We start from the raw sequence: 72,089 nt of genomic DNA, 5'->3' as shown, positions 1-72,089 counted from the left end.
GCTTCAGGTTGCTGGCGGGTTTATTAATGACGGCAGGAAAGTAGCGAAACCAAAAGCAGGCAGGGTCGAAAACCGGAAGGCAGTCCGTGGACAAAAACAGGGTCAATAACAGAGGCAGGCAGGATCAGGAACCGGGCAGGCAAACGATCAGGCAAAGGGACAAAACGGCAGGCAGAAAACGAAGACGAAGGGCAGGCAGAGTCAGGCACGGAGAATACAGAAATCCAAAAAAACTGCAGGAATGAAACAGGTACGAAAAACGCTGAGACGAACTGGCAAACAAGACAGGAACAAGCAGGGTAGAAATAGGGCTGGGCTGATGAGGAGATGGGATGCAGGTGGGTAGGCAGGCAGGTGAAGGTAATGGGGCAATCAGGAGGGCGGGGACCAGGCGGGGAGCGGGGCGGGGCTGGAACACAAGGAAAAACAAAAAGCACATGGACAGGGAAAAAACAAAAACACCACAGCTAGGGGGGCGGAGCCCTGACAGTTTCACTAGGTTCAGGCTCTTAGCGAAGAGCTGGGGTACCCTTATAATACACCATTACAGGGATCCAGCCTCAATCAAACAAATGCACAGATCAGACTCTCAGCGTCTTTGATTAAATAAACTTCCTGATGTTAGCAATATTTCTCACCTTAAAGAATGATAAAGATAAGTTAAAAGAAGTTAAAATAAAATAATAAAGATGATGAATGAACAATGTAGGGGGTGTGTATGATTTAAATGTAAAATGAGATCCTGGATCAGCTGTGGCACCAAGATTTTTAACAACCAGGTTATGACTGATACAGTGACAGTCTGATTGTTGGGGCCACATCAGACAGCTCACCCATTTGGTTCTTTGGACCACGGGCTCACAGTGTCATGACTCACTTCAGGACTCCCTCAGCATCCACACTACCACTTCTTCACATTTCTCACGCACCTGACGCCTTGCACTGAAGCACACAGGTCAGCGAGGTGGATCTGGACATCACAGAAGGATCAGTCAACAAAACTTCACAAAAAAACAAGCTTCAGATTTTGTTATTTTTCGTTGGTTTTTAGTTTTGTTTAGGCAGGTGTTGGGGGAATTTCATCGCAGGGAAGTCAGGGTTCCTCCCTTTTTGTTTCCTTGCAGTTCAGCCTCGGTATGTTCACTGTAAGTAACACGCAGTGTTGTAAATAAAACTCTATCAGTGGCGTTAGCCTCGGTGGTTAATTCTGCTTTATATTAGGTTTTTTTCCGGGTGCCTGGTCTCTGAGTATGCCCTATGTTGCAGCTAAGGTTTAATTCTTCAGTTATTGTAATGCAGAGGGTCTTAGACCATCATAGTAGTGTACACAAATGTAAAGAGCACATTTTATCATTATAGTGAGACAATGATCAACATCCACAGAACACAGACGTAAATGCCTCAGATCAATTGATTTTTACATTTCCAGGAAAAAAAACACTAGACACTCATATAATGCTGGCAGTATTTAATGAAGGTAGCAATAAAAGCACATGATTCACTGGAAACTGAATGAACTCTATGATTAACAGGAAGGTGAAGCTGATGTCTTGATGCTTTAGCCGCTGAAAGGCATCAGTATGATTCCTCCTACTGCCTTTTCAGAACACAGACAAATGGAAGAGTGTGTGAACAAGGGATGTCATTCCATTCTTTGGTATCTAAAATATAAGTACAAACAAAATTATCTGAGTTATTGCATGTATGTGTACATAAATGAAAGGAAAATAAACAACAGGGAGGAGTTTTCATGCAGTAGATATTAATATTATGTCATGATGGTAACTGGATGACAAATGCTTCAACAGACCACTATTTGTCCATTACATGCAAATATCTTATCAAAACTCAGAACATTAAAATGACTATAATGTGACTATAAAGTGACTTAATATGAAAATGAAATGAATTTGGTGAATTTATCGCTAGTTTTGTAAATATCATACTGATTTTCAGATTATGGTGCATAAATATTAATTTCTCTACTTATTGTCATGTTCATGTTTTTTTTTCTTGTGATCCCTGAAATATTTCCCAAATAATTAAAGGTAACCTATTCATGACCTAGAACTGTGTCTTGTTCAAAGAGTTTTTTATTATGAAAGGTTTATTTTATTTTTTAGATTCCCTTCTGTGTTGTTCATACTCTGACCTTGTGATGCCACCGTGCCTTTGCAATCACATGAGTTTGACTCTACATATTCAATTACAGCATGAAATTCTTGAAGGCCAATTAATGTAAAATTCAGCCTTAAAGACAACAGTGTGATTCTAGGGTTTAGAAATTCCATTCAGTACGAAGAAGTCACTCCAGGCACTGCAACACTGGTTGATGTTTGTAACAAACGCACGAGGTAAATGTCAAATACCAAGTGGTATCTCCAAAGCAGCTATAAAAGAAGACTTACCTCCAAAATTTATAATGAGACAGTGTTCCCTGCCATATTGGTTATTGGGCTCTCCACTGGCCCAGTGACTGTAGGAAAATGCAGATCCATCACTCCACTGCCACCGCCCATCCTGCTCAAAAAGGTCAGAGGTCACCAACATACAGCTCTGATTGGCAGATGATGCTGTACACTTTTGGGTCTGAAAGAGCAAGACTGAAATTTGATTCATAAATTGCCACACTGTTAATCTATATTACTTTTATTTTCACCTTAACAGCATCAAAACCCCCGATCCATGTTTTTGGAAACTCCAAGAAATGTCCAGCACTGAGCTTCTGTACAAAGCGGTACTCCTGGAGACTGTGTAAGGAGGCCAGGTTTCCACCCCATGCGATGCAGTATTGCTGGGGAAATGGGGTGAAGGGAATAATTTATATTAATGCTCATGTATACTTACAATAAATGACTCTTTCTGATTCTAGTGGCACAATGATTTTGTGCTATTGGGTGTTTAAAATAATCACCCAATTGAACATGACATACCTCACCATCAATCCATTCTTTCTTCTGATTCACAAACAGGAAGCACCTTGACTGAAACCCAGTCCAACCTGCTGGGCAGTTCCCTTTAAAAGAAGAATTATTCACAAAATTACCAGTATTAACAAACAAAGTTATCAACCCGGAGTTCAAACCTTTCAGATTTCTTATGTAAAATAACAGTTGAAATAACATTATTTTATCATCTCTCAAATGTCCGGTTCATGCCACATTGGGGTATGATAAAACAGCCTTCAGGAACCCACTGATTTTCCCTGTACAAACAGGAAGCAATGAAAAAATAATTCACTCCATCTTGCTGAACATCACCCCCCTCAGAAAAGAAAACAGATCTCAAAAACAACACCAACCAGCGCTCCTTTGGCTTCGTCTGAGCACTGCCTCATTTCCAGAGTCTGAAAAGAAAAGAAAAAACACATAAACCACTTAACATGGGACCGTATCATATAAACCCAGGAGCAGGAGCTCTAAGTCAGAAATGGGGCCAGATCATTAACACCTTGTTTTCTCAGTCTTCCTTATTGCTGCAAGAGCAGTGAGGCAAAATGGAGAAGTATAATCAACTATTCTGTTCAACAGCAGGAAGAGTTTGGCTCAGTGTCAGGTCAGGTGATGGGATGAGTCTCTGTAGGACATTTTCAGCTGTTACCTGTTGCACCAGAGAGAGTGAGGCTGACAACATGTGAGCATTTAGGCCTCACAGACTAAGGTTGCCTATTTGCCTGCAGTCAGTTCTTTAGAACTGATTTGCCTGCTATTCACTGTTGAAAAACAACATTTTTAACAGCTGTTTTAACAACTAATCACTGACAGTGGCTAAGTTCCAGATCTTTCTCTTATCCAGTACTATTGACAATCACTGTATTTCAAAAAGAAGAAAGTATAAAAATATAAAACTTTTGACAGCATAGTTGTGGGTCTTCATAAGAGATACCCAGCAGCTGGAGCTCTTACCTGGAGAAGAGGCCACATCGTCAACACCTTCAGTTTCCTCAGTCTCTCCTGACACAGGAACAGAGAGACAAAATTAAGAAGTGAACCTGCCATTATGAACAGCTGCAAGAGGTTGGCTCAGTGTCTGATTGGTAAGAGCAGAAGATAGTGTTATGACCCCGTCTAGGGTGAGGTGCAACATAAAATAAAACGTGTGGACATCCGCCTTCTTGTCTCCAGGCCAGAACACAGACACCCCAAATAAAGCCAGGGTTCTTTTATTAATGCAAAACTTCGGGGTGGGCAAGGCCAAAGTAACAAACAAAACACCACTTGCTGAGGAGAAAGGGAATAAATGACCTAACCAAAGAAAATAAGAACACAGAACTCTTCCCTGACTCCCTAACTATCCGAAAACAGGAGAAAAGGAAAAAAAAATCAACAGAAAACGGCACCCACCCCCTACTACCTGCTGGCTAAACCACAAAACAGTAACACAAAGTATTTACAAGTTTACACAAAAACAGAGTGCAAGCCACACAAACGCGCATCATCTATCCGAGGGGAAGCCATCTCTCCATCCCGAGGTTTCCTCCTTTTAAATCTTCCCGCTCGTTCCTTACCCAATCGCAGCGGAGCGCCAATCTGCAGAAGAAAAAAAAACGGAGGGCGGAACAGCGCGAGAGCAAGAGCAGACACACGAACGGTAGTCTACGTCTACATCCCAGGACGTAACAATAGCATGAGTCTCTATAGGATGTTTGCAGCTTTTACCTGTTGCTGCAGGCAGAGCGAGGGCGGTGCAGAGCAGCACAGCGATGGTCAGAACTCTCATGGTCTCCTGGAGGAAGACGAGAAGGAGGAGAAGAGTCAGGACCAGTCAGCAAGTCGCAGTCAATCAGGACCGATTACTGCTCAGCAACCGCTAACAGCTTTCTACATCTAGCACACATCCTTACATCACTGCACAATGTAAAACAGTCAGTGAGGGTGCCTCTGGATGGTAAATACCAGTTCTGTGAAAATAAAAAAGTAATTTAGAAAGGGAGAAATATAGAGCCAATGACACTGAGCAAAGATGGACAGAACTAATGTAGAGATGTAGATAGAATCTTTGTAAAGGAAAAAGAAAAAAGTTCATCTAAAGTAGCGATATGTCTCACCAGTGAATGAGGAGGTCTTCCTCTGTGATATGGTAGTGGTGATGGTTGTCCTTTCAGGTGAGGTGAGCAGAGTTGAGACCTGGTTTTTTATATATACATTACAGATGGTTAAGCCTGTCCCTCTATGACTCAACAAACGGCTTGTTTCATCACCGCACTACTGTAGCAATAGTTGAAGATCTTATCAACATGTTCTTCTTTTATTCTATACATTCTAATCCAAGCCGTTTTGGATTCTGTCAGGACTGCAGGTCCTTAGCCGGGTTTGTTTTTGTTTTTGTTTTCCCTGTCCATGTGCTTTTGTTTTTCCCTGTGTTCCAGCCCTGCTCCACCCGCCTACCTGCACACCTGAACCCCATCTTGTCATCTGCCTTGCCCTATATATTCCCCATTTGTTTCATGTCTTGTTGCTAGTTCGTCTCAGTTCTTCTGTTGCGCTACAAGCCGTCTGTCCTGTCCTGTCCTGTCCTGTCCTGTCCTGTCCTGTCCTGTCCTGTCCTGTCCTGTCCGCCTTGCTGAATTTCTGCCTGTTTTCTTGACTTGACTTTGGATCTGTTTTTTGGTTTTGTTTGCTGTGCTCTTCTGGATTGTGACTTCGCCTGTTTTTTTGACCCTGATTCCTGGACTGCGTTTTTGGCTTGATTAAACTACCTTGTGCATCCTGCCTCCCTGTCTGCGCCTGAGTCCCTGCCTGAGCCCTGACAGATTCATAAGGCTTGTCCCTCTGACAGCTTCTGCAATTGAGCACTGAGGCAAGACAAATTCAATCCTGTGATGCACTCGCATACATCCAACGCCTCTTTTTCATGCTACAAGTCACACAGCGCACTTCAACGGAGCAGGCACTGGGGAGATATCATCCGAGCAGCATGCAGGTGCCTGATGAGTTTCTTTTGCAGCTGTGAGCTCAGCCTGCGGTCGAGGTGACCGCATTAACCACTGAGCCACTCGGGAGCTTCCGATCAACATGAGATGGAAATGTTTGAGTGCGTGTTTACGGGCTGATTTCTGGCTTGAGATACACATGCACACACACACACACATCTGTATCACTACCAAGAACATTCAAACATGGGCCCCTTAAGTTCTCTTGTGGGAGATGTACATTTTGGGTAGGGTTTGCCAAAATGAGGGCCGCCTTCTTGAAATTGATTGATTGTTCATAACAGGCGTGGGTCTCAGTTATTTCCAAGATACACACATCCTTTCTTGACAGGTCAGTCTGAAACACTTTTGCACACAAAATGATGGCTGAAATGGTAATAAACAGGCACCTTAAACAACAATATTGTAACTAGACTGTGCAGTGAAAATGAACACAGAAAAAAGAGATTTTATTTGACAAATGCTGAACTTTATTTTTGGATTCAACCCACCTCATAACCCTGCACAACTGTCAATGCAATGTTGACAGTTCAGTTTCTTCAAACATTTTCTCTGAAATCTGAAATGTGGAAAGCGGAGACACTTGATAAAATGCATCAAGAGAAACTCCATTGAATAATGAACATTTTACTTGTATTTATTAATTTGTTTGCCTTTTTATTAGATGCATTGTGTCTAAGTACAGCAGAGCAGAGACTCTTTTATTGTTGCCAATGTCAATGGCCCAGTGCAGGTCAAAGCCCCGCACCCACATTTTGTGTTGCACCCCCGTGTATCTGGAGGGTTCCTCACCTTACACTACTCCCGGGAAAATGGAGAGAAAAAGAGGGGGATTCTGCTGCTGGGGTGAGGGCCTCAAGGGGGAGCTGAGCTGGAAACGGCTAAAGGTTTAACGGGGTGCAGTGTAGCTTGGAGGAGGAGGCCTGGGGTGGACTGTGTGTACCTGCTGGCTGCTGTTAACCACAGGAGACCTGACTGCCCTTCCTCCTCTAAACTACCATCACCTGAGTTTATCATCTGCCAGGAATAGCAGGCAAAGATTCACTGTGTTACACTGTACCTTTTATTCAGCAGTTTTAAGCTCCTCTGTGGCAGAATGCATCCTGTAATAGACAGCAGTATTGAGTTTATAAAATTCTCAATTCAGAAAAAAATATTTTATAATTTCACTACCATAAACATTAATGATTTGGTTCATAATGACCCAAAAGCAATTGAGGGAAAGAACATCTTTCTGTTATCTGACTTCAACCAGCCCCAGGAAGACTCCGGTAGAGTAAGGCTACCCATGTACAGCACAAATGACTGCTTTACACTGTTGCTTTTCAAACTGACAGCATTGTCAGTTGTGAGGTGTACAGTTGTTACGTTATATTATGTTGTAATACTTAAAAGCTAACGCCGCTGTTAGTGTTTAAAACACTGTGTGTTACTTACAGTAAACATACCGAGGCTGAGGAGCAAGGCTTCCCTACAATGGCACAGCGGATCTGAAATTCCCCCGACACCTGCCTAAACAAAACTAAAAACCAAAGGTAGAATAACAAAATCTGAAGGTCATTTTTGGGGCTACAATCTACAAATGTGTCCAACAGAAAACTGCTGCCAGCCCGGTCTGTGCCAGGCTGACCCGTCTGTGACATCCACAATGATAATAATGTAATGTAAAAACAGCAGGTGAGCAGAGCTCTGACACACATAGCACCCGTATGGGGAAACTAGCTACCACAACATGTAAGGGTCGCAATTTTTAAACCCAGGTTAAAAAGCACCTTTTATAATTAGCCCTGTGCTTAGAGTTAGAGAGGCTGGATCCCTCTAGTGGTGTATAATAACGTTGCCCTGCATTGGAGTGTCTCCTAAACAATAATAATGTCACAAAATGTAATGTAACAACAGCTGGTGTGTAAAGCTTTCACATAATACCACCCCTATTGTGAAACAGCCTACCACAACATTTAAGGGATGCAATTTTTAAACTCGGGTTTAAAAAAGCACCTTGTATAATTAGTCCTGGGCTTATTTTATTTAAATTCCTTTTTATGCATGCCCTGACAAGTCAGACTTGGCCGCTGTGGGGCTGGACTCTGGATTATCCTTAAAAATGAGCCAAAGATTGCAGGAACATAAAAAAGAATAGCTTATATGACTTACAGGTGTCTGTCATGGGGCCCAAACTACTGCCCACAAGTAAATTGGACTGTGAATTATGCTCCAGTCTTTTCTATGTGTCTCTCCAATCTGTATGCCTGGCAGCCCATGGGCACCCAGAGACCATACAAAGCACTGGGAATCACACTTGGCCAATCACCAGGAAAAGTGAATGGGACCTGAACTCTGATTTGCTGTCCAGACCTTCCACCATCCCCTATTAGACCTGAGAACACATATGGGTACAAAGTACACTCTCTCCATAATTGGGGTAAGAAAACAAATAATTGGTAATGAACCAAATCTGGCAGAAGCGATCTCAAAGGGTATGATTAGAGGATCTCTGAATATCATACCTCATAGTATTATACCTCATAGTCATACATGCGCTTGAAATAAGTTTACATTTGACTTAGACTTGAGGAGATGAAACTTGAAATTTGTGGCACGGATGCTTACATGAGGTTAGATGGAATGGAAGTAAACGTTTATACTGAGTCAGAGCTTGATGTCGTTGTGTGATAAATGGTCACGGTTGGTGTGTGTGTTCATCAGAGGATTGCATTCACTATGCCCTGAGTTCCGTGTGGGCATAGAGGTTGTTAAGTGTAGGTGAGACTAGTGTACATTTGACAGTTTAAAAAAAAGGATGACAAAGGTGGAAAAATGCACGGATTGAAGCATTTGCTTCAATGATCACTTCCACAAGAGAATCAAAAATTAATCAACAGGTGCTGATAATGATATGAAATAATGATGATTGTAGGCAACAACAAAAGAAAACAACAGTGTGACCTGTCATTCACAGAACAGCATACTCCCCACAACTTTGCAATTTCCAACAGATCAGTTGTGAAATTTACCAATTTAGGTATCAAGCAATAAACATTATTTTATTTCTCAATTTCCCCTTTCTAAACTGTCTTAGCACAATTTAAACTGTCAGATAGATGAACGATTAAGATAAAGAAAAAAAAATAGCCTGCAGAATGCTTCTGCAACTGACGTCTGTAGTTGTCTGTAAAAATAATGTATAACAAATGAGCTATTGATAGTGAAATCAGCAAGTGATTTTTAACAAACCGTTGGAAAAAAATCTTTGGTACAGTAGTCTCAGAGAGTTACCCTACAAAAAGAGCACAAGTCTCTTTTGTTTTCATGGAAACAACCATCGGTCTGCTCCATAAGCAATGCCATGCTATGTCTTACTTTAAATGTGATCAATAAAATACTATCATCAATTCTATCAGGGAGGCTAGGACAGGGGTCATGTGACCTCTCTTTTTAGTTGTTACGACTGACAAGTACACAGTGAATTAAAGTCAAGCCAGGATGAAATGAACTGGCTCTTGAGTGGTGACTTTTTTCTGTATTTACCTCATATCTGCTCATCTGTGACAGTTTAAACTTTGCAACAGCTCTGTGAAAAAGGGAAATTAAGAAGCAAAGAAAGTCATTAATTTTATACCTAAACCGGTGAATTTCACAACTGAGCTCTTGGAAATTGGCGAGTACGCTCTACCATCAGTGGCAGGTCACATTGCTGGTCCCTTTTGTTTTTGCTCACTGTTACACAGGAAATCGCCATGCAGTTCAGAGCTGAATCAAGCAAAGAAGAGATGCAAAGCAGTGTTAACATTAAAATGAGTAAAGTACGAGCTTCTGTGTAGTGTATAACTCAAACTGCTCACACACATACATGAAACACTCACACATATGAAATGCTTGCATGTATACCCATACTATTGACTGCTTCAACACATACTGTACATATGAAACACTTTCATATGTAAAAACGCTCCTTTGAGAAATAACACGCACTAATTATTTAAATCAATCATTTAAAAGCATTTAATGAGTAAAAGAGGAATAAGGTTATTGCGGGTCAAAACAACACGAAAAGATAACGCTGAGTGCGAGTGTCAGATTGGGCTTTCAGCAGTTGTGGGTCAAATGACAGGGGATCACGATGTGACAACCTGAGTTTGACGTTCGCTGACAAGATGTTAATTAGATGCAGTGTTGGGGAGTAACTAGTGACATGTAACGGCGTTACGTAATTAAATTACAATATAAATGTAATTATAATCCATTACAGTAACTGAGAAAAAAATTGTAGTTAAATCAGTTACTAATCAAAATGTTGGTGATTACAAAGGGACTACACCCGAATATATTCTTTATTAAAATAATAATAATAATAATAATAATAATAATAAAGCTTATATGTAGAATATAACATTCGTTCTGTTGCTTTGCATCCTTCCGCCGTGCAGGAATGCCTTCTTTTGGCATATTTCTGGACAACGTGAGTCAGCAAAGCCATTGGGACAAATTTGAGTGCAACACCATTAAGGGTAGGATGGCTTACAAGGAGCTGTCTCGTCTAGACAGGCTCCATTCATTTGGCGGTATGCTCAAAAGAATGCTCAAATTGCTCAAATTTTGAGCATTGTTTCTGATTGGTTGTCTTATTTGAATTTGCACCGCCTCTCGTCTGGCAATCAAACCAATGCAAATTGCTGTAAAGCTGTTTTCACACATGGGGTGTGATTTAACATTTAACAGCTAGCCTGGATATGTATTGCTAATATCCGTAATTCAATTCTTCCTAGTCAAAATTAACATTTCAGACAGGCATAACGTCATTCTTCCTAGGACAAATGACGCCACTTTCGCCATTCATTTGTATTGGGCTTGTAATTTCAGATGTCCACAATGTCATTCTTCCTATCCAGAATGAACATTTTGGATGTCTGCAATAGAATTCTTACTAGGAAAAACTCCCATTTCAGATATCTACAATCCAATTGTTACTAGTCATAATTTTAATTTCAGACGTCCAAAATGGAAAAACCATTTGAATATCCAAAAATACATTTTGACTCGTAAAAATGTCATTACGGATTTGTACAACTGCAATTTTACTAGGACAAATACAATTCTGGACCTCTGTATTAATATTGTGGATATCCATAATTGAAATTCCTCCTATCCAGAATGCAGTTTTAGATGTCTGAAATTGTAATTGACGTAGAATGAACGTAACTGTGACTTTTGATTGATTTGAAGTGTTGGCCTATATAGTACATAGGCCTATATACAGCCTACATTTTACACTTGATCGTTGGACTTAACTACCAGCTAGCTAGCATTAGTTTCATCTAATTTGAACAGATGAAGCTGGGTGCTAGTTCTTTCATTAAGTTAGCTAGTGATAGCTAGATAAGTAGCATCTAGCTAGCAGGTTAATGTTGCAGTTGCAACTACCTAGTCACTTAGCTAGCTAGCTGGCACAGTTAGACACAGACGGACGCAGCCTTTGTCTTCGCAACGCTTCTGTTAAGTAAGGTTGCTGGTTTTTAAAATGGCGCTTGTATCTTTTCGCTGCAACTCTGTAAAACTGTATTTCACATGGTTAAACTTATATTATGGTTAAACTTTGCAATTCATCCGCGGTTCACATGCGTGCCGAACCGTGTGGGGGTCCGTACGGATGACGGATCAACTACGGTCCGTTACACCAGTTATGACTAGCAACAATTGGATTGTAGATATCTGAAATGGGAGTTTTTCCTAGTAAGAACTCTATTGCAGACATCCAAAATGTTCATTCTGGATAGGAAGAATGACGTTGTGGACATCTGAAATTGAAAGCCCAATACAAATGAATGGCAAAAGTGGCGTCATTTGTCCTAGGAAGAATGACGTTCTGCCTGCCTGAAATGACCATTGTGCATAGGAAGAATGTCATTGTGCCTATCTGAAATGTTAATTTTGACTAGGAAGAATTGAATTACGGATATTAGCAATACATATCCAGTCTAACTATTAAAAACGACCACTCATACTTTTTAAGGATTTTTAAATTTATTTTGACTAGTACAATCAAAGTTGTAGATCTTGAAAAACAATTTCTACTAGTAAGAATGTTATTGTGGATCTCTTTAATTCCCATTCTGACTAGTGAGAATACAAATTTGACTATGAGAAATGCTATTGTGGATGTCTAAAATGTAATTACAGATAGGAAAAATGCTATTGTGGATATCTAAAATGTAATTACAGACAGGAGCGCGGCTCGATTAAATGTTAAAACGGCTTGCCATAGGCGCCTGGGTAGAGCATGCAGTAGGCAGGACATGACGCAAAAAGTACGTTGCAGAAAGCGCGATGGGTGGATGGGTGTATTCGAAACCGACTACTGCATACTGTGTACTGCGTACTACACAAGTATATACTGCATGCTATTTTTAAGTGTAGTACCCAGTATGGGACCATTAATGCTTGCATTTGTAGTAGGTTATGTTACATTGTCACGTGAAATCATTGCGAGTTTAGAAACGTCCAGATTTCCTCGTGGTATTTTCCAGTTAGACGCCACTTGCATTCTCACGAGTGAAAAGTATTGACGAGATCACCTAAAGTATTCACGAGATGACGTATTTTCAGGTTTTTTTCTTTCCAATCTTTTCAATGTCTACAATGAATAAATGTAAATGTTTGTATTCTTCCGGTTTCGCGCCAGTCGCATGACAGAAACGTCATGAACACGCCCACTCTCGCTGCTCCGGAAAATGAGTTGCCCTGTTTACACCTGGACTCACTCCGACATGAGACGGACTTTGTACCAGGGAGCTGGCAGAGCGAAGTCCGTCTCATGTCCGGTCTTGATTCGGACATTTGCGTTCTCACATGCAGCTCCTCTGGGTAATGGCTGGATACGATCCGGCTTCCAGTGCATGTCTGAAAGGGGTTTAAGCCTTGAGTTCGCCATGCCTGCGACCAGCCAACCACGCCGAGGCGGGTGGCCATGTCGTCAGACAAGAACGCCTTTCAGTGCTGGAAATTCAACAATATTTTCCTTCTGAAATCAGAAAAGGGGTCTAACATTATTGTACAGTAGTGATGGTAAGATTCACCGATTCGCATCGGTGCACCGCCGTAAAAGTTTTGCCCCGACACCGGATACATCTGGGGATGCATTGTTTCTAACACCTTACCTTAATCGGTAAAATCCGATATATTTATACATAATTCATTAGTAGATGCCCTGTGCCTTTATTATTTAAATGTGACCAATAATTATATTTATATTGATTCCTCCTCTCCAAACTTTTCTCGAGTGCTCTCTCTCATCTCCACTGCTGTCATTGGCCAATTCTCGTCAAGCCTCTCGGCCAAGACTCGCGCGAGTTGGAGGCGCGTCCGGGCGAGTCGAATCAAACTGTCTGTACCATATTGAATTGCATAGCATCATATTCTTTTGCAATACATCGTATTGCGTTGAATCGCACAGTGTTGAATCAAATCGTGTGGAATCGCACTGCATTGCAATAGGAGTGAATCGTATCGTATCACATTAGTAGTTGCTTCATATGTATCTTTAATGTATCGGATCGTTGGCAATGCATGGAGATATATAGCCTATCGCATTGGCCTCAGTGATGGAGAGGCACATCCCTACTGTACAGTGTAAAATGCTGTCAGCATCGAAATGCTCGATGTAAAACATGAGGAAATATCTACAGGTAAGTTAATAGGTACAGGTAAGTAAGCGCAATCAGTAACGTAAAATAAAGTACCTCCTGCCCCACCATGTTATTTATCTGTGTTCAAGATGTAATTTAGCTCTATATTTTGCTCGGTGCCCGTCCAGTAGGCTACATATTTATGTTTAATCTCCATTCATGACAAATTAATTGACGCCTTTTGCACAGCCGCACCTCCATTTAATGAACCCTTTGATAGAAAATCTCAGCTAACGTTAGTCCTTCTTGAATAGTGATGTAAATAGCCCATGTGAGATCTAATATCACTCACTAACTTAATTCAGCATTGTGTTTTCATTAAATATTAAATTGGAGAGGTCATTAGGTTGTGAAATGTCTACAGGGTACCAACAGACTAAATTAATGGTCCTACTATGCATACTATGCTTTTTGTTGGGCACACAATGGTAGTTGTTGCCAGTTTTAAAATCAAAACATTCCTATCCTAATTCAAGTTATAATGAGGAACTTTTAATAAAAGTTTGACAGTAATCAGTGTTGAGTACTGTTGTGAGGTTTACACTGCCTGGTTTAAATTCATGTTTTTAGGACCTTTCAGCTTTATTGCCCAGTTTAAATAATTTGTTAGAAAAGTAACCAAATGTAATAAGTTACATTACTTTGATGAAGTAATTAAAATAATTACATTACTTATTACATTTCTAACAGGGTAACTAGTAATCTGTAACCTATTACATTTCAAAAGTAACCTTCCCAACACTGATTAGATGTGTGTCTAACTGTTCAAGTTACGTTACTGTGACATAAGCCTAAGTGCACTTGCATACATGGTGTGTGTATTCTCTAGGAAGAATTCTTTTGACGCAAGAACAAGTTCCAATTAAGAGCAAATTGATGAATTCCAAAAAGCTCATGAGATTGTATGAGCGCTATATGCACAAAATCGTTAACATGCATGACTAGTGGATCTGGGCCACAGATTCTGCCTTACATCAGAGTGGGTTTAGGGACAACACTTCGGCACAAATGTCAAAATATTTTCATTGACTTGCTTGAGACTTTCTGTTAAAGTGATCGCTCCGGGCCTTTATGATACAATTCTAAAAGCTTTACATTTTCATTCTATCGGTCAAGTCAACGATCTACCCGATGGTGGTATTTTGTAACATCGGATTCAGCAAAAAATATTATCATATGCAGAATCATTCCATCTGCAAATGGTCTGTGCAAATGTGCAAATGTCAGCTCAGTGGACGAGCGCATGCTGCACACAATATTATACATTATTTATATGTAGGTGACATTCAACAATGTACTGAAAAACAATATAAACACATAGACTATGTATATATAGGACACGTTTATGGGACAGTTAAGCACGTTTGATTCATACATGGTAGAATAGTAATCTTTTTTAACTGAAACAAAAGTTAAAGCTGGAAATACTCTGCAGGATATGAAGCTATGCAACTGCTTTTTTCAGTGTCTGCTTTTCTGTTACATTTTATTACAAAATTCACTCTGCAAAGATGCTTTGGAAAAGAGAAATTTGGAAATAAAGAACATTGTCATGATGATGAACAACATCCTCAACTGATTTTTTTCTTATTATCAGATTGCTCTGGAAAATGATGTCATTTACATTTTAAATATGTTTTAAGTTGTGTTATGTTATCAACATTTAGAAGTTAGCATTTATAACATTATTATTTGACAGTTACTTTTTATTTATATGTTTGTCTATTTTATTTTGTAACGATTATACAATATGTGACCATTTAAGGTCTTAAACCCCATTGGTTACATACCAGAAATGGACAAAATTCAGTAATTCACTCCCACTTTATTGAAGAAAGTTTATAAACAAATGTTTTTACAAACTCATTGTACAAACTACACTTGACATGAAATAGATATCACATTTGTGACTATTAATGATGGTGCTATGTAAATGTTATAAATCATCATCATGAAAGGCCATGAATAGTCTGGGATTATGAACAGTCCAGAATAGTCATGAACATTCCAGATAAATCTGGCCTTGACCGAGTTTCACTTACTACTAGGAGAGAGTACCATCCTCTCTGCCATGTTCCAGATTAACCCCTGAAAGGCAGCTGGGTCTCTTCTCATTGATTAGTCTCTTTGTCATATTGAGATGTTTAGAAATACTGCTTAGCAACATGCGTGTTTGCTTTTAGTGGCACCTCAGACAACTTTGACAGGTGAAATGTTTTCCCGCTGGATATCTGGTTTACGAGGTGAGTGAATATTGCCTCCGTTTTGTCCCCAGAAGCACTTTGGAGCAGCTCTACACTGAAGCGCCCTCAGCACTTCCCCAGTTACAGCGTGAAGCTTGTCGATAAGGGGCCAATTCAGACCTAAGCGCTCTGAGGGGTTTTGCTGTTATCATTGCTGTTACTTTTTCTGCACAGCTCACTTACTTACTTACTTAGTTTTTAGGATTTATACCTGTATAAGTATGAATGGCACTATGGTAAGGAGCAGGCCTTGTAACTGAAAAGTTGTTGGTTCAATACCCCGCTGGAACGCTGCTGCTCTATCCTTGGGCAACGTCCTCAACCCAGAATTGTCTCAGTGAATATCCACCTGTATATCCATGGATAAATTTTATGGCGCTCTGGAGGAGACTAGCTAAATGAAAATAATGTAATAATGTAGTGTAACGTAAGTCAAAATGTGAACGTAAGTCGTTGGAGGGGGGTGGAAAACTATGGAGGAAAATGTCTCTTTATTTGTCACACTCTGTGGGGCACCCAGCCACCAGCCTTCCCCTTTTGAGGGCAACTCTGATCCAACCAGATTTTGTCTGAATTTGTCTTACCTCAGTGCATATGTAGTCAGAGGGACAAGCCTTGTGAATCCAGAACAACTTGTAATAGGATATGTGGAATTAAAGAAGAAACTGTTGATACGATCTTCAACTGTTGCTACAGTAGCGCCATAAAGAAATCGAGCCGTTTGTTGAGTCATAGAGGGACAGGCTTAACCATCTGTAATGTATATATAAACAGCCGGGTCTCAACTCTGCTCACCTCACCTGAGAGGACAACCATCACCACTACCATATCACAGAGGGAGACCTCCTCATTCACTGGTGAGACATATTGCTACTTCGGATTAAGTTTTCATTTTCCTTTTTCGGCTCTGTCTGTATCACTCCATTAGTTCAATCCATTCTTGCTCTCATTGGCTCATTGGCTCTGTATTTTTCCTTTTCTAAATCATTTACTACTGGTGTTTACCATCCAGAGGCACCATCATGGTGAGGCTGTTCAGAAAGTCTGTCACTGACTGTTTAAAAGTCTGCAGTGATGTGAGGATGTGTGCTAATGTAGAATGCTGTTAGCGTTTGGTGAGCAGTTATCGGTCCTGATTGGCTGCGACTTGTTGACTGGTCCTGACTCTTCTCCTCCTTCTCCTCTTCCTCCAGGAGACCATGAGGGTTCTGACCATCGCTGTGCTGCTCTGCACCGCCCTCGCTCTGCCTGCAGCAACAGGTAAAAGCTGCAAACATCCTGCAGAGATCCTATCACCTGATCTCAACCAATCAGACACTGAGCCAAACTCCTCCAGCTGTTCATGATGGCAGGTTCATTTCTTCATTTTGTCTCTGTGTTCCTGTGTCAGGAGAGACAGAGGAAACTGAAAGTGTTGACGATGTGCTCTCTTCTTTTGACACGTTTTTTTCTTTTGAAATACAGCAATTGAGTGTGAGGGGCAGAAGGTAGATGTGGTACCTACCCAAGGTGAGTGATAGATTGTCTTTCTGGTCAGTTTCTAAATCAGTCCTTATGCCATTTTTCAGCATTGAATAGCAGGCAAATCAGTGGGTTTCTAAAGAATTGGCTGCAGGCGAAGAGACAACCTCATTTTGTGAAGCCTAAATGCTCCATGTTCTCTCTGTCATAACCTTGTGCTATGCACCAGCCTCACTCTCTCTGGTGCAACAGGTAGAAGCTGCAAACGTCCCATAGAGACACATCCCATCACCTGATCGTACCAATCAGACACTGAGCCAAACTCTTCCTGCTGTTGAACAGAATACTCGATTATAATGAGTTCACACCATTTTGCCTCACTGCTCTTGCAGCAATAAGGAAGACTGAGAAAACAGGTGTTAACGATCTGGCCCCATTTCTGAATTAGAAATGCTCCTGGGTTTATATGATACGGTCTTATGACCATGTTGTACCATGTTGATGTATTTTTATTTTTTTTTTGTTTCTAAACTCTGGAAATGAGAGTGCTGGGACAAAGCCAAAGGAACTTTGATTCGTGTTGCCGTTGAGATGCATTTTCATTCCTGAGGGGGGCACTGTACAGCAAGATGGAGTCAATTTGTGTTGCACTACTTGCTTTTTTCACAACAAAGACTACAGAAGCACTGCATTCAGCAGGGTGGAAACCTGGGCTCTGTGCACAGCCTGCAGGGTTAAAGTTTCTACAGGGACTCCAGGACAGGGCAAATCAGTGGCTTCCTGAAGGCTATATTTATACCACAGTGTTTTATGAACTTCATTGGGGTATGATAAATCTATGTTTCAACAGTTACTTAAAGTCTTAAAGCGACCTTGATTTCAAGTCTCATAACTCATGCTTCTGTTAATGTTAATTTTGTGAGTAATTCTTCTTTTAAAGGGCCCTGCCCAGCAGGTTGGACTGGGTTTCAGTCAAGGTGCTTCCTGTTTTCGAGTGAAAAGAAACCATGGATTGAAGCAGAGGTACTGTGTGTGAAATTTACAGATCATTTTTTATACAAAAACTTGCACAAAATAATAACCACTGTCATAAAGTGGAAATGTTTGTAACTACATAATTGTGATTACATATGATTATACCCTTTGGCCCCATTTCTCTCAGAAACACTGCCTCAAGTTGGGTGGAAACCTGGCCTCTGTGCATAGCCTTCCAGAGTACCGCCTCATACAGAAATTCACTGCTGCAAAGGCCTGGATCGGGGGCCATGATGCTGTGGAGGTAAAGTGTTGGTCTCAGTTTCAATACGCCAGATTTGCACATAGACACAGTCAGGACCAAAGTGAATCAGTACACGAATCAACAAACTACAGTAGATATTGATAATTTGAAAATTGATCAAACTTCAGCCCTCCTCTTATAGACCCGGTTACATTTTAATGTGAATGTTCAACACCAGCTGCCAGTCAGAGCTGTATGTTGGTGACCTTTGACCTTTCTGTGCAGGAAGGACAGTGGCTGTGGAGTGATGGATCTCCATTTCTCTACACTAAATGGACACCTCGACAGCCTGATAATCATAACGAAGAAGACTGTCTCTGTATTAACTACAAAGGTAAGCACTACATGGAGTGACTGCTTGGTACTGAAAGGACTTTGCACACCCTGCAGTCAGAGTGTTGTCTTCAAGGTTCCATGTATCTTCCTGCGGGCACTGAAGTGAATTGATTTGAATTGAATTTATTTATTGACGTTTCCTGGAATTTGTCATGCAAGCAAGAGGTTTGACTTCATACAGAAAATGATGCTCTTTCTGCATGTAATGGATGCACTGTGCAGCACTGATGAATGTGAGATTCTACGGTGACCCATCATTTACCATCGAGTTACCATCATTAATTCATATTCATATCCACTTCATGAAAGTTCCCCATTGTTACCCATTTTCCTTTAACTGATGTACACATGGATGCAATAATTAGGATGATATCAATTTTGTTTGTACCCTTGCATTTTAGGGACCAATGACTGGAATGACTGCAAGTGTCCAACAGCTCTGCCATTTGTCTGTGCTATAAAACAGTAGGAGGAAACATACATGGTGCATTTGCAGATCTGCCTTCATTAAACTGATGGCATAACCTGAGTCTCTGGAGTGATTTTATTTTAGATTGACTACGATTCATGGTCTGTGGCCTTCTTTACGCCTGTTACCTCTGTGTTACATTAATCACAGTAGAGTTTAAAATGTGCTCTTTCGCGTTGCTGCGTACTGTCATCTGATGGCCTCCACCTTAGAAATGTGTGTTTTGTACTGTGTGTTTTGTACAGGATGCCTACTAAGTGGTCATTGCTGTCACTACATCACGGCCTAGGTACTCTGTGTTCAGCTGATCCGGCTGTGGTCTGGTGTTGACTGCCTTAGGGTCACCCTCATGTTTGTGCTGGTCCTTTGCCTCTCGTCCCCTAGGTATGCTGCCATAGTCCTTATCTGCCGGGACTTTTCCCTATTATGCACATGCATCCCTCTTCCCCCCTCTGTTCCCCCCTTTGCCTTTATGCCTTTATGTTTCCGTTCCCACACTTAACATCCACTAATCACTGTTTTCTATTTGTTTTCTTCTATTTCCTATCCCTGCTCCGGGCTCCTGCCTAGAGCTGTAGCCCAAGCATTACATCCTGATTTCCAGTCCTGCTACCTCTCTGCCCTGCCTAACAAGCCAACTGCGTGCCAAGAACCAGACATTTTAGGATACCTTTTATAATTACTCTGTTGTTTATCACTACTGTCTATCAAACTCAAAATGTCTTAAAGTATATTGTACAACTTTAAGTATTCTCTATAATTCTATCTGCCCAGTGCCAGCCAGAAGCAGATGGGCTCTCTCTATGAGCCAGGTTCTGCTCAAGGTTTTTTCTTGTTAATTAGGGAGTTTTTCCTTGCCACTGTTACCTTAGGCTTGCTCTCAGGGGTTCTCAGGCCTGGGAACAATGTAAAGCTGCCTTGTGAGTTGTGACAACTACAAATGAAATTGAATTGAATTGAACTGGTAACCTTATGAGACTACTGTACCAAAGATGTTTTTTCCAACAGTTCTTTGAAAATCACTTGCTGATTTCACAATAAGTATGAAGGATGGTGGTGATTATTTAGTGATCATTTATTGTAGTTGGTAAGCAGTATAATGATTAGTTTGGTAGAATTAGTATGCACAGTGTATAATGTGACTGTGTCTATGTAGTTTTAAGGTGATCACATACAGTAGTTATGGCGTGTGATCCACATTCCAATGTGATGCTGCTATTGAACGAATCACACGCACATGTGCTCTGTATGCATGTGCTGCAGGCCCTCCAACGGAGAGGCCTCTGATTTCCACTGTGCATGTAATCTTTGGACCCCAAGGCCTGGACTTCCAGGCCCTGTCCTACTCTTGCGTGTGACCTTTGGTCTTCTACCTCATCTTCTAGACTTCTAGGCGCGGGTAATAAATATACTTTGAGACTTCTGGAGGGTCTTGCAGATACGTGTCATTTGGTGGTGACACTCATTGTGCCCCACAACCCACTCTCCTTCTCTGCCCACCTGTCAAGGTCTGTGACAGGGAGGACAGAGAGGAGCCAGGTCAGTGTGTTCACGAGGATACCTTCAGAGGGAATGTTTTTCTAATTAGGCGCCAGTGCCCAGGCATGGCAAGGTCAAGTTAAATCTAAACATCCTACCAGAATTGTATGAGCACATCTGACTATTTAGGCTGTTGCAGAATTGCCCCCACATTGAGGGAGAGAGAGCAGAGATCAGAAGCACAGAGGGGACCGTGCAAGGTGTAAGATCCTAAGTGTGAGACTTTGTGCATGTAACATCTGAAACTCTGCTGAGCCAACCATCGCTTGTGAAGCCTTGCTGTATTGAAGATCATCAGTAAACCTGTTTCTACCTGTAGCGAAGGGCGAGAGCAGTCACCCCACCCGGCCTTGAACCCGGGTCTACAGGGTACTAACCATGCGACTTTGACCGCGACGCCAAAGAGCCAGGCTCATTGGTATGGCAGTCAGAGTGCATACTCAACCGTAGTGACGGCACTCCGTCACACTACCTCTCCTTCAACCACGGTCCAGACTGAAGTTCTTTGTGTAACAGTTTATTAGTTAGCTCGCAAGTGCGTCAACTTCACCAAAATCCAACAAGTAGCTCATTTGTAATTCATTGTTATGCATTATTTTTTACAGACAACTGTAGTCATCAGTTGCAGAAACATTCTGCAGGCTGTTGGTTTTATTTTTTCTATCTTAATCGTTCATCTATCTGACAGTTTAAATTGTGCTAAGAAAGTTTAGAAAGGGGAAATTGAGAAATAAAAAAAAGTTTATACCTTGATACCTAAATTGGTAAATTTCACAACTGATCTGTTGGAAATTGCAAAGTTGTGGGGAGAATGCTGTTCTGTGAATGACAGGTCACACTGTTGTTTTCTTTTGTTGTTGCCTACAATCATCATTATTTCATATCATTATCAGCACCTGTTGATTAATTTTTGATTCTCTTGTGGAAATGATCATTGAAGCAAATGCTTCAATCCGTGCATTTTTCCACCTTTGTCATCCTTTTTTTTTAGCTGTCAAATGTACACTAGTCTCACCTACCCTTAACAACCTGTATGCCCACACGGAACTCAGGGCATAGTGAATGCAATCCTCTGATGAACACACACACCAACCGTGACCATTTATCACACAACGATATCAAGCTCTGACTCAGTATAAATGTTTACTTCCATTCCATCTAACCTCATTTAAGCATCCGTACCACAAATTTCAAGTTTCATCTCCTCGAGTCTAAGTCAAATGTAAACTTATTGCAAGCGCATGTATGGCTATCAGGCATAATGGCCATTCAGATCTCCCTTAATCATAGCCTTTGAGATCATTTGTGCCAATTTTTGGTTCATTGCCAATTATTTTATTTCCACAGTTATGGAGAGAGTATACTTTGTGTCCATTTGTGTCCTCAGGGCTATCAGGGGATGGTGGGAGGTCATAGGGCTGGACAGCAAATCAGAATTCGGGTCCCAGTCACTTTTCATGGTGATTGGCTAGGTGTGATCCCCAGTGCTGTGTGTGTCTGGGTGCCAATGGGCTGCCAGGCATACAGGTTGGAGAGACATTACCTTACCTTACTTTTATTCATTTGGCAGACGCCTTTATCCAAAGCGATTTACAAGTGAGACACAATAAAACGCAAGTGAAAAACCATACAGAGTCAACAATATTAGAAGCGCTGCATGACAAAGTTCGAAAGGTTGGTCAGGTGTGGTACCAATAGCAGGTAAAGCTAGTGAGCGCATTAAACCATTGCAACCAAACCATTACATTTAAACCATTACACCAAATCGATATGTTAAACTATTACAGACAAAGCATTACACTAAATCAATACGTTGAGACTGTTACAACTAAACCATTACCTTTTTTTTTTTTTTAATAGTTCAATAGGAGATGGGGGAGGTGTTTCAGGTGCTCAGGTGAGGGCAGGAGACACACATTAGAAAGGGCTGGAGCATAATTCACTGTCCAATTTACTTGTGGGCAGTAATTTGGACCCATGACAGACACGTGTTAGTCATGTAGACCACTCTTTTCTGTGTTCCTGCAGACGTTGGCTCATTTTTAAGGATAGTGCAGAGTCCATCCCCACAGCGGCCAAGTCTGACTCGTCAGGACATGGAGTCAGGCATAAAAGGAACCAATAAAACAACACTTGAATTAATTATATAAGGTGTTTTTTTAAACCTGGGTTTAAAATTGCATCCCTTACATGTTGAAGTAGGTTGTTTCACAATAGGGGTGCTATGTATATGAGAGCTCTACTCACCAGCTGTTTTTACATTACATTATTATCATTGTGGACGTCACAGACGGGTCAGCCTGGCACAGAGACCGGGCTGGCAGCAGTTTTCTGTTGGACACTTTTGTAAATTGAACCCTCAAAAATGACCTTCAGATTTTGTAATTTTTTTTTGCTTTTTAGTTCTCTTTAGGCTGGTGTTGTGGGGGGATGTTGGGTCTTCTGTGCCACTGCAGGGAAGCCTTTCTGTTCAGCCTCGGTATGGTCACTAAGTAACATGCAATGTTGTAAATAACACTATCGGTGGCGTTACCCTGATATGGAGAGTCAAGTGACGATGCTTTCAGCTGCCTGGTCTCTGAGTACACACTATGTTGCTGTCAGCGGTAGCCAGGGAAAGGACCCAGGCGCAGACAAAACAGGCAGTAAAAGAGATCCTTTACTTACAGGCCAAAACGCAGAGGCAAAGTCGTAATGAAGAAAACCAGTCCAAAATTCAGTGACCAAAAATCCACAAGAAAAACACGGTATCCCAAACGGCGGGCAAAAAAGGGAGAATCAGGAACAGGCAGAGTCAAAAACCAAGACAGAGCAGCACTAACAACCGGCAGGAACAACACCGGAACAAAGCTGAGACGATCAGGCAAAGAACAAGGGAAACAGCAGGGTATATATACATGGCCTGGTGATGAGAGAACCGGGAACAGGTGTGCAGGGTGGGCTTCAGGTGGTGGGCGTGGCAGCAGGGCAGATAGGACAGGGGGTGGGGCGATGGCTGAAAACAAAACATAGGCACTTGCATGGGAAAAACAAACAAAAGACACGCCCACACTGACAGACAGGGGGAAACCAGCCGCTCAGACTGGAGTGCTGACAGTTGCAGCTAAGGTTTAATTCTCCAGTTATTGGAACATAGGAGGTCTTGGACTACCGCAAAAGTACACTCAAATGTAAAGAACACATTTCATCATTATAGTAAGATAATGATCAAAATCCATAGAACAGACATTGAGGGCACAGATCCATTGATTTTTATGATTCTAGGAAACAAAAGGCTCCAGACACTCAATTAATGCTGACAGTGTTTAATGAAGGCAAACATTTTGAGAGTTTAATGAAGGCAGGAATTAAAGCAAACAGAAGTTCTATGGCTAACTGGAAACTGAATGAACTCTATCATTAAATGGAAACTGAAGCTGATGTCTTGATGCTTTCCCTATTGAAAGCCATCAGTATGGTTCCTCCTATTTCTTCCTTTCCGCAACACAGACAAACGTAAGAGGAATGAAACAGGGACGGCCGTTCCACTCTTTGCTCCATAAAATATGAATACAGACAAAATTAATAGTTATTGCATGCATGTGTACATAAATGAAAGGAAAATGATCAACAGGGAGGAGTTGATGATTTAATTATGGCAATTTGATGGTGACACATTATTTACTGTCCAATCTCACATTCATCAATAGAGTATTGTGCATCCATACCATGCTACAACAAGTTAAAAGTCATGATAATTAATAATAAATAAGACCCAAGCGGGCCAGTCATTTCACACATCTGAACAGAGAGAACATTAAATGAGATCAAGCTGACTAACTGACTGGGCTCAATGTGCATCCAGGAGACACAGCCTGTTTATTATATATTATATCTTTGATTTTCAGATTAATGGTGTATACATGCAGTGTTCATTTTTCTCTTTATATGTTCATGCTCATCAACCTAATATAAAAGACCTACAGTAATGTCACTATCATAGAAGGGTATGCCTAAATTATGAGATTCTGGTTTTGCAGTTAACATAGATTGTTCAATTTCCAGAAAATCGGAGAAGAACCGTATACCATCGGCAGCCAAGTGGTGACTTACACAGGTCGTTGAAACTGAGACAATGTTCTTTGCCACCAGCATTATCAGGCTGTCCATGATCCCATATTACGTAGTCAAATCGAGTTAAACCACAGCCACTTTCCTTCCTGTGTAGAAAGGTCAGAGGTCACTAGCACACAGCTCTGATTGGCAGAAGGTGTTGCACACTCATTTTCAAATGCAACTTTGGGCCTGAGAGAAAAATGCAAAATTTTAATTGATAGATTGGTCTGAATCTGGATCATCATGACTCAAGATAATCACACTAAGATATATAAAGATTTTATTTTACCTGCACCTAATCAAACCCCCCAGACCAGCTTACTAGCTACTGTGAGGAACGTTGGGTTGTGAGGGCCCGCCCAAACTTGTACTCTTCGAATGAGTGTATAGAGACCAGGTGTGAACTCAACCATTTGCAGTATGTCTTGGCAGGGTAATCGGGAAAAAAAATATATATATATATATATATACATATATATATATATATATATATATATATATATATATATATATATATATATATATATATATATATATAAATTAGAATTATGGATTTTTGGTCATCCTGATAAAGGTGAGATCATCATTTTGGTTTCACTCCAGCATAAAGTGTTACGACATTATGTAGCTCTGCGTCAAACCACGTTTTCTTGATTCCTACAAACAGGAAGCAGCGTGGTCCGAATCCAGTCCAACCCTCGCCGCAGTGCCCCCCTTTAAAAGAAGAAACCACGACCGGCACCATGAGCGATCCAGCCAAACATCCCAGTCACAGTCAGTTTTTATATAAAATACTTATAAAAACAACGCTGAGTTATTATACACTAATACTGAGTTAATGCTGCAGGCAGTTCAGGATAAATGACAGAGACAGTCTGGAATGTTTAGGTCACACAAGCTGAAATTGTCCAGTTTACTGCGGCCAGCTGCTCAGAACCCCACTGACTTGCCCTCAGTTTGAGGTTAAAAGCAACAAGGTTTTTGAAACCGATTAGAAATCAAAATTCATGTTAGCAGCATTACTAGAATCAGAATCAGAATCAGAATCAGAACTTTATTCGCCAAGTACAGATGTACAAGGAATGTCTCTTGGTGCAGGTGTCGACATTGAAAACATAAATGTAGCCAGAATTATACAATACAAAACATTACAATAAATACAATAAGATAATACAATAAATACAATAAACAATACAATAAATATGATAATACAGTTAAAGAAACTGTGCAATACGTTATGTACATTTGTTTAATAACTTTACAGTATTACAGTTCCATTGTGGCATCTGTGGGATGGACTGTTAAAGTGCAAGTGTGCAACTGGACAGGGGGCAGATATGGGAAGGGTCCTTATTTGAAAGGATTACAGCCTGGGGAAAGAAGCTGGTCAGGTGACGTGTAGTCCTAGTCTTTATGGATCTCACTGTTACTCAGCGTTTGGAGGGTAGCCACTGGAACAGAGAGTGGCCAGGATGTGAGGGATCAGCCATGATTTTCCTAACAAAGGAGACAATTGATACATCCCACATGTTTCTTCTTTCTGGGACTGTTGCCACTGTCTGTAATTCAAAAGAGAAAATATATCAATCTCTTAACAAAGTACAACATATGACTATCATACAAACCCAGGAGCAGGAGCTCTAATTTAGAAACAGAGAACTTTACCTCCTTCAGTTTTCTCGGTTTCTCCCTACTGACACAATAATGAGTCCAAATGAAGGAATACAGTCAGTATATCAATCTGTGCTGTTCAACAGCAGGAAGAGTTTGGCTCAGCATCTAATTGGTTGAGATCAGGTGACAGGATGAGTCTCTGTGGGACGTTTGCAGCTTTTACCTGTTGCACCAGAGAGAGTGAGGCTGACACCATGGGAGCATTTAGGCCTCACAAACTGAGGTTGTCTTTTCGCCTGCATCCAATTCTTTAGACACGCACTGATTTGCCTGCTGTTCCATGTGTGAAAACAGGCTGATTTAATAAATTAATCACTGACATTGGCTAAGTTTCAGACCTTTCTCTTCTCCGGTGCTGTTGACAATCACTGTATTTCAAAAGGAAAAAAAATATAGAAATATATAAGTTTTGACAGCATAGTTATTGATCTTCATCATAGATACCCTGATGCTGGAGCTCTTACCTTGAGAAGAGGCCACATCGTCGACACCTTCAGTTTCCTCTGTCTCTCCTGATACAGGAACACAGAGACAAAATGAAGAAATGAACCTGCCATCATGAACAGCTGGAGGAGTTTGGCTCAGTGTCTGATTGGTTGAGATCAGGTGATAGGATGAAAGGCTGGATCAGACTCTCAGTGTCCTTCAATGAAATAAATTTCCTGACGTTAGCAATATTTCTTACCTTAAAGAATACTGAACAATGTAGGAGGTGTGTATGATTTGAATGTCCAATCAGATTGGGATCAGCAGTGGCACTGAGGTTTTTAACAACCAGGTTATGACTGATACAGTGACAGTCTGATTGTTGGGGCCACATCAGACAGCTCATTCGTTTGGTTCTTTGCGCCACGGGCTCCACCACGGGTAGTGCTCCACAGTGTCGCAGTATGGACAGTCGGCCTTCCTCCTCTCCAGAGGCTTACCAGCAGGTGGCGCTGTGGGTGATGACTTCAGGGCTGCAGTTCTGGTAGCCTGGCTTTGGTGCAGGTCCCTGCTCCCTAAGTCCTGCTGTGGGAAGCTCTCTCCTCGGCTCACTGCGGGGTTCTTTCCGCAGCTGAGTTGAGAAGTCAAGTTGGTGGTAAGGTGTTTGTCTGAGTGTATTTCAGGCCACATACCAGCCAGAACCTAGCCTCACGGCTGTAGAGGAAACAGGCTTTGTTCTGCAGGGGAATGGGGTAGGTGTGTCAGACAGGGTGAGTTCAGTCTCACCCCTTTCAGGCACCCTGCCACTCGTCAGGCACCTGCATGCTGCTCAGATGATGTCTCCCCAGTGCCTGCTCCGGTGAAGTGCACTGTCTGACTTGTAGTGTGAAAAACCCAGGCGTTGGGTGCATGAGAGTGCATCACAGGATTGAATTTGTCTTACCTCAGCGCATATGTAGTCAGAGGGACCAGCCCTGTGAATTCAGAACGGCTGGTAAAAGGATTGCTAAAATAAAAGAAGAAACTGGTGATATGATCTTCAACTGTTGCTACAGCAGCGCCATGATGAAATCAAGCCGTTTGTGGAGTCATAGAGGGACAGGCTTAACCATCTGTAATGTGTATATAAACAACCAGGTCTCAACTCTGCTCACTTCACCTGAGAGGACAACCATCACCACTACCATATCACAGAGGGAGACGTCCTCATTCTCTGGTGAGATATATCGCTACTTCGGATTAAGTTTTCATTTTCCTTTATACAGGTTCTGTCTGTATCACTCCATTAGTTCAATCCAGCCTTGCTGTCATTGGCTCATTGGCTCTGCATTTCTCCCTTTCTAAATCATTTACTACTGGTGTTTACCATCCAGAGTCGCTATCACGGTAAGACTGTTCAGAAAATCCCTCACTGACTGATTTACAGTGTGCAGTGATGTGAGGATGTGTGTTAGATGTAGAATGCTGTTAGCGTTTGGTGAGCAGTAATCAGTTCTGATTGGCTGTGACTTGCTGACTGGTCCTGACTCTTCTCCTCCTTCTCTTCTTCCTCCAGGAGACCATGAGGGTTCTGACCATCGCTGTGCTGCTCTGCACCGCCCTCGCTCTGCCTGCAGCAACAGGTAAAAGCTGCAAACATCCTGCAGAGACTCATCCTATCTCCTGATCTCAACCAATCAGACACTGAGCCAAACTCCTCCAGCTGTTCATGATGGCAGGTTCACTTCTTCATTTTGTCTCTGTGTTCCTGTGTCAGGAGAGACAGAGGAAACTGAAGGTGTTGTCTATGTGGCCTCTTCTCCAGGTAAGATCTCCAGCTTTTGGGTATCTTCGATGAAGACCCATGGTTATGTTGTTGAAAGTTATATATTTTGATATATTTATCCTTTTGAAATCCAGTGATTGTCAACAGTATTAGAGAAGAGAAAGGTCTGGAACCTAGCCAATGTCAGTGGTTAGTTGTTAAAACAGCCCTCATGCCATTTTTCAACATTGAGTAGCAGGCAAATCAGTGGGTTTCTAAAGAACTGACTGCAGGCAAAGAGGCAGCCTTAGTTTGTGAGGCCTGAAAATGTCCTACAGAGACTCATCCTATCACCTGATCTATCACCTGACACTGAGCCAAACTCTTCCTGCTGTTGAACAGAATACTCGATTATAATGAGTTCACTGCTCCATTTTGCATCACTGTTCCTGCAGCAATAAGGACAACTGAGAAAACAAAGTGTTAAGGCCATATTAACGCACAAGTTTTTCTTTGTATTTCTTTTCATTTACAATGTGTCTTCTTTTTTTAATTTTGTAAATTTGTATTTTACTGTATTTATTGTATTTAATTGTATATTTTGTATATTTTTTCTCCTATGTCGCGTGCCTTATTTGTATTGTGTTTACATAAATGTTCCTCAGTGCGCTGCTGTTGCAGACCACCCACAATTTTGTTGCACCCCCACCGTGCAATGACAATAAAGTATTCTGATTCTGATGATCTGGCCCCATTTGTGAATTAGAGCTCCTGCTCCTGGGTTTATATGATACAGCCCTATGGCTATGCTGTACTATGTTAAGTGGGTTGTGTGTTTTTTCTTTTGCTTTTCAGACTCTGGAAATGACAAAGTGCTGTCACGAAGCCTAAGGAGCGCTGGTTGGTGTTTCTGCTGAGGTGCATTTTCTTTTCTGAGGGGGGCGCTGTTCAGCAAGATGGAGTGAATTAGTTTTGCAGTGCTTCCTGCTTGTACAGGGAAAATCAGTGGGTTCCTGAAGGCTGTTTTATCATACCCCAATGTGGCATGAAGTGGACAATTGAGATATGATAAAACAATGTTATTTCAACTGTATTTTTACATAAAAAATCTGAAAGGTTTGAACTCCGGGTTGATGACTTTGTTCGTTAATACTGTTAATTTTGTGAATAATTCCTCTTTTAAAGGGAACTGCCCCCACAGAATTTCGATCAAAGTGCTTCCTGTTTGTGAATGAGAAGAAGAATGGATTGATGTAGAGGTATGTATGTTATTTTACACACAAAATGGCACAAAATCATTGTACCACTAGAATCAGAAAGAGTCATTTATTGTGAGTATACATGAGCATTAATATAAATTATTCCCTTTACCCCTTTTCCCCAGCAATACTGTATCGCATGGGGTGGAAACCTGGCCTCCTTACACAGTCTCCAGGAGTACCGCTTTGTACAGAAGCTCACTGCTGGACATTTCTTGGAGTTTCCAAAAACGTGGATGGGGGGTTTTGATGCTGTTAAGGTGAAAATAACAATAATATAGATTGACAGTGTGGCAATTTAACAACCAAACTTCAGTCTTGCTCTTTCAGACCCAAAACTGTGCAGCATCATCTGCCAATCAGAGCTGCATGTTGGTGACCTCTGACCTTTCTGTGCAGGAAGGGCAGTGGCAGTGGAGTGATGGATCTGCATTTTCCTACGGTCACTGGGACCATGGACAGCCAGATAATACTCAGCACTCTGAACACTGTCCTTACATAAATCCGCCTTCAAGCATTTCATATTGTACTTCAATATGTATAGTCAAATTCATCTGATTACAAAGGCATCACCAGTATGCGCAAAACAGAAGGAAATGTATAAAATAATAAAAAAAACTTTCATAATACAAAAAACTCTGAACAAAACTTCATCAATAATAGGTTACCACTTCTATGAGTGGAGCCATGAATTTTTATGCACCATTAATCTGAAATTCATGATGATATTTACAAAATTAACAATAAATTCACCAAATTCATTTAGTTTTCATATGAATGCATGAGGTCCCAGGCCGTGAGTCCTTGCTGCACATCCTGAGTCCATGTTTAACCCAGTTTAGTCACTTTAATGCTGTCTCTGCTGTGTTAAACGTTAAATGACTTTGATTCATTGTTGTGATTTATCATAATGAGTTTTGATGTGGTTTTTATAAAATGGATGAAGAGATCTCTGTTGAAGAATGTCATCCAATTTGCATCATTACCTCATATTAATACACTCATATAATCCACTTTATGAAAATCCACATTATGTTTCCTTTCATTTATGTTATGTTTTGTTTCATTTATGTTTATTTATGTTCGTATTGTCATTTATGTTTCATTTATGTCCACATGTAATATTAATTCAGGTCTGTCCTCTTCTGTTGTAGGTTCCAATGGTTGGAATGATGACACTTGTACAGAGAATTTATCTTTTGTCTGTGCTATAAAAAGGCAGTAGGAGGAAACATATCCATGCCTTTGATTAAGTGTGGAAAGAGTGCTCCATGTAATTTTCCAGTGGACCTGTAGATCATGTAACATCTAGTCGCTTAAATTCCTACTTTCTGTCTTCATTAAACACTGTCAGCATTACCTAAGTCTCTGGAGTGATATTTTTATATTCACATTCATGGACCTGTGGCCTTCTTGATGTTTGGTACATGTCTATTATGATACACAGATTTTAAAATAAGAAGTTTCCTGGTCCTAAGGAAGGGAGTTAAGGGGGAGAGAGTATTACTGTGTACAAGCCGTTTTCACGTATGAACTCCGGACAAAGTGCGGAGAATCAGGTCCTGAATTGCCCTTTATCACATGCAGCACGCATCAGGAGATTGTCCGTGACAGACGCGTTCTCCCCTACAGGAAATACTCCGGTTTGGTTTAGGTGAGGGGCGGCGCCTGGGTAGAGCGTGCAGGAGGCAGGACATGATGCAAAAACTGCGCTACAGAAATCGCAATGCATTCCGTATTCGAAACCGCCTACTGCATACTGTGTACTGCGTGTTACACAAGTATATACTGTATACTGCATGCTATTTTTCAGTGTAGTACCCAGTATGGGATCATTGATGCTTACATTTGTAGTAGGCAATGTTACATTGTCACGTGAAATCATTGCGAGTTTAGAAACGTCCAGATTTCCTCGTGGTATTTTCCAGTTAGACGCCACTTGCATTCTCACGAGTGAAAAGTATTGACGAGATCACCTAAAGTATTCACGAGATGACGTATTTTCAGGTTTTTTCTTTTCAATGTCTTACCTTTTGGTGGTACGGGCACATAATGTGGCACGGAGGAGAAGGCGAACATAGCTATTATACTTTTGGGTAGCCTAAAAAAATCACATAGCCATCCAAATTGTGCTATTAGTACACATAATTTATTATTAATTATACATTGATTATAACAACAAGGTAAGTTTTTGTTGTTCACTATGTAATGTTAGGTGAACTGGTGACCTATCTCACTATACCGATCACTATTACTTAGCTACAGCTTAGCTAGCTACTAACCAGATAAACTACTAACCAACGTTATTAATCATCGTAAGAGACAAGTTTTGGCAGTATAGCTATAGCTAATTATCTCTTTAATGATCATTGGACTCAAAATAGCATGTATTTGTACATCCGCAATGTCAACGAAACAGTGGAAAGCTACAGGTACGCGGAAAAGAGTATGAGGCAGATGTTTGTTTTCTTCCGGTTTCGCGCCAGTCGCATGACAGAAACGTCATGAACACGCCCACTCTCGCTGCTCCGGAAAATGAGTTGCCCTGTTTACACCTGGGCTCACTCCGACATGAGACGGACTTTGTACCAGGGAGCTGGCAGAGCGAAGTCCGTCTCATGTCCGGTCCGACTGATTCGGACATTTGCGTTCTCATATGCAGCTCCTCCTGCTAAGGGCCGGATACGTTCCGGCTTTCAGTGCATGTGTTAAAGGGGCTTGTGAGAGAGTATTACTCTGTGTCTGTGACAAGGAGCAGGATGAAAGCAAAGAGGACTCAGACCTTACGAGATCCACTTTGACAATGAAGTTCACTTTACCGGAGACTCACAGAATACAAACAGCTTGGGAAGAGGTATACTCACAAGGTAAGGCAACTCAAGACTAAGCAAACACAGGAACATAAGGCAGAAATAAAATAGCAGCTAAAACATGTGCAAACAATAACTAATCAACACAGGGGAAGGACATGACTCAAAAGAGACATAGAGAACACAACAGGATTATGAGGCCATCTGGTGGCCAACCAGTGAAGCTGCAGCTGCACTCCTGGCAGACACGACACAATACATGAACTGATGAAGCTTCCTGTTTCAGAGAAGGCTGGCAAAGCTTGTGTTAAGCATGTCTTACCTGTCCTTGTGCTTTGGTGAGCTGAGGGTGAAAGAGTTCAGTGATCAAATTTATTACATTCTTTACTCCGTAATTTCTCTTTTTCACAGAGTCGTACAATTTAAAATGTCACAGATGAACAGGTATGAGGTAAATACAGAAAAAAGTCACATGACCCCTGCCCTAGCCTTGCTGATAGAATTGATTATAGTATTTTACGTAAAAGAAACTGCAAGTAGTACAGGTAGCAGGTGTTAAAGGGTGGGGACTGAGGTGGAACTGAGATGCAGTCTGAAGAGATGGGTCTTCAGTCTGCATCGGAAGGAGGCCAGTGACTCCACTTTCCTGACCCTCGTGGGGAGTTCATTCTGCCACTGAGGGACCAGTGCAGACAGGGGTCATGCAGAATGCAATCACCCAAAGACACAAAGCTTTCTTGGTGAACTTTCTGCTGAATCAATTCATGTATTGTGTCGTGTCTGTCAGGAATGCAGCTGCTGCTTCTCTGGTTGGCCACCAGATGGCCTCATAATCCCCCCTTGTGCTCTCTATGGGCCCTATTTTAACGATCTAAGGCGCATCGTCAGTGGTGTGAAGTGCGCTGTCGTTGTGGGTGTGGTCTGGCGCGTTTTGCTATTTTGACGGCAGAAAAAACGCGCCAAGCACCGGCGCATTGCTCCAAAGGGGTTGGACTACTCTACCTAATTAATCAGAGGTGTGTTTTGGGCGTGACATGCAAAGAACCAATCAGATCGTCATCTGTCATTCCCTTTAAAAGCGAGGCACTTGATCAATGGCGGACTGCTATTTTTTCGCAAATTTTTTTTCAGTCATCAGTTGATCCTTTTTGTTTTGCCAATGTTTTAGCCTCATGCTGTAAAAAACATGGTGAATCATAGTCATGGTAATATTTCAAGTGTTAAACCTAAAAACATTCTGTTAATAAATAAAAAAATTGTGCTTACCAGGCTACGTATGATCTCTCCTCTCCCGTGCTGCTGCTGGTGCATTTGGGTCCATTGGCATCGGCACATGCAATTCAGCCTCACGTCTTTGAAAGTCCTGTAATATTCCCTCATCTAAGTCCAGGAGACATCTATGGCGTATGGCAATGTTATGCAACACACAACATGCCACAAAGAATGCTCCGACTTTCTGAGGGCTGTACTGTAATGTGCCACCTGACTTATCCCAAGCTGAAGCGCATTTTCAGCAACCCAATGTTCTTTCTATGACAGTGCGTGCTTTTGCATGTTTGCGATTAAAGGACAATTTATGCACTGTTATTGGCATGATGTATGGTGTAATCAGCCATGTCTTTAATGGGTAGCCATTGTCCCCTAACAGCCACTCCTCCAGGGGAGGATTCCTCTGGAAGACTTTAGGAATGACAGAATTGCCCAGTATGAAGGAGTCATGACTTGAGCCAGGGTAATTTGCGAACACATGGGTGACTCGACATGCAGCATTGCAGATCACCTGTATGTTAATTGAGTGGGTCCCCTTGCGGTTGACATACAGTAAATCGGTCCGTTTTCAGATGGTGCACGTAGTTGCACGAGTGCAGTCTATAGCACCGAGGACGGCAGGGAACCCACTCATCCCCCAGAACTCCTGTTTAACCCGCTCCTGGCTGTCAGGTGTCATGGGAAATTGAATGTATTCACTAGCGTGTTGGACTAGACCTGAGGTAACTGCATGTATGGCCGAACTTATGGCAGATTGTGATATGCCTCCAATTGAACTCAGGGGATTACATTTACATTTACATTTATTTATTTAGCAGATGCTTTTATCCAAAGCGACCCGTCTGAAGGAATAGGGTGAAGGAGCTGTCCGTAGTGAGACAGGGAGTTCGTTCCACCACTGGGGAGCAATGTAGGTGAAATGCCGATGTCTGGCAGAACGAGCACCTCCTGCCTTGACCATGCAAGGAGTGAGGCGTCCAGTTGCTGCTGAGTGCAGGGGTCGGGCTGGTGTGTAGGGCTGGATGAGTTCTTGGAGGTAGGCAGGGACTGTCCTGTTGATTGCAGAGAAGGCGAGGGTCAGGGTCTTGATTCTGATCCTGGCAGCGACAGGAAGCCAGTGGAGGGATTTCAGCAGGGGAGTCACATGGGAGAATTTGGGGAGGTTGAAGATTAGTCTGGCAGTTGCGTTTTGGATGAGCTGCAGAGGCTGGGTGGTGCAGGCTGGGAGGCCTGCGAGGAGAGCGTTGCAGTAGTCCAGTCGAGGGAGAACTGTGGCCTGGATAAGGAGCTGCGTCGCAGATTCGTATGATGGTTGATGGTGTCCCTTAAATAAACCAATTTAATGCTTGTTTGTATCGTTGTATCGTATGTTATACAATGACTTACAGAGAAACGTTTTGTAAATAGCTGACGCTGGATAAATGGAAAATGTTTTTGTTGGTCAAGTTCTGTCCAGGATGTGCGGGGATAACGTTAAAATTGCTACCTAAGGTAATTCCCAGCCTATTTTTGTGAGCAAAGTAGGCAAAGAGAATGTAAAGTTAATGTACTTCCCTGAGAATAATTTCTTGTGTCTGTGTGTGTATGTGTGTTTATCAGTCAGGTCTGAGCTTTGACTAAATACGAGAAAAATGAAAAGAAAAATGGACATCAACACCAGTCTGTGAGTAGGAGATTCCCAGCTGTATAGTAATGTTATTAAAGATGATTAGCTCATAAAAATATACTTTAGATAGCCTAATTAATGAAGGGCCAATGAAAATTTTATAAAATTTTATCATTAGACCATAACCATAGAAGCACAATACACGGAGGGTGGCAGCAGCACGGAGAGTCTCAGGTAAGGTTTTAAAATTGTACACTATTATTGATCTCTACAAGTAAGTAAATCTGATAGATTAGATTCTATGTAATAACGCCATTCAGAATATAACATATATAACATTTAGCCAACAATATAACATTTAGAATAGAACCAAGACCCGGTGATGTATCGCTTTAATTGTTGTTCCCGTCACTGAGGGGCCGTCATTTCTTTACTGTTGTTTGTTTACAAAGTTAACCATATTATAGCCTCTGGTTTACCTCCCTCTTACACATTCCACCCCACCCATTTTACCAACTTTCAAGCCAAAGCTACGCCCTTGTTCTTTTGCATCGCATCGTATCGCGTTGAATCGCATTGTGTTGAATCAGATCGTGTGGAATCGCAGTGCATCGCAATAGGGGGTGAATCGTATCGTATCGCATTAGCAGTTGCTTCATATGTATCTTTAATGTGTCGGATCGTTTGCAGTGTATCGCATCGGCCTCAGCGATGGACATGCACATCCTTAATGTATATGTATATGTTCGGTAAATGTTCTGATTTCTCATATCTGTCGATGTATATGTATATGTTCGGCAAATGTTTTGATTTCTTGTATCTGTCGGCTGGTTTGGTTGCAAGTCTTCCCTTGAGACCACTACTGACCAGACTTCTCCGGACTGTAGATGGGTGAACCAGGGTCCCTGTGGTTGCTGCCAGCTCTGAGCTGATGGCACTGTTTAACATCTTCCGATTGCGGAGGGACGTCAACTTGATGTGTTGTTCATCTGCTGAACTAAGTTTCCTTGGCCGACCACTGCGTTTCTGGTCCTCAACCTCGCCCGTTTCTTTGTGCTTCTTTGTGCTTCTGAAAACACCTGTCTGCCTCGAAATTTCTCCCTGCGATAGACCTTGCTGATGCAGGATGACTACTTTGTGTCTTGTGTCTATGCTCACCCTTGTCGTGGTGTAAGATTAGCAATCTGCTCAGCAGCCTCACCTTTTCAGTATGGCTGATCCTCACCCGGTTTTATTCCCACTACACAGGTGTTTCTGTTTCTGTTAGTAATTGTGGTTAAACCTGTTTATGTTGCTAATGATTAGCACCTGTTTTGTTTAGTTGTTTGGTATAGTTGTTTTATCATGCATTGGATTGTATGCCTAAAAACCTAAAAAAGGTTTGGAGTCTGGAAGGTTTTGTGTTCGTTTGCCACTCTCTTTCTTTATTTAGTCTTAGTGGCAGATTCCACTATTTTCAAAAGAAATGTTCGGAAATCTAAAATATGATATTTGTTATTGACACACTAATGGCGAAGATAGAAAAGAACTGTTTTAAGACAAATGATTAGTGAAAAATTTAGTGAGAGGGAGGGAGTGGGGGGGGGGATGGAGGGAGAGAAAGAGCAGAAAGAGGTGGAGGGAGAGAAAGAGAGTGGGGGAGGGAGACAGAGACAGAAAGAGAGAGGGAGAGAGAAAAAGGTAGAGAAATGGAGAGGGGGGGATGAGGGAGAAAGAGAGAGATGAGAGAGAGAGAGAGTGACAGTATGGTTCTAAGAATATTACTAGGAGAGGAACAAGATAGTGCCAGAGTCGCAGCTAGGTATGTGGATGCCTGCCAGAGAGAAAGAGTCACTCCATTGGTAAAACACTTCAAGAAATAAATACACACACACACACACACACACACACAAACACACGCATTCACACCACACACACACACACACGTCTGTATTTGTTGTTTGTTTGTTTTAATGTATGTAGAAATGCTTTGGCAATACAAATGGAGTTTTTGTCATGCCAATAAAGCTCATTTGAATTTGAATTTGAGAGAGAGAGAGAGAGATGGAGAGAAAGAGAGATGGAGGGAGAGAGAGAGAGAGAGAGAGAAATGAGAGAGAGAGAGAGAGATGGAGGGAGAGTTGTTTTTAAAATGAGACAAACTCTTCTGCCATTTTTTTAACTCTAATAAAATACCAATCTCGTGGTAAACATTATGAGTTAGGCAAATCTTTCTCCAGAAAGATTTCTTGACCATAAAAGAACTGGCAAAGAAAGAAAAGTCCACTTCTCAAGCAAGTGAGCCCTAACTAAATCACATAGGCGCTGCTCACACCTTCAACACTCCAGCAGAGGAGGTCTCACCCTCTGAGGAGAGTGAGCCCCCCATCTCTGATTCTGCACTCTCCCTCCAGCTCCAGGGCACAGTGACAGAAATGAAGGACAATTTCACTCAGCTGGAGATAGAACTGGTGCAGCTGTGGGAACTGGTGCTCACACAGCTGTGTGCTAAAGACAGCACCCAGGCCTTATGAGAACAAATAAGGGAAATTAAAAAAAGACTATGAGAGCTCCCGGACAGCACTCATAAAGGAGCTTCACAGAGACAGGGAGATATATAAAGGAGAACTGGCTATACTAACAGAGGAGGTGAGACAGCTACAGCAGGACAGGGAGACACACCAGAGGGAGTTAGCCGTGCTGACGGGAGAACTGCAGGACAGAGAGAGGACAGTGCAGGACCTGAGGGAGCAGCTACACTCACTCTGCAGCCACAGCCATTACCCCACAGTGAGTCCCGCCCAGAACCACCAGGGCCCCCCTGCACCCCCAGAACCTGCAACCCCTTCCACACCCAAAAACCACCCCCCATCTTACCCATGCAGCCAGAGACATAAAATGCCTCTACTGCACCAAACCCTGAGGAGGCTGAAATTGTGCCCCTCATTGACTCGAATGGCAAATTTATTGATGAGAAGCAGCTTTTCCCCGGACACAGAGCAAAGAAGATATGGTGTCCAAACACTAAAAAAGCCCTAGAGCTGCTGACAGAATCCAGGCTTGGCTCTCCCAGTCACATCCTGATTCACACAGGCACAAATGACCTGAGAGCACAGCAGGAGAGGGTGGCTACTTCACTCAGGGGGGTGATAGAGAAAGCCACACACACCTTCCCCAACTCTAAAATTGTCATTTCGACCCTCCTGCCCAGAAAAGATTTCCACCCAACAATACATAGGGTGAATGCGGTCATCTCTAGAGAGTGTGCCCTGCGGCCTAACGTTCATCTGGCCCACCATCCCACCCTTGGTCCCGACAGCCTGTTTGACCACGTACACCTGTACAAAGTAGTGGTGCCCATGCTTGCTAAGGCATTGAAGAATGCTGCCCTGCGAAAAGATCCAGCTCCCCTGCAGCAGCAACAGATGACCCCCCAGCACACAGAGACCAGCGCCACATACCTCTGGACCTGCCCGCAGACAATCAGCTAGGATGCCCCGACTGAGACCACGCTACTGTCCACCGCAGTACCCGCCCCAGCACGCACCAATGGAGCCACCCAGCACCCACCACAGTATCCGCCCCAGCACCCATCAATGGAGCCACACCAGCACACACCACAGTAACCACTCCAGCACGCACCGATGGAGCCACACCAGCACGGGCAGCCCAGGATCCCTCAGCCACGGCCTGGACACGTCCCCCCAGGACACAGACCACTCAGACCAGGCCCACCCCCTCCACCCTGCAGCCCAGCATCGGCCCAGCAGCAGCTCCAGCAGCCAGGCGGACTGAGCTATACCCAGGCGGTCTGCAGACCAGCAGCAGCTCCGGCAGCCAGGCGGACTGAGCTATGCCCAGGCCGTCTGCAGACCAGCAGCAGCTCCGGCAGCCAGGCGGACTGAGCTATGCCCAGGCCGTCTGCAGACCAGCAGCAGCTCCGGCAGCCAGGCGGACTGAGCTATGCCCAGGCGGTCTGCAGACCAGCAGCAGCTCCGGCAGCCAGGCGGACTGAGCTATGCCCAGGCGGTCTGCAGACCAGCAGCAGCTCCGGCAGCCAGGCGGACTGAGCTATGCCCAGGCGGTCTGCAGACCAGCAGCAGCTCCGGCAGCCAGGCGGACTGAGCTATGCCCAGGCGGTCTGCAGACCAGCAGCAGCTCCGGCAGCCAGGCGGACTGAGCTATGCCCAGGCCGTCTGCAGGCCAGCAGCAGCTCCGGCAGCCAGGCGGACTGAGCTATGCCCAGGCCGTCTGCAGACCAGCAGCCCCTGCCCTCAGTGAGCTGGCAGACATTCAGCACATGCTGAGCCTTATCTGCTCCCGCCTCATGGGGTATGTAATGTGGTAAGGAACCAGAGAACCTTAAAAATCTCTGGGTTAACAAAAACTCAAAAAACTCAATGTCAAAATGTTAAAAGAATGATAAGTTGTGTTCAGATAAAATTATTGTCATGACTGCGGTGTCTTAACCGGTTGTTTTCTTTTCCCTGTCCATGTGCTTTTGTTTTCCTTGTGTTCTAGCCCTGCCCCGCTCTCCGCCCTGTCTCCGCCCACCTGATTGTCTCTACCTGCCTGCCTGCTCACCTGCTTCCCATCTCCTCTGTCTGCGCTTGAGTCCCTGCCTGAGTTATGACAATTATTTTGTAGGATTAACCGCCTTTTGACTCCGTTCAGGCTACATGTTAATACTGATGTTATATATTTGTAATAATAATAGGCCTAATTATTGTTATTATTGCCTGTTATCACTTTACTGAACATAATTTTCTCATAAACAGAGTTTGGCTCATCTTAAAAAAAGGAAAAATGTAAAAATCTGCAAAAACAAAAATGAAATCACTTAGTATTTCCATGTGGAACATCCAGGGCCTAAACTCTTCAGCATTTGGTCTGAAAAGCAGAAACCCTAACTAAATTAAACATATTAAAGTCATGCAAGGCAAGGACTCAGGGGGTATATTAATTTGGTTTAAATCAAATCTAATACAATCAATAGAAATTGTCAAAAAAGAGGAATTCCACATCTGGTTAAAAATGAAGGAAGGAAGCATCTCCACAAAAAGTATTATTTTCCTATGTGCCATTTACATCCCTCCCTCAGAATCTCCTTATTTTAATGAATATATGTTCACTAATTTAGAACAGGAGATCTGCCATTTCCAGGCCCAGGGAAATGTGCTGATCTGTGGAGATCTGAACGCCAGGACCGGAGAGGAACCGGACTTCATCAGCACAGATGGAGCTGTGTATACCTGCCACAGAATGAGAGACTCTTCAATCTAATTTTACTGTACTGTTTTTTTAGTTATGGGTTTTTTTTTGTACTATCAACTGTTATTGTTATGACTAATTGTTGTTATTATCATGCTTTGGCAATATATATTTTAAAATATGTCATGCCAATAAAGCATTTTGAATTGAATTGAATTGAAAGGTGGAGAGAGAGAGAGAGATGGAGGGAGAGGGGGGGAGAGAAGGAGAGAGATGGAGGGAGAGAGGGGGAGAGATGGAGAAAGGGGGGGAGAGATGGAGAGAGAGAGACAGAGAGAGAGGGAGAGAAGGAGAGAGAGAGAAAGAGAAATGGAGAGAGGGAGAGAGAGAGGGGGGAGTGAGGGAGAAAGAGAGAGAGAGGGAGAATGTGTCCGTCTGTGTGTGTGTGTGTGTGTGTGTGTGTGCGTTTGTGAGTATGTGTTTGTGTGTATCTGTGTGTGCGTGATGTGAGTATGTGTGTGTGTGTGTGTGTGTGCGTGTGCGTGTGTGTGTATGTGTGTGTATCTGTGTGTGTGTGTGTGTGTGTGTGTGAGTATATGTGTGTATCTGTGTGTGTGTGTGTGTGCGCTTGTGAGTATGTGTGTGTATCTGTGTATGTGCATGTGTGTGTGCTTGTGAGTATGTGTGTGTATCTGTGTGTGTGCCTGTGTGTGTCACTGGTCTTTCATCTCTAGCAAACAAGTCAGAAGTGATTAAATACAAACAGCTGAATATTTAAATGACATTTTTAACCCCTCCCTCTCCCACAAAACACAACATACAAATGTTCTGTATGCACACATACATCTGTATTTCAGCATATCATACTAATATTACAAAAGTTAGGGTTTAAGTTTAAATTTTAAGTAAGGTATTATTTTCCTTTAATTTAAATCATTTATGTTGATTTAATATTATGCAAAAACAGATTCAAACTGGAATGAAAGTAACATGATCAAGTGCTTTATAAAACATGTTATTACAAAACATTAAAATAAATCACTCGTTTACAATATTGGAATAAATCACAGTAACTAAATCCTATTCAGTATGGAGTGGATGAGAGCGCCCTCCAGTATTTGCACACTGTCAGTATTAATGTGGAGATTTATGAAGTCATGACCACAGTGAACAACATCCCATGCACTCCTCCAGGATACAGGGATCTATCCCAGCATGCACAGGGACACTGTGCCAACCCAAAGTGTAAACCCAGGATAGAGGGGTTGAGTGAATGTGGTGAGGAAAGTGTGCAGGTGGGTCGGAGTGTCAGAGGAGACCCTGTAGAAGGACAGAGTGCCGGCCGGCCAGTCCAGATACATTCCTACTCTGCTGGAGCGGGAGGGGGAGGAGGGGGCGGGTATGGAAGTGCGGTTATTATTGTGCAGAGCAGAGAACCCGACATCTCTGCAGCGCAGCCTCCAGGACTGATCATTGCATCCAAACTCACTGTTAGAACCCCATCCTCCTTTCCTGCCGATTCCTTTATACGCCACTGCAATCTCAGCCCCCCCACTCCACTCAGCCTCCCAGTAACAGCGAGTCCCAGACAGGCCCTCTCTGCACAGCACCTGCGGTACGGAGGCAAATCTCTCTGGGTGATCAGGATATGGCTGCTCTCTCTCCGGTGTGTGTGTCACCTTCCTGGCCCCCTCAGATAGAGACAGCTCTGTGTGTGTGTGTGTGTGTGTGTGAGTATATGTGTGTATCTGTGTGTGTGTGTGTGTGCGCTTGTGAGTATGTGTGTGTATCTGTGTATGTGCATGTGTGTGTGCTTGTGAGTATGTGTGTGTATCTGTGTGTGTGCCTGTGTGTGTCACTGGTCTTTCATCTCTAGCAAACAAGTCAGAAGTGATTAAATACAAACAGCTGAATATTTAAATGACATTTTTAACCCCTCCCTCTCCCACAAAACACAACATACAAATGTTCTGTATGCACACATACATCTGTATTTCAGCATATCATACTAATATTACAAAAGTTAGGGTTTAAGTTTAAATTTTAAGTAAGGTATTATTTTCCTTTAATTTAAATCATTTATGTTGATTTAATATTATGCAAAAACAGATTCAAACTGGAATGAAAGTAACATGATCAAGTGCTTTATAAAACATGTTATTACAAAACATTAAAATAAATCACTCGTTTACAATATTGGAATAAATCACAGTAACTAAATCCTATTCAGTATGGAGTGGATGAGAGCGCCCTCCAGTATTTGCACACTGTCAGTATTAATGTGGAGATTTATGAAGTCATGACCACAGTGAACAACATCCCATGCACTCCTCCAGGATACAGGGATCTATCCCAGCATGCACAGGGACACTGTGCCAACCCAAAGTGTAAACCCAGGATAGAGGGGTTGAGTGAATGTGGTGAGGAAAGTGTGCAGGTGGGTCGGAGTGTCAGAGGAGACCCTGTAGAAGGACAGAGTGCCGGCCGGCCAGTCCAGATACATTCCTACTCTGCTGGAGCGGGAGGGGGAGGAGGGGGCGGGTATGGAAGTGCGGTTATTATTGTGCAGAGCAGAGAACCCGACATCTCTGCAGCGCAGCCTCCAGGACTGATCATTGCATCCAAACTCACTGTTAGAACCCCATCCTCCTTTCCTGCCGATTCCTTTATACGCCACTGCAATCTCAGCCCCCCCACTCCACTCAGCCTCCCAGTAACAGCGAGTCCCAGACAGGCCCTCTCTGCACAGCACCTGCGGTACGGAGGCAAATCTCTCTGGGTGATCAGGATATGGCTGCTCTCTCTCCGGTGTGTGTGTCACCTTCCTGGCCCCCTCAGATAGAGACAGCTCTGTGTGTGTGTGTGTCACCTTCCTGTCCCCCTCAGATAGAGACAGCTCTCTGTGTGCTGTGTTGGGGTCCAGTGTGAGCTGGCAGGCATCTGCAGACAGGAGGGAGGTTAGAAGAGGCAAGATCTCCAACACAATCTACTGCATCAGAACCAGGAGATCAGCATCATACACACACACACACACACACACACACACACACACACACACATACAGATACACACACACTCACACACACATACAGATACGCATACACATACACACAAGCACACACACACACACACACACGCATACATACACACGCGCCCACAAACACACACACACCCACACACATACATACAGATACAAACACACACACGCGCGTGCACGCACTCACACACATACAGATACACACACATATACACACACACACATGCCCACACACATATACTCACACATACATGCATGCACACACATGCACACACACACATGCACGTGCGTGCGCACACACACAGATACACATATGTAACATACACATATCAAAGAAGGGCAACTACATTAGTTCCTGGCATGAAATATAAAAGCTATGAGGAAAGACTCAAGTTACTTAACCTATTTAGACTTGGTGAGAGGAGATTTAGGGGTGGTTTAATAGACGTTTTTAAAATTTATAAAAAGGACTCAATAAGGTGAACTACAATACATTTTTTTAGGGTGAGATCAGTCTGTAGAACAAGGGGACATGAATGGAAACTAGTTAAGAGTAAGTTCCACACTGATATAAGAAAATATTATTTTACACAAAGAGTTATCAATACATGGAATAGGTTGCCAGGTCAAGTAGTTGGCTGTGTTCAAGTCCAGCCTTGATGCAGTTTTGGATACTCTTTAATTGTCACAGCGAGCTTAGCTGGGCCGAATGGCCTGTTCTCGTCATAATGTGTTGTTATGTATGCGTATATGTCTGTTCATGTGTTTGTGTGTGTGTGTGTGTCTGTTTGTTCGTGTACATGTGAGCTTGAGTGTGGTGTTTCTGTTCGTGTGTTTGTGTCTGTTTGTGTGTGTGTGTGTGTATCTTACATTTCCTCAGTCCTGCTTTGAGCCTAATCTCTCCTCCATGGTCCACACTGTAGGAACAGAAGAACAGAGACTGAGAGACACAGACTTTCTGCCTATGACGTGCAGTGTGGAAACTCAGAGCTCTGTAACAATGGGAGAGCTCCACACACTGCCAGGACTCTACTGATCAGATGAGAACACTGGGCACCATCTTACACATCTCACTAGGTTTTCCATTAACACACCAGACATCTACACACACAAAGGAGCAGAACTCTGCTTACAGCAGTGTCTCCAGTTTAAAGCTGGGGTCCTCCACTCCAGCAGAGAGCGCTCTCTCTCCTGAGTCTCCTGGGTGGTTATAGCTCAGATCCAGCTCTCTCAGGTGTGAGGGGTTTGAACGTAGAGCTGAAGCCAGAGAAGCACAGCCTCTCTCTGTGACTAGACAGCCTGACAGCCTGCAGAGAGAAGGAGAGAAGAGCTCTTCACTGTCACAGCTCTGGAGGAAAAGCAGGAGAAATGACCAGAATATCTGACACTCAGTACATGGAGAACAATAATAATATTCATGCATGATGGTGGGACCCTTGAAAAAATGTCATTTTACTGTCAAAAAATTAACAACAAGCATGACTGACAAATATTAAGTTAAACTGATCAATACGGTAATTAGATAAAGCACATGACATGATGCATACAATGTGCACTCTCCTCTAATTGGTCTAGTCATCACATCTGGTCACTTCTTGACCAACCAGATGAGAGTGCATTGTATGCAAAGAGAACATGCCCTGCTGCTATATTTAATTAAATCTGTTTCCACAGGACAATACCTCCATTATCATCACTGTTCTTTTACTAATTATGAATATAATAATGCAGTAAAAAATGCACACAGTTTAATCTCCAGTGCACGGACCCAGGGGTTACATGAATAAAGAAGAGATGATGACTGGAACAGCAACACTAAGGGAAATCATCTGCTGCCAGTTTAGCCCAGCTCAATGAAGCTAAGACGCTATTCACTCTTCTTTATCAGAAAGAGTGGAGAGGAATTTAAAGCTCCTGAAACAAAGGTATTATAAGAGGAGACATTTACGGGACTCAGACAGTAAAGACGCCTGTTCCAAGCACAGGCTGAGCCCTACAGTCCGAGCTCAAAACCAGCTCCATCAGCTGCCGACAGCGACTGGGAGCAACAGCAGAACAAACTGGCCTCCTTCCAGCGGGGTGGAGGGGTGGGCAGGTTGGCCAGGACCCCCCATCCCCCAGCGGGTGCTAATATCCGTAGGCTCCTTAATGTTACATCCCAGCCTGTAGCATGTGTGGCACTAGCACTGCATGCTGAAAAGGCACTGGGCCCTGCATCTTCACCATTTCTTTTTAAAACATTACAAACACTTGGATTTAGTCTGAATTTTATCAAGTTCATTCCGCTTCGGTACTCTTCCCCACAATCACAGCTAGCAGTAAATGACAGCTTCTCCCAACCATTCCGGTAAGAAAGGGTCCCAAGGCAGGGATTCCCTCTTTCCTGCTTCTAACCCCCTCAGTGTAAAAGCTCCAGCATAAATACTAAGAGACAGTTCGGAGGGGAGAGGGCACATAAGCTGTCAATGTCCTCTCATACGTATGAGATCATTTAAATTCAACATCTAAACCAATGACATTCCATGGAACTTTGGATTCTACTTTAGGCTTCACGGTAAACGTTAACAACATAGAAGAATTTGCCATGAATACGCTGATTATTCCCCAGGTGAATTCCTAAGGGTAGTATGACACACTCACAAAGCTGATATTTAAGATTAGGGTGATCTGACATGCTAGTCCATGCTGCTCCTTATATTAATGGACACAGTAGAGTCAGTTATGATGAATCTACTCCCCAGACTCCTGTTGCTCTTCCAGACTCACTTTTGTAGCCCAAAACCATGTTTAACTCACTCGTTAATCACAGATTTATTTGGTAGGGTAGATGGAAAAGAGTGACACAGAAGATTTTACACCCAAACAATCCCTAATGCAAAACCACTGGGAGGTCTGGTGCTACCTAATCTTAAACATTACTGGCAGCAGCCCAGCTCTGTGCAATGACAGTATGAATGCTAGACACTGCCAGTACCAGGTGGCTCAGTATGCAGTTTAAATGTGCACATACAGTGCTGGCCAAAAGTATTGGCACCCCTGCAATTCTGTCAGATAATGCTCAATTTCTCCCAGAAAATGATTGCAATTACAAATGTTTTGGTAGTAATATCTTCATTTATTTTGCTTGCAATGAAAAAACACAAAAGACAATGAAAAAAAAATTAAATCAATTATCATTTAACACAAAACTCCAAAAATGGACCGGACAAAAGTATTGGCACCCTCAGCCTAATACTTGGTAGCACAACCTTTGGACAAAATAACTGCGAACAACCGCTTCCGGTATCCATCAATGAGTTTCTTACAATGCTCTGCTGGAATTTTAGACCATTCTTCTTTGGCAAACTGCTCCAGCTCCCTGAGATTTGAAGGGTGCCTTCTCCAAACTGCCATTTTCAGATCTCTCCACAAGTGTTCTATGGGATTCAGGTCTGGACTCATTGCTGGCCACTTTAGAAGTCTCCAGTGCTTTCCCTCAAACCATTTTCTAGTGCTTTTTGAAGTGTGCTTTGGGTCATTGTCCTGCTGGAAGACCCATGACCTCTGAGGGAGACCCAGCTTTCTCACACTGGGCCCTACATTACGCTGCAAAATTTGTTGGTAGTCTTCAGACTTCATAATGCCATGCACACGGTCAAGCAGTCCAGTGCCAGAGGCAGCAAAGCAACCCCAAAACATCAGGGAACCTCCGCCATGTTTGACTGTGGGGACCGTGTTCTTTTCTTTGAAGGCCTCGTTTTTTTTCCTGTAAACTCTACGTTGATGCCTTTTCCCAAAAAGCTCTACTTTTGTCTCATCTGACCAGAGAACATTCTTCCAAAATGTTTTTGGCTTTCTCAGGTAAGTTTTAGCAAACTCCAGCCTGGCTTTTTTATGTCTCTGGGTCAGAAGTGGAGTCTTCCTGGGTATCCTACCATAGAGTCCCTTTTCATTCAGACACCGACGGATAGTACGGGTTGACACTGTTGTACCCTCGGACTGCAGGACAGCTTGAACTTGTCTGGATGTTAGTCGAGGTTCTTTATCCACCATCCGCACAATCTTTCGTTGAAATCTCTCGTCAATTTTTCTTTTCCGTCCACATCTAGGGAGGTTAGCCACAGTGCCATGGGCTTTATACCTATTGATGACACTGCGCACGGTAGACACAGGAACATTCAGGTCTTTGGAGATGGACTTGTAGCCTTGAGATTGCCCATGCTTCCTCACAATTTTGCTTCTCAAGTCCTCAGACAGTTCTTTGGTCTTCTTTCTTTTCTCCATACTCAATGTGGTACACACAAGGACACAGGACAGAGGTTGAGTCAACTTTAATCCATTTTAACTGGCTGCAAGTGTGATTTAGTGATTGCCACCACCTGTTATGTGTCACAGGTAAGTAACAGGTGCTGTTAATTACACAAATTAGAGAAGCATCACATGATTTTTCAAAGGGTGCCAATACTTTTGTCCAGCCCATTTTTGGAGTTTTGTGTAAATTGATACTTGATTTGACTTTTTTTTCTTTCTCTTTTGTGTTTTTTTATTGCAAGCAAAATAAATGAAGATATTACTACCAAAACATTTGTAATTGCAATCATTTTCTGGGAGAAATTGAGCATTATCTGACAGAATTGCAGGGGTGCCAATACTTTTGGCCAGCACTGTATACCCTTGTATGCAATCCCATTCTGTGAGGGAAAGATCACAGGGGAGTCACTGGGTGAGTGGCCATGGGCTGGTTACAGAGTTTGGAAAGGAGTACCACAAACATTTGTCCTCCAGAGTCTTAGTCTTAACATCTACTGTGTATATCAACAGCTTTGTACCACTAATGCTGGATGCAGGGTTCACGAACTTGACACTTCAGAATCTATATTTCTCACAACTACTATTGGAGGTCAATAATTTTCAGTCTTTGAAATGACTGACAACTGATTTGTGTCTACCCAGAAGAGGTAACATACACATTGGAATAAGTCCAACCTTGTTCTAGAGTATTTTATAGCATTTTTGCTGGATTGCTGTTACTGTACCGGCCTGATTCTGGAATTTAAACTGTCTCCTGTAAATCTCATCTGAACAATCAGCATGTGCACACGGCCGTTTGTCTAAAATAGTGATGTCATTAAGTCCGATCATTCGGGGCTATAGCCCCAAATATTTTAAGCCCAGCCCCAAATATTTTCGCCTTGAAAAAGGAGATGTTTATAGCAAAGCAACAGACAGACTGTGTAAAGATAAGTAGCATAATAACCTTAGAATGTGTGTGTGATAATATTTATTTATTAGAAAGGTAGTGTTGGGGCTCAGGCAGGGACTCAGGCGCGGACCACGGGAGCTTCGGGTTCCAAGCGACTTTAACGGAATCGTCAGGCAGATCGCTAATCAGAAAACAAGCAGGGTCGAAAACCGGGAGACAGTCCGTGGACAGAGCAAGGATCGGGAAATCGGAGCAGGCAAGGTCGGGAACCGGACAGGCAGGCAATCAGGCGAACGAGGCAAGGAGGCAGGCAAAAACGAGGTCAGGGTACAAGCAGGGTCGAAAAACGGGAAACAGGCAGATAGAAGCAAAAAGCAAACGGCGGGGACGAAACAGGAGAAACACACTGTGACGAACTAGCAACCGGACAGGGAAAAGCAGGGAACATATAGGGCAAGGCTGACGAGGGGATGGGAAGCAGGTGTGCAGGCAATCAGGCGGGCGGAGACCGGGGCGGGGAGCGGGGCAGGAAAACACAAGGAAAACAAAAGCACGACAGCTAAGGAGGCGGAGCACTGACAGGTAGCCTTAACCTCCCCAACCTACCGATGCCGATCTCCCTTCAAAAAAAATAAAAAGACAAGCCCCAGGCAAATTTGACTTAGCCCCTGATCTTTTCAAACTTGACTTAGTCCCGGTGGGGGACAACTGGCAGAGAACAAGTTTTTAAAAAGTATTAATATACAGTTAATATAAAGTATTTTTTATGACTGTGTGTTTGTATACCTGTATCAGTACTCCTTAAGCAGAGTACACTGTAGTTGCTAGGACAATAAACCACAAAAATAAACAATACATTGCAAAACAAAAAAAACAGTAACAGATGGCTAAATAAAAAATGAAAAGAATAAATAATTGTCTCAAAATTTCATCTGTCAAGTTAATGACTATGCTTGTTCTTATAGTTAACAGTCATTCTTGTGTTATGAAATGAAAACTATTCGCAATTTAAATACAACAATCAAAAATGTCAATAAAAAAGCTGTTACTGAGCATATTATAGTTTAGTTTGAGAGTTTGCGTAGTCCTCTACGCAAGCTTACTCCCACACAAGACTCTAAAAGACATGCACTGAAATTGTGACCGGCACCTGAAACTGTGATTAGCTATGTGTTTCTGGTTTCATATTTGCTCTCTGACCCTGCATTCATGCACTGTGGGTAGGCTGGAAATCAGTCCCTTAGGGGTGACTTTACCTTGAGGAGATCCGATCTGCTTTACTGACCCCGATTTCAGGTCCCTTGTACGGTCTTATTCTCCCGTTTTTATATATAAGGGATTATATTTTATTATATATTGAAAGACTCAGTTGTGCCACATTTTTCTGATTTAAATTCTCTCCCTTTTCATAATTTATTTTTTGTTTAGGCATATCTAATTTCCACTGAGGACAGGTGGGCAAAGGCTGAATCCACTAACAGCACCGTACCTAATCTTCCCCCATGGCATGGCTGTCTTACAGCAATATTTCCCTCTATCACCATGAATGAAACTTATTAAATATTAATAATGCTCATGTTCTCCTTTACTCTAAAATGTAACCCATCACTGTATTAGAAACAGGTGTTTTAATCTTGAGTTTTTTCACCTGCCTCTAAAGAGGGGAATCATTAGCAGTTTGAAACCTCCCAGTGCCTGCAGTGCAGGTCTCTGTTTACAGACTGCAGGGGACACACAGGCAAAGGTTACACTCTGCTGCTGTAGTGTAGGCGAGGTTCCTGCTGAATCCCACTGATCTGAGCCTGTCTAAGCCAGAACTACTGAGCTGGACCTGCCAGACAGCCCTTCACCTTCAACACAAGACACTGCATCCAGGTCAGAGACTGCTGCTGCAGCAGAGTGAAGCCAGCCACACCAGGGAATCAAATACCCAGTGTGGGTGTATATATATTCAAACTGAATATTTATACAAATGTGAACTATACATAAAATGAGTTGAATAGCCCAACCTGAAACTTAAAAGATTTTTTTAACCAATAACTTGATTTCTGATTGTAAAAGCTGGATTAATTCACTAATAAACATACACACTGCTCACACGGGTGATTTTATCAAGTGAATTTCATCTATATTATAAATATAATGAAAATATGATCTTTCCATCATGATAAAGCTCTCCAGGGCATGCTCGAATGTGTCTGTGTATCTGTCATAATAACATATAATGCTGTTGTTGTAATAACTCCATCAGCTTCAAAATTATGACACTTCACAAGCTAGATTTCATGTTTAAGGTAAGTTTTAAACAACGACAGGTATTGTGCAGGGATGTTGGGAGCCAATAGGAAAGAGGTTCGAACCCACGCCAGGCACCCAGTGAAGTACAGCTGCAGCTGGACCCTTCCTGTCACATGGGAGGGTTGGGGGAAGGGCTCAGTCTAACACTCACCAGCCACTCAAATGGAAATAAGCAAAGGTGCATTTGGATTCATTGTATTGTGCATATTTCTTATGCATATGCATATATCTTTCTCAGAGCATGTTATTTCATAAATAAAGTTATTTGTTCATTTAAATGGTAATTACACAAAAACATTAAAGTAACATTTTGTTGATTATCTGTGCCATTGCTCCGGATCAGGAGATGACTACATTATTACATTCCTCACCCCAGTCTCTGTAGTTTACAGTGTGGATCCTCCAGTCCAGCAGAGAGCGCTCTCACTCCTGAATCCTGCATCAAAGAAAATACATAGAAAAAATCTATGCATCTTCTGTTTATGTGTTTGTTACGTGTGTGTGTGTGTGTGTGTGTGTGTGTGTGTGTGCGCGCGTGTGCCTGTCTGTGCATGTGCGTGTGTGTGTTTGTGATGTTGGAGGGGATACTGGGAGGATTGAGGAGAAGTCGACCCCGCCCTGCATGAAGCAAAAGGAGTTGGTGCACCTGGGCAAGATGAAGGTGCTTGACTCTGTAAAAGTGAGTCTGTGTCGTCAGGGAGTGGAGTGAGAGAGAGAGAGAGAGAGAGAGAGAGAGAGAGAGAGAGAGAGAGAGAGAGAGAGAGAGAGAGAGAAGGAGAGAGACAGAGAGAGAGAGAGAGGGAGAGAGAGAGAGCTGTGACACAGGAGGAAAATGCAGAAAACATGATGTGCACTGGATCCCTGTCCACTGGATCCACAGTCAACTCTGTTTTTTATTATTTGTTTCTGTGTAAATTGTGTGTTTCTTATTATTATTAACCTTTATTTACCCAGGCAGTTAGGAGCCTCCCTTTCGAGAGAGGCCAGGCAATAAAGCCAGCAGGAATATGCATTACATTTAAACGTGTTCATCAGCCAATCACAATACAGATGACACATAAAAACAACACTTATTACCCCTCAATGCCTAAAGAACAACTACAGATATCTACAATAATATACAGTATCATACTCTAACATACATGTTTTTACGATAGCCATGGTACATTAGAAAGGTGATACTCGTGTTAATACTCACAGAGCCTTTCTGCAGCACCTCACAGCTGGAACCAGTCTCCTGCGCCCCTCGTCTGAGGTGTTGTATTTCCTCAGGGCAAACTCATCCAGCACCTCCTCTGACATCAGGAGCATATAGGCCAGGGCAGAGCAGTGTGTCGGTGAAATCTTTTCACCAGAAGCATTTTCTGAGCTCAGGTACTTTTGGACCTCCTTCATAAGTGAATGATCGTTCAGTTCAGCCAGACAGTGGAGCAGATTCATGCACCTCTCTGGAGAGGAATCGTCCCTCTCCAAACTCTTTATGTACTGGACTGTTTTTTGGATGCTCTCTGAGTTACTTCCTGTCTTTGTCAGAAGGCCTTTGAGAAGGTTCTGATTGGAATCCAGTGAGAGGCCAAGAAGGAATCGCAGGAAAACATCCAGGTGTCCATTCTTACTCTCCAAGTGTCAAGGCTCAAGCAAGGACCACAGGAGCTTTGGGTTCCAAGCGTCTTTAATGAAATCGTCAGGCAAATCGGAAATCAGAAACGGGCAGGGTCGAAAACCGGAAGGCAGTCCGTGGACAGAATGAGGATCGGGAACCGGAGCAGGCAGGGTCGGGAACTGGACAGGCAGGCAATCAGGCGAACGTGGCAAGGCGGCAGGCAAAAACGAGGTCTGGATACGAGCAGGGTCAAAAACGAGAAACACGCAGACAGAAGCAAACAGCGGGGACGAAACAGGAGAAACACACTGTGACGAACTAGCAACAGGACAGGGAAAAGCAGGGAAGATATAGGGCAGGGCTGACGAGGGGATGGGAAGCAGGTGTGCAGGCAATCAGGTGGGCGGAGAACGGGTGGGGAGCAGTTTAAGGAAAACAAAAACAATAAGGTGGCAGAGCGCCAAGGCCATCTGAACAGCTGCCTTGTATAAGACATAGAATAATGATTTATTGCATATACGCTTCTTACCAAAAATGGACTTCAATGCCTTTACATTCTTGCTTGCATATGAGTGAAACACATAAAAAGCAGCCAGATACTCCAGGATGCTCAGATGCACAAAGCAGTACACTTTCTTCTGATACAGCACAGACTCCTCTTTAAAGATTTCTGTGCACACCCCAGAGTACACTGATGCTTCAGTGACATCAATGCCACACTTTCTCAGGTCCTCTTCATAGAACATGAGATTGCTCTTTTCCAGGTGTTGAAAAGCCAGCTGACCCAGTTTCAGAATCATGTCTTTATTCAGCTCCAGAAGCTTTTGTGGATCTGTCTCCTCTCTTCCCTGATATTTCTGATTCTTGATGCTGGACTGAATGAGCAGGAAGTGTGTGTACATTCCAGTCAGAGTTTTAAGGATTTCTCCACAGTCAGCTTCACCCAACAGTCTCTCCAGAACAGTTGCAGAAATCCAACAGAAGACTGGCAGGTGACACATGATGTGGAGACTCCTGCTTGATTTCAAGTGAGAGATAATTCTTCTGGCCTTGTTCTCCTCACTGAATCTCTTCCTGAAGTACTCCTCCTTCTGTGAGTCATTGAAACCTTGTACCTCTGTCACACGGTGGATGTATTCGGGAGGGATCTGATTGGCTGCTGCTGGCCGGGAGGTGATCCAGAGGAGAGCAGAGGGAAGCAGATTCCCCTTAATGAGGTTTGTCAGCAGCACATCCACTGAAGATGCCTTTCTTACATCAGACAGCATCTCGTTCTGCTGGAAATTGAAGGGAAATCTGCTTTCATCCAGACCATCAAAGATGAACAAAACTTTGTCATCATCAGACTCGATGTTTTCAATCCCTCTCGTTTCAGGGTGGAAGACATGCAGAAGCCCAAGCAGACTGTATTGTTCTTTAATCAAGTTCAGCTCCCGAAAAGGAAGAACAAACACGAAACGAATACCCTGATTGGTTTTTCCTTCTGCCCAGTCGAGAATGAACTTCTGCACAGAGACTGTTTTTCCAATGCCAGCAATCCCCTTCATCAGCACAGTTCTGATAGGTGTCTTTTGTCCAGGTAAAGGCTTAAAGATGTCATTGCACTTGATTGGAGTGTCTTGTGTGGTCTGTGTCCTGGATGCTGTCTCAATCTGCCACACCTCGTGTTCATTATTGACCCTCTCACTGTCCCCCTCTACGATGTAGAGCTCTGTGTAAATATTGTTGAGGAGGGTATGTTTTCCTGATGTAGCAACCCCTTCAAATATGCACTCAAACCTCTTCTTCAGACTGGATTTCAGTTTCTCTTGGACTTCTGCACAAAAATGGAGGAATTTTCAGAACAGACTGTTGCTGAAGGGCATGAGAGTATTAATGTGTTAAACAGCAGCAGTGTGTCAGTAGGCTGTGGTATTAAACAGCAGCGGTGTGTCTGTAGGCTGTGGTATGAAACAGCAGTGGTGTGTCTGTAGGCTGTGGTATTAAACAGCAGCGGTGTGTCAGTAGGCTGTGGTATTAAACAGCAGTGGTGTGTCAGTAGGCTGTGGTATTAAACAGCAGTGGTGTGTCAGTAGGCTGTGGTATGAAACAGCAGTGGTGTGTCTGTAGGCTGTGGTATTAAACAGCAGCGGTGTGTCAGTAGGCTGTGGTATTAAACAGCAGTGGTGTGTCTGTAGGCTGTGGTATTAAACAGCAGTGGTGTGTCTGTAGGCTGTGGTATTAAACAGCAGTGGTGTGTCTGTAGGCTGTGGTATTAAACAGCAGTGGTATTAAACAGCAGCAGTGTGTCTGTAGGCTGTGGTATTAAACAGCAGTGGTGTGTCAGTAGGCTGTGGTATTAAACAGCAGTGGTGTGTCAGTAGGCTGTGGTATTAAACAGCAGCGGTGTGTCAGTAGGCTGTGGTATTAAACAGCAGTGGTGTGTCAGTAGGCTGTGGTATTAAACAGCAGCGGTGTGTCAGTAGGCTGTGGTATTAAACAGCAGTGGTGTGTCAGTAGGCTGTGGTATTAAACAGCAGTGGTGTGTCTGTAGATAGTGATGGTGTGGGTGAGGTAAACTGGTGAGATGACTCTATTTAGATGGCCCTTTTTGATTTGCAAGAAAAATATAGTGAAAAACATCTTACTATTTTCTGCTTCCAGCTCCTGATCCTTGGAACACAGGGGTGAGGAATCTACAATCATGGACTGCAGAGAAATAAAGACAGCAGTTAAACCAGAGCTTAAGACAGTCGCGTGCCGTCAGTGCAGACAAGGCAAGCACCTTTTCTTTCCTACGCTAAAATAAATGTCAAAAGGTATATCTCTTAGGAGTGATAATTTTCTACGCAATATACGTACAATACACGATGTACTACTGTCTATTTTAATTCATTTCTCCCACCGCCCACTCACTGCCCTCTTGTGGCGTTTTTGCCCTGTTTCGCTGTGCTTTTCTGCAGAGAATAAGCTGTGCTTGCCTACAGCTCACTAAACTCAACGGCCGGTCTGTTCAGCTGACGTCATGTGTCCCGTTGAAAAAAGTAAGCGAAAGCAAGCGGTTTTTAAATCGCTTGCCCTGTCCTGAGATCAGTTTTGCATTAAAAGTTTGAAAAAACACACTTGCACTTGCGTATTGCGACCGTCCCCTGACGCTGTGGGATAACTAGCCAACTAGCATGCTACTTTTAGCGACGTGTCCACTGAACTCTCTACAGTTGATGTTTTACAGCTAACATCAGAAACATAGGAAAGGCAAGCGTTCTTGAAACTGCTTGCCCTGTTCTGAGATCAGTTGTGTATTTGGGTATTTGTGTCCTACAGCGGTGGGCAGTAAAATGTTTGAAACGGTCCACTGGTAGAGACTGTCATCCACTAGACAATTTTAATAGCCTTTTCACTGGATTGAACAAAGCTATATATGGCGACTCATGTATTTGCTTTCAGTGTTGGTAACGTTTGGACTACGTATCGCAAAATTGAGATTGAGGCCACAGTTCACACTGTAGGCTACATTAGCTACCTAGCTAGTGTAAAAATTGCACTTGCGCAATTAAGATCACGGTCTGTCCTTTCATTCCATTAACTGAATGGAGCAAATTACAAGGTGATTTTTCAAGTAATCATTTATGCATTTAATGCATTTTATTGTCCCGTTCATAAAATGTGTGAAGAAGACGAATCGGGGTGTATTGTGGAGCGACTTCTATACGTTATTGGTATGTGTATGTGTAGTCATTTATTTGGATAAGGCTACCCTATTTAATATTTTTTCAATTGACATATTCACAAACGTTTTAAAGCTATGTAAAACAAAACATTTTCAGTGTGCCTTCATTTTTTCTATTTTAAAGACTGGCCCCACTCTATTTCGCTTGGTCAGGCAGTGTGCAGGTCAGTAAGTTTGACAGACACAATATGTGCAGGAAGGAAAGTCCAGGGTCCTACATCAAATGGTAAGCATTTTGAAGATTACCACAAAAATGATGTATTGAGTGTGTTCCTGTATAGTAAAGTTTGCTGTCAATCAAAATAAATAATCTCAGTATTTTGTTTTCCCTTGGTTAGGCAGGGTGCAGCAAGACACAGGAGAGGCACTTTACTTTCAAGACAGGAAAGACAGACAGTAAAAAACCATGAGACAGACAGCTGCACCATGTTGGACAGACTACAAATTCCAGAGAGCAGTACAGTTATGCTGGATGGCAATAAAATGGTATGTTTGATTTTAATTTTCTTTTTTTTTGGCTGTTGGACCACTTCAGGCACCATGTATGTGGATATCTGTGTGTATGGATATCTGTGTGTGTGGATATCTGTGTGTGTGGATATCTGTGTGTATGTGTGTTGGGGGGGGCTGACTTCTGCTTGCGTAAGTGAAAAATCCACCGCACGCCACTGCCTTAGGAATACAGAATGAAAAGAATATATGAAGATGAAGAAATCATTGTAGAAAATGCAATTCGGAATATTAGCTGGAGAAATGTTACAGCTGTTTCAGTGAAGTCAGATGAATGAGTGAGTATGTGACACAGGCAGGTGAATGGCTTTGTACTGGACAGACAGCTTCAGAAGAGTGAGGGGCTAAAGGACAGACAATCCAGCCAGTCAGTAAATAAGAGGACTACAAAGTCAAATGAATGAATGAATATAGGCTGACAGACACAAGAATACAGTACAGGTCACAGTTAGAAGAATATGGAAAACCTGGATACACTGATGTGAATCCGGGACTTCAGGTAAAGACTGAGGTGACAGAGTGACTCCAGGTACAGGCAGACTCAGGTGAATGAGTGAAGTCATTTACCTGCTGGTCGAGTCTCTGTTGGCTCATCTGCTCACACACTGCAGAGATGGACTGGAGCTCTGGCAGCTCACTGCAGACACAGGAATGCACATTTAATCAGTGCTAAAGCAGCAAAGCGGCTAAAGGAAAAACAAGCTCGATATATTATCATATGATTAGACACCTGCTGGAAAGCATCACAGGGCTTCACTATTTCCAAAGAGTATTTTACCAGAAGTGAACCTGCTTTGGCTCCATAAATGCTCACTGACTTTATACCAGGATGTAGGTTTAAAGCACAAACGTAGCAGACAGAGCAAACAGAAGGGTCTTTATGTTCCAGTGTTTCCTGGCAGAAATGACCTGTTGCCTTTCATTTATGCATTTATCTGATCACCTCTCCAGCTCGGTTAATCATCATGAAGAGCACATGGTGATAGACACACTCCGTCTGACTTTGGACCAGCGCGAGTGAGACACCAGACTGTTTGAAATCTGACCGGGTTGTAAAGTGAGGAAGAGCAGAGATGTGTTGGACAGGGACCACACATGGATAACACAAACACAGTGCTGCCCTGATACAGGGCCTCACCCAGCCTACAGCCCCTCTGCTGCTGCTCTCTTATGAGTCCCCCCTGAGGAGCGGGACCATGTGTTTGGGAAAGAACATTTAGCGGCTCAGTTCTGCATGTGCTGTTCGTGTCTAAAAATGAACCTTTTTGACAAAATGAACCATCTGAAGCATTTTTTTCAAAATAGATTCTTTCTGTAGAGCTGCTCAAACTTTCCATGTTACAACGAGACCTACTGTTACATGGAAGTCAGGGCAAGCGGCCCTCTCGTTCAGAACATGCTGAATGTCTAAGGTTGTAGAATTCCTTAAATGGTGACAATGAGTGTGTCCTTCACATAATAAATGCAATCTTTACTATTGCGGAGACATAGTGACTGTATGTGGTTACAGATGTCTGTGCTCCTTGCCAAACACTGGATAAAAATTATGTTATAATTCTGACACTCTGCACTCATAATAATTGAGTGTTTTCAACGTACAAATGATCACGAGCATAACCCTATTTACATCATCATTATAAGTTCACTAATTCAGCATATTGTGTTTAATGCGGTTAGTATTTTGTTTATGCTGACTGCACTAAACACAAAGAATGCACTAGTGCTAAGTTAAAGGAATGATTGCTCATCAGAGACATTTGAACAAAATGATAAACTTCTACATCAAATAATACGTACAAAAAAATCCTTAGATGATCAGTGACATTCTACAGGGATTTAGGCTTTACATGAAATTTACATGACATTAATTTATATTTAGTCATTTAGCTGACACTGTTATCCAAATATAGCAGACAGAGCAAACAGAATTCTCTTCATGTTCCACTGTGTTTCTTTGCAATAATGTCTCTACTGCCTTTCATTGATGCACTTTTATCTTTCCAGATCTCTTAAAATTATGATGCAAAACACATCTAACAATCCTCTCTCAAAATGTGTGTGTCTATAGTGAGAGCAATTTTGGGGCTCAGGTCTGTGTTATTAACTATTTAACCCTTACCTTGGACCAGGGGGCAGGACTCCACTACCTTCTCTCTCCATTAAAGGCTCACTTGTCCTGGACTGATAGCTGTGTGGAGGGAACTCTGCTCTCTGAAGCTGGACCCTGTGAGCAACAGAGAGAAACCATTCTTCCAGACTTAAAAACATCATAATTATGGATGACAATAATCATATTCGTCATTTAAATCAAGTGACACTGTGAGTACGTGAACCCTAGGAATCTGAAACATCAGTTTCACCAGAGCGTCGATATCATTGTGTAGTCCATATGTGATTTTGTCAGTCAGGTCTGGTGCAATAAAGATTACATTGTTTTTTGAAGTGTGTTCCTACCTGATATAACAGTATGAAACTCTGGATAAGGGCCCAACCCTGATAGACACCCAGGTACAGAAATAAGCTGCTAAACCAAGAAGTCAATCACTCCATTAAGCACCAATGACAGCACTACACCATCTCTTACATCAGTATTGCAATGGCTGGCAGGAGCAATGACTTTAAACCCAAAGCCCAGTTTTTACTGGCTGATACACATGGTGGTGGGAGGAGCTATGAGCCCTGAGTGTTTCATTAAAATGGAGACTTTATTCATGTTCCTGCTGAAAGAGTGAGACAGATCTCTGCTGTTGGGGGGATATTATGTGCCTGGATCAGGCATCTGGTCTCCTATTCATTCATTGAATGGAGAGGCCTGAAAGAGAATCCACTTCCACAACTTACTGAAATGACTGTAAAAGTCCCTCAATGCACGACATTAGAGAAGCATGATGGAAAACTGATTGTAAAATTACATATTTTCAGCTGTACATGCAGGCTAGCTGGAGACATGTCCCCGTGTTATGAAATTAACCAACTGCTTTCCCTGCAAATTACATGACAGTCCCTCCGTTCAGTGAAAATCAAAACTTGATCTAGTAATTGGAATTAGAAATTAATCAAAGCCATTCAATCTTCTTGTACTTCATATAACTGCCAAATTATATACCAGTTAACTCATACACACATACAAAATACACAGTACCTCTAGATATATAGCTCACAAATACATTTCAAATATGTTTACATTTATATTCAGATGGCAGTTATACTGTCATTGGAGTTCTGAGAGTGCTCTTGTAGTTTCCTAAAAAAATAACAATGAGCCTTCTGTCTGACTCAATAAAAACACGTACTTATGTATTATATCGCCTCATTTTAACAGATACACATTGAATTAAACCTCATAAAACACATGAAAAATGTAAATACATGGACCACTGGAATTTTTGTCCCACTTAGCGTCTTTTCTATCTCCTTAATGTTCCTACCACATCACATCAAACCGATGTCAATTTACGAATATGCGGAAGGGAGAGCCAGAGTAATGTTGGTATTTATCGTAAAAAAATTATTATTTCCTGACAAATAGTTCCTCAATCCAGGGAAATTTCAAAAATTTGATTTTTGATTGAATGCACTAAAACCATTAGACAGCTCAGTATTTAACATGCCAGTTGGTCGTTTACACTGACATTTACATTTAGCAGCGTCATTTAGCAGACGCTTTTATCCAAAGCAACGTACACAAGTGTATATAGAAGGTAGAGAGGCACAAGGACAGGATGTGTATAGGTCATACAATGTAGATAGTGCTGAAGCTGAGCCCAAGGTCGATGTAGCGAGCTAGATATAATCTGATGTAGGATTACATATATTGAATACAATCACAGGAATAAATACAAGTATCGCTATACTATCTAGGTTGTGTATGTAATCATACTTATAGCCAAATACCTCACTACCCAGCTAGCTGTCCAGCTAAATAGTCAACAGTGATCATGTACTTCCTTTTCTGATGACATGAATCATGCAAAAAATCAGACTCAAGCAACAGCACAACAACTCAATCGCAACTGACAAAGCTCTTGAGTTTGCTACCTAGCTAACTAGCTACATTCATGTCTAATGTGCCTTGTGAAGCCCAAAACATCTTGGGCTTGGGTTTACCCATTGGGACGTCTGTCGTGGCCAAAGTGACCTCACCTTGACTTAAGGAGGTGACGCTCATTACTAATGTTAATGGGAGGGTCCATGGACCAGTCACTCTTCATAGAGACACAGCTGGGCACCGGTGACTCTGATCTTTGCGGTCTGATCCTGGTAACAGCACATGGAGGCAGGACTTTAAGCTTCACATACATTTTTCTGTCAATTTATACACAAATAAGTACACAGTGAAGAAATCTTCAGCATAACAGTTCTATGCATATTAAATGGAAACAACTGGAGGATCAAAATACATATGATTGTCTTTTTCAACTTTCAGACAAGGTTTCAAGGTGACAAAGAGAAATCAGGTTTCCCTTCAAAGCAGCTGAAGATCTCAGTGTCTTCCCTGTTCAAGGCCACAGCGTGTCTGAATTATTTGATATACTTTTCCTTTGATTCTGGTAGGGTCTCAGTGTTTTCAGTTCAAACCCCTATTGCCACATCCTCTCCAGACTTTCAATCTGGCTAAACTCTGAAATTTATTCAGAATCTGAACAGTTTCATTTATAGTTGAAATCTGGTCTTGTGACTTATTCTATGCACCCAAATGTAGTTAATTCATTTATAAAAACAATAACATTGGACGTACAGTTCCCAAATACATTCATAACATGTTGATATTTATACTGGAATGGCAGGTATGCCATCCACCAACTTGCAGGCACAACCCATACATATATAGCACCTACACTTAAGCTAGTTTTGGATTTTCCTAAAGAAATAATCACAATGAGCCTGACGTCTGGCTCATTATAAACATTTATTTATGTACCATATGACCTCATTCAAACAGACATCATCTGGATACAATGTCATATGACACCATGATGAAGATGAAAACTTGGACCCTTGGCTCTTTCTTCCTTATCATTTTCCACTTTTCCTTCATTTTCCTGCCTCATCACATCAAAGCTTCCTCAAATTACAACTATGCAGGAGGGAAAGCCAGAGTAATGTTACCAAGGCCCCAGTGAAGTACATGACAGTCCCTGCATCCAGTCAAATTAAAACTTTTCACTAAAAAGTATCAAAGCCATTTGATAGTCTTTTGTGTAACATGCCAGCAGGTTACCTAGGTAATCCTACTTTCAGCCAAATACATCACAAGCTAGCTAAATTTCCGCCTACCTGAATAGTTTACAGTGCTAGATAGTCAGCTAGTTTTTTCTCCTCATCCACTTACCTACCTAACTAGCCAAATAAGATGCTGTAAATTGACAAAGCTCTCGAGTTTGCTCTTGAATGTAGCTAACTAGCTACATCAATGTCTAATGTGCCTTGTCAAGCCCACAACATCTGATGAATATTTCATGTCCTAGATCTATTTAAGTATACTCTTAAATCTGACATAAATTTACATTTACATTTATTCATTTAGCAGACGCTTTTATCCAAAGCGACTTACATAGGTTACAGTTCTTTACAATGTTATCCATTTATACAGCTGGATATTTACTGAGGCAACTACAGCAGCAGTGTCCCAGCGGGGATCGAACCGGCAACCTTTCGGTTACGAGTCCTGCTCCTTAACCACTATGCTATACTGCCGCCCATAAATAACAACAAAAGTAACTATTCGTTAATTTTTTTTTAAGTATGCACTTTCACCTCAGGAAATGAAAAAATGGAAAATCATAACACATTACACTGAACTCAAGTGGCACTATATCAATTCGTTCAGCTAAGTGCTGAAACATTTTAACCATCTGCTGGGCTTTGATAGGTCATTATAAACAAGCATGACCATGTGCTTCCTTTTCTGATGTCATCAACTGTGGAGCAGATCAGACTCAAGCAAAAGCAGTTTCACCATATTTATCCAAAACTCGCTCAAATCTCAGGTAAGATCTTGGTACACTGGGCTTGGATTAACCCATTGTGACATCTGACTTAGCCATTGTGACTTCATCTTGACTCAAGGAGGTGATGCTCCTCACTAAACCTAACTGGACGATCCATGGTCTGGTCACTCTTCACAGACTGACAGCTAGGCACCGGTGACTCTGCTCTCTGCAGTCTGACCCTAGTAACAGCACATGGAGACAGCACTTCATTAAACTTCACTCATCACAGCAGCTCTGACTACTTACACAACTGTGTTTGCTAAACCAAGAAATGCTACAAAATGCATACAAAAAAATGAAAAAATCTGTAGAGCAAAAGTGAACATGTACAAAAAAACAAAATGCAGTAAACACTTCAAATTTTACTGTGGGGGATTTGGCTGTACCTGACAGCCCTGGAAACCCTGTCAGCAAAATAAGATCTAATGAGACTGGGATCTCCTTCATGCCTCACTCTCAAGCTCTGTGAGAGCTGTGTCTCAATCCTCTCTGTCCCCTTTGTCATCGCCAGAGATAGGACAATGTAGTTTTGCTCACCAGACGTCTTGGTAGGTAGGTAACTGGCAAAGTGGTCAGAGACACTGACCAACTATGCTGTGTCATCAGTTTCACAGGACTGCATCCTGTCTCAATATAGCTACCTTTTACCCCATAGGGAATGTCCTTAACAAACAGACGGATGAATCATGAGTCCCATCTCCCCCTGTCCAATGACAGTATTACTGTATATCATAATGAAATAAAATGATTTCTTTTGTGTCTGTTAGCTAAACTGTTTTTGTCATCCCCAGCCTCTGTGCTGCAGAAGGAGCAGTACACCTGGGCAGGACGCAGGTGACTGACTCTGCTGCAGAAGGAGCAGCACACCTGGGCAGGACGCAGGTGACTGACTCTGTGCTGCAGAAGGAGCAGCACACCTGGGCAGGACGCAGGTGACTGACTCTGTGCTGCAGAAGGAGCAGCACACCTGGGCAGGATGCAGGTGACTGACTCTGCTGCAGAAGGAGCAGCACACCTGGGCAGGATGCAGGTGGCTGACTCTGCTGCAGAAGGAGCAGCACACCTGGGCAGGATGCAGGTGACTGACTCTGTGCTGCAGAAGGAGCAGCACACCTGGGCAGGATGCAGGTGGCTGACTCTGTGTTTCAGAAGAAGTAGCACACCTGGGCAGGATGCAGGTGGCTGACTCTGTGTTTCAGAAGGAGCAGCATACCTGGGGGATGCAGGTGACTGACTCTGTGCTGCAGAAGGAGCAGCACACCTAGGCAGGATGCAGGTGGCTGACTCTGTGTTTCAGAAGGAGCAGCACACCTGGGCAGGATGCAGGTGGCTGACTCTGTCAGGGTGCACTGGCTGTATCCAGCAGCAGGAGCGAGAGCAGACAGAACCCCTCATACTGAACACTGCGAGTATCTCTGAAAAGGGACAATGGCCCTTTTCAGAGATGTTAATTTGCTATTTTATGATTGGGAGACCTGTGAGGACCAGTCAATGAAGACTTATGTTTTGTTCATGGCTCTCCTACTCTTTGCAGTACTCAATCATAAATGCTGGTCCGCAAACTCGAATACTTCATCTCCAACCCCCATGCGATCACTCCTTAACCCGATTAAGCATCTTTGATACACACACACACACACACACACACACACACACACACAGTCACACATACACACGCACACACACACACGCGGACACACAGACACACACATACACACAAAGTGTCTGTTTTTCCTCACCTCTTGTTCTCCATGGTTTCCTGGAGTGAGGCCACACCCCTCTCCTCATCTTCCTCTTTGGCACTCATATCAGAGGCCATGGCCCCCTCCTCATCTTCCTCTTTGGCACTCATATCAGAGGCCACGCCCCCCTTCTCAGGGTCCTTTGTCTGGTCTCTGGTGTATGTAAGGAGTCTAGTAAAAAACAAATCCCATTCGAGGGAAAAAGCTCATTTTTGGATGTAGCTTCAACATCTTTTCAGGTATCAAGTGACAAACATCAGGTTTAACATCAATACTAAGCATGTGAATGTGCTAAGAGTGTGTGTGTGTGTGTGTGTGTGTGTGTGTGTATGTTATCATTAAATTCAGTAACACAGTGTTGCCAATGGTTAACTTTTAAAACTATATTTTAAAACTAGCATATGTTTTACTTCACATCATTTTAAATTCATCAGTTGTTAAGATTTAGGCGTTTAAAGCATCAATTTGTGTAGATTCCCATACAGTGAGGGAATCTATTAGGATTAGGCTTGTAACTAGTATGAACACACACACATTCCCATACAGTGAGGGAATCTATTAGGATTAGGCTTGTAACTAAGTATGAACATACACACACACACACACACACACACACACACACACACACACACACTCTTACCACATTCACATGCTTAGTATTGATGTTAAACCTGATGTTTGTCACTTGACATCTGAAAAGATGTTGAAGCTACATCCAAAAATCAGCTTCTTCCCTTGAATGGGATTTGTGTTTTTGTGCGGCACATTACTGTAAGGTGTGTGATGGCATGTGAGCAGTGCACTGTTTGAAAGAAAGCGCTGTGGTACATCCTTATTTACACAGAACTGTAATACAGGTGTACCCTGATTCCCGTGTTACAGCAGGGATTCAGGATTCGTTAAGCAATTTAACATTTACCATTTATATTAAATGTGAAATATTACCTTTAGCAAAGGAGCTTCATACAGAAAATATAGAAATAAGGAAAAATAAATGATTTCAAAATACCAGATTTATAAATATATAATTGTTAATCTACCAGTATCTGTGTGTGGGAGTTTCTCGTATATTTTTAGAGATTTTCTATTTTTCTCATAATTTCCCCTTTGTTTTTCTGGTATTTCCTGTGCTGACAGGTGTAACAATACCTTCTATCTGTTAGATTTTCAGAACCATTTAAATACAACTATACAATGTTTACAGGTGTGATTGATTTTATATTATATATAGCTATCAAATGACTCATTAAACTATTGTACTTTATTTCATGAATTTACCTTTAAGTACTATTGATTGATTTATAATGGTATTGTTTATCATTGCTTGGAAACACACAAAATATTGCACTGGTATATATGTGTATGTGTATGTGTGAGTGTGTGTGATTAAATTTCATTTTTTTATGCAAAACATGACAGAGTCAAACAGAGAGAGAGAGAGAGAGAGACAGACAGACGGAGATAGAGAAAGAGAGAGAGAGAGAGAGAGAGAGAGGGAGGGAGAGGGACAGGGAGAGACAGAGAGGGAGAGAGAGAGACAGAGAGAGAGAGAGAGAGAGAGAGAGAGAGAGGGGGGGGGGGGGGGGGGGGGGGGGGGGGGGGACATTGCTATTGAGTTCAGTAAAAGTATCTTTTATTACGGAGCGCTTCACTGGACGTGGTGGAAAAATAACAATTTCCCCCGTGCCCTCAGTTTATCAGTCCGTATCAACGGTTTATTGGCTCGTACCCTAAAATTACTAGTTGTTTTTTTTTTTTTATAAATTACTAGATTAACAGAGGTTGCCCTTTAGCTCTGATGTAGAATCAGCACACAACCACAATTCTAACCGTTACTAGCAGGACTTGTTGTATATCCAGGGGTGCACATAACTTTTTCAGTGAGTTACTCAGGTGAGTACCAGGAGATGGAGTTTGGTACTCACTCATTATGTAGCGTGGTCTTAAAAAGTGCCATCGTCCTCACTGTCCTCCATGTCGCCCCCACTGTCCTCCGTGTCACCCCCACTGTCCTCCTCTGTTTCGCCCCCACTCTCCACTGCTTCAGCTCCCTGCATGGTAGATGATGAAGATGCTGCAGATGCACCTCTTTGTCTTTGGTTGAGCCTGCGATTAGCTGTCTCCATCCACAGCTCAACAGCTTGCTTTGGGTCAAATGTCTCTGTGGTCTGCTTTGACAGGTGAATGTGCATCAAGGCTGAGAGACGAGCATGTGACAGACGAGATCTGTACTTGTTTTTTACTATGTTGAGATGTGAGAATCCCCTCTCACAAGCTGCACTGCTTAAAGGCAGTGTAAGAGACAGCCTAACCACCTTGCTGATGTTGGAGTAAGCATCTGGGTTACTTGTATTTACTATTTGGACCAAGTCATACACAGAGGAGGCTCCCAGACGTTTTCCTGCCTGCTTTAGGCGCATCCATTCTGTCACAGTGGTGTCTTTGTCAAGTTGCAAGATGGTCTCATATTTCTTTAGAATGCTGCAAACTGTTGTGTTTCCAAAACTGTGGAGATCTTGCATACCCTGAGGCCATGTTGAAGGATCACCTTGATTTTGCTCCACCTTTTTGCAAGTAAAATTTCAGCAGCTTGACCACGCATTGATTAAATGTCTCACAGTAGGGAACGTTGCGATCAGCTGATTTTGCGCAGTTCTCCAGTGTGTGCGCGGTGCACAGGACGTGCACAAGGGAATCTCCAACAGCAGCGAGCTGTCGTAGTTTTGGTACAACACCGTTGTAGATACCAACGTTGACAGCAGCCCCGTCTGTGCATACAGCGACCAACTTTGTTGCCCAGTCATCCAAGCCGGTGTCCTGGAAAAGTCTCACAAGCCCGTCTGTTATGGCCTGCGCGGTTCGGTCAGCACCCAGTTCAATCAGTCCAAGAAAATCCGAGGTAAACTCTCCGTTGTTCGACACAGACACGATGTAAACGATTTCCTGCTCAGTTTTTGTGATGTCCTCAGATCCATCAAAAAGCAGCCCCCAAAATTCAGCAGACTGCAATTTGGCATGTAACTCTCTACTGATGCTGTGAGCAATGCTTTGCATAATCCGTGAGCCCCCTTCACGTGAATGATATGCACCTCCAACATTTACTCCTAGCCGCTTTAATAAAGGAATATCCTCAGAATAGGAAGACATAGGACGTGCGCGTTTAGCTTTATGGAAGGCGAGGAGAAAAATATTGCACAGAGCTTGTCGCTGTTCCTCATTCAGCTTGTCTCGCCATCTGCTAAGTGGGCGACTGGACAGTTCTTCTCGGCTAGCTTGTTTATTAGCAATGGCTTGCACCACATTCGTATGCTCTTTGCTCTTTTCGTGTTTGTCAAATAAAGGATGGTTGAAATTCTTTGAACCTTTATAAAACGCACCTGTTTTATCTGCTAGGTGTGGATGTGAGCGGCAAATCTTACACCACATTTCAGTGCGTTCATCGTTAGCTTCAAGCCACTGCACATCTTGAAGCCACTTTTCCGAAAAAAGTCTTTTCTTCGGCTCTGGCTCTGGTTGGTGTTTCTTTGTAGGCGGGGAAACGCCAAAGAAGCTGCTTAATGTCTGTTGTTTTTTAGACATCTTTTACAGTAGTTGGACTTGGACATGTGTAAGATTGATATGAGACGATCGGTCAAGTGGGCTACGCACAGGCGCTCAGTAACTCAAGTGGCATTACGCATTCGTTATTTTTGCTGCGCATGCGTACCAGCGTACCAGTTATGTGCACCCCTGTGTATATCAGCATTTACGGGCAGCTTCTGGCTCTCAACACAGTCCGTGTTTTTATAAGAACGAGGAATGCTGTCATCCCAAACTCCTATGTACCCAGTCCATACCCACGGTTTAATAAACTGTGATTATCAGTCCAAAAAGACGAATTGGATCGTTCTATGGAATGTTTTTATGAAGATGTTTGTCGAAAGCAGAAACCATTTAACTGAATTTATCTTAAGACAGGCAAGAAGTACATGTACACCGTTTGTGTGTGATCGGCACCGGCAACTGCTTTTGTCAAGAACACAGCTGCCTACTACATTACACCGAATCCGCCATCTCCAGAAATCCTGTTAACTCGAGGGAACAAATTACTTAATCGTGGTTAAGGATTGGTACTCTGAGGGTACGAACTAAGAAACTGAGGAAACGTAGCCTACTACTAAAATGTGGGTGTTGATTGTTAAATTGAGGGAATAGGAATTAGTGGAATCACGAAGGGAAGTTTTATTTTTAAAACTCTAAGGGGCTTCGCATTTTACACCATCATCTGCTGGTAAATTAATATTTCTGCTTCGAGTATGCCAATACTCCACCACGTGGTCAACTAGGGTCCGAGTTACAGTTTTTCCTCAATTGATTTGGCATATTCCTGCAAACTGAAGTCCATGCTCTCAAAACAGTTAACACAGCCGTCTAAACAAAATTTCCACTGCAGGATGAAGCAATGTTTACACTTCTGGTAAGAATGTTCTGCAGCCCTTTCGCTGGAGTGTGTGTGTGTATGTGTGTGTGTTATACACATGTATTCTGAATGTTAGTGAAGTTGCAATCGAAACTGTCTTGCCATTTTACATTTTAAAACGACGTACTTATCCACGAATTCAGTCTCATCAAAATAGATTAATATGAACAATATCGATCTCAAATGTAGGGTTATACTTCTTAAATACGTACGGTGACCATACGTACGCATGTTTTAGGTCCCAAAAAGAGGACATGTCCGGGGAAAAGAGGACGTATGGCCACCCGACTACTGTACACTGATCTCAGGAAAAAGCAGAAGCTGGACTGGTAACTGCGTCACACGTAGGCTATGTCTGTTACTTCCTGCTGTGAATGCGCTGCTCAGGTATTTTTTCACCTGTTGGAATTATGCGGTCACAAACTTTCCTATATCCGTTTCAACGTTTAAATATGTTTGAAATTGTACTTTTTAATCGGCCTACCTACTGCATTACGTTTCAAAACCTCTTCCTCTAAAATCTACCGTGCACCCTAGCCTAAATACTAGCTCGTTACAATACTTTTTGTATTTAACAATTGCAAAGTTGCTTAATATCACAGAAAATCGGAATTTACGTTACGTTCTAAAAACGTACGTTAATTATGCGAAACGAGATACAGTGGAAACCGCTTACAGTGATCACGTCTGTCCGGGTGAAATTGATCACTGTAGCGGATGATCATTATAACCGATTTTTTTTCTTTTCTTTATTTCTAATGCAGATTACCATCTAATTGACATTTGTACATCTATTACATGAATATAAAGTAATGAAACGGACAGAGTCGCTATTTACTGAATTTTACTGACTCTTTCAATTAGGCTATAGCCTAAAACGTAAAAGGATTGTGCGGTTTACAAAATACAGTAACTTCAGTAGTGCGAATATAGGCTAAAACACGGCTTGGCCGGGGTTTCAGTGCTTTTCTCAATTTTTAACAAAACTAAAAATAACCTGTAGGCTATCAATGCCGAATTGGTAGCAGAGTTTGAAATCAAACTTATTCGTGATATATTCATCCACTTGACGAGGGCGGCTTCAACCACAGGTGCTTTCCCCGTGCGCATTCGTTTTCTGTCTACATCATTAGCAGCCAGGACTGTTTCTCGTTGTTTGACTAGACTACACAAAGTAGCCTGAGGAACACCAAGTTTCGCTGCTGCATCTCGTTGGCTCGTTTCTGGCAGTTTGTCATTAGCTTCGATGAGTCTACATTTGTCGTTGAGAGAAAATTACTTTCTTTTTCCCCGTCATGATTTCTGTGCACGCAGCATTAGCCTCAGGTAGCTAGCCAGAAGCAGACGGGTTCTAGCAGGCAAAGTAGGTCTATCAAAGTAAACAAAAAAAAAAAGATTTACCGTAGTTTAATTTTTTTCCATATGTTGTCATGTATAAAAAGACCAAAAATGAACACTGTAAGCGGACTACTTGATTACTATAAGCGAATTATTTAAACAGTATTTGTATAGAAATGATTCTGTCCCAAGCATTTTGATCCATATAAGCGGTTAATCACTATAACCGTGATCACTATAAGCGGTTTCCACTGTATTTATAAATCTCGTCCTATGGATTGAAGTGGTATGGATGTAATTTAATTCCGCCATTGTGTTCTTTGAGAATTTCCTTTTAGCGTCTATAAAACAAGTGCTGAAGTTGTTACAGCGAACGCTTTAGCGTCGTTTTACTCATTTTATTATTAATATGTTTTAAAAAGTTATAGATTCGTATTCTTACCGTGTCGAGCTAATTATTCATGTCGCCCGAATGCAGCATTTCACAAGACCTCTGAAATGGCGTCTGTTCTGTGCCTGAAAGTCAACAGCTAAGTACCTGTACAGGTAGACTACATAATTTCAGTTTCGTTTTTGTCATAAAACTTCGTATCAGCCCCCCCCCCCCCCCCCCCCCGTATGTTTGTCGACATATTTGAAACATTTCCAGAAGAAATGTATGTATTTAAAAATGAATTTCGAAATATTTTAAGAATAAAGTATAAAGTGCGAAAAGATAGGCATTCCCAATTTCCTGTGTTTAGATGCCGCACCTGCAGTCATGTACACGCACGTAGCCAGCCAAGGGCGGCGACTATGCATCCCGCTTGGGACAGTGAAAAAGATAGATTTATTTAAACGTACCTGGCCTGTTTGGTAAGAGACAGTTCCGTAACTACAGTGTTCACATTCCTCATGTGAGAGAACAGCCTACAGCTGCTGCTACTCGCTAGCTAACCGGCTGGGTTGCTCTCCTGAAAGCACGAACAGGTAACGCAGCTAGGTCATCCCAGAGTGAGATAAGATATGTATTTATTTCAGCAAAACTAAATACATTCTGCATTTTTCACACAAGTTGCTGTTTCCAAAACACACAATAATAAAACATTTAACACTAATTTGTGTTTATCACAAATTTCATGTGAAGGTTGTGACTTGATATTAAAGCCATATTTTAAAATAATGCCAGCTGGCCAAATCCACATTTCATGCAAATGAAAATGTC

The 72,089-nt window shown here is 42.4% G+C and overlaps 2 protein-coding genes across 2 annotated transcripts; one reads left to right on the top strand and one right to left on the bottom strand.

Moving 5' to 3' along the window:
- The first annotated feature begins 16,078 nt into the window (after positions 1 to 16,078).
- On the top strand, positions 16,079 to 19,800 carry LOC118781934 (ladderlectin-like). The gene is made up of 6 exons (XM_036535095.1): positions 16,079 to 16,093; positions 17,051 to 17,117; positions 17,322 to 17,344; positions 18,481 to 18,597; positions 18,823 to 18,931; positions 19,787 to 19,800. The coding sequence occupies exons 1-6, from the start codon at positions 16,079 to 16,081 to the stop codon at positions 19,798 to 19,800; spliced, it is 345 nt and encodes a 114-aa protein (XP_036390988.1).
- A 22,405-nt stretch (positions 19,801 to 42,205) lies between these two features.
- On the bottom strand, positions 42,206 to 55,819 carry LOC118781860 (protein NLRC3-like). The gene is given in 10 exon segments (XM_036534984.1): positions 42,206 to 42,720; positions 43,395 to 43,766; positions 43,836 to 43,954; positions 44,922 to 44,968; positions 45,185 to 45,358; positions 51,903 to 51,967; positions 52,120 to 52,177; positions 52,730 to 53,163; positions 53,611 to 54,950; positions 55,762 to 55,819. Coding segments are annotated over 10 exon segments (3,168 nt in total). The 3' UTR covers positions 42,206 to 42,219.
- Between the last annotated feature and the right edge of the window lie 16,270 nt (positions 55,820 to 72,089).

Source organism: Megalops cyprinoides, chromosome 1 (genome assembly GCF_013368585.1).
Source record: "Megalops cyprinoides isolate fMegCyp1 chromosome 1, fMegCyp1.pri, whole genome shotgun sequence".
NCBI lineage: Eukaryota > Metazoa > Chordata > Actinopteri > Elopiformes > Megalopidae > Megalops > Megalops cyprinoides.
The sequence above is the reverse complement of the archived record's forward strand: the minus strand, read 5'-3'. Positions and strand labels throughout refer to the sequence as shown.

Bases quoted from the DNA above. Each gene is read 5' to 3' on its own strand.
- LOC118781934 (XM_036535095.1), top strand. The intron at 17,118-17,321 runs GTAAAAGCTGCA...TTTGAAATACAG, and splicing joins CGCTCTGCCTGCAGCAACAG to CAATTGAGTGTGAGGGGCAG. The intron at 17,345-18,480 runs GTAGATGTGGTA...CATTTCTCTCAG, and splicing joins TTGAGTGTGAGGGGCAGAAG to AAACACTGCCTCAAGTTGGG.